Source organism: Eurypyga helias, unplaced genomic scaffold, assembly GCF_000690775.1.
Source record: "Eurypyga helias isolate BGI_N326 unplaced genomic scaffold, ASM69077v1 scaffold4482, whole genome shotgun sequence".
NCBI classification, from domain to species: domain Eukaryota; kingdom Metazoa; phylum Chordata; class Aves; order Eurypygiformes; family Eurypygidae; genus Eurypyga; species Eurypyga helias.
Genome location: NW_010235149.1, coordinates 4,487 through 66,725, shown reverse-complemented (window position 1 = coordinate 66,725; position 62,239 = coordinate 4,487). Strand labels below are relative to the sequence as shown.

The 62,239-nt window shown below is 41.2% G+C and overlaps 1 protein-coding gene across 1 annotated transcript; it reads right to left on the bottom strand.

Annotated features, from left to right (window-relative positions):
- Window positions 1-3,211: 3,211 nt before the first annotated feature.
- USP24 (ubiquitin specific peptidase 24) lies at window positions 3,212-54,173 on the bottom strand. The gene is made up of 66 exons (XM_010146642.1): window positions 54,014-54,173; window positions 52,981-53,048; window positions 51,366-51,509; window positions 50,731-50,853; window positions 49,825-49,860; window positions 49,187-49,252; window positions 47,260-47,325; window positions 46,262-46,336; window positions 45,369-45,527; window positions 43,845-43,959; window positions 43,240-43,343; window positions 41,950-42,057; window positions 41,360-41,455; window positions 41,092-41,253; window positions 39,166-39,273; window positions 38,416-38,565; window positions 37,521-37,652; window positions 36,893-37,004; window positions 36,557-36,633; window positions 35,545-35,685; window positions 35,344-35,397; window positions 35,034-35,149; window positions 34,379-34,445; window positions 34,093-34,203; window positions 33,601-33,699; window positions 33,349-33,519; window positions 32,632-32,717; window positions 32,390-32,483; window positions 31,978-32,133; window positions 30,001-30,098; window positions 29,131-29,226; window positions 28,748-28,976; window positions 27,560-27,719; window positions 27,118-27,273; window positions 26,490-26,560; window positions 25,626-25,786; window positions 24,712-24,773; window positions 24,165-24,356; window positions 23,738-23,855; window positions 22,256-22,400; window positions 21,688-21,807; window positions 21,330-21,455; window positions 21,019-21,117; window positions 20,735-20,817; window positions 20,375-20,516; window positions 19,841-19,960; window positions 19,219-19,439; window positions 18,204-18,328; window positions 17,445-17,586; window positions 16,956-17,106; window positions 16,103-16,198; window positions 15,350-15,453; window positions 14,838-14,951; window positions 13,997-14,093; window positions 12,521-12,637; window positions 11,819-11,911; window positions 11,370-11,472; window positions 9,734-9,855; window positions 9,154-9,267; window positions 8,812-8,877; window positions 8,472-8,538; window positions 6,459-6,537; window positions 5,814-5,889; window positions 4,655-4,741; window positions 4,223-4,333; window positions 3,212-4,058 (listed from the first exon to the last, which is right to left on the bottom strand). The coding sequence occupies exons 2-66, from the start codon at window positions 53,011-53,013 to the stop codon at window positions 3,996-3,998; spliced, it is 7,287 nt and encodes a 2,428-aa protein (XP_010144944.1). The 5' UTR covers window positions 53,014-53,048; window positions 54,014-54,173; the 3' UTR covers window positions 3,212-3,995.
- Between the last annotated feature and the right edge of the window lie 8,066 nt (window positions 54,174-62,239).

The window sequence follows — 62,239 nt, the reverse complement described above, 5'->3', positions numbered from 1 at the left end:
CCTTTAAAAAAAAAAAAGGAAGAGAAAGCTTTCCTAGTACCTTGGTTTTTACATTTGTACCTTAAATATTTATTTGAAATTTTATAAATAAACATTTTATAAGTGTCTTTTCAAAATAAAAGTCATAGACCCGCGATGAGATATCACCTATGGTCTGGCTTCGTGTACATCCCCACCGGGAACCAGTCTGGAAGGGGGAGCTGGCACCCGCCGGGCAGGGACGCTGCTCGCCCTAACGAGCTCGGCTTCATTAGGGAGCGGGCTACAGGGCTCCCTGGACACCCGCCGGCATCCTCGGGGGACACGTGGGCACCCTCCCCTCGCCCCCAGCCCTGGGACGGGAGCGGGGAGCAGGGGCCGAGCCCTGTTGTCCCACGCACACGCAAGAGCAGGAGTTTGTTTTCACAACAGCGGGGTGGGACGAGAGCTTCCCGTTCCGGAAACAAAGCGTCACCCAGCCGTGCCCTCGCGCCTTGGCTGCTGCGAGTAAGGCCGGGCTTCGCTCGATCCGCCTTGGCGCCCCAGGAAGGCGGCGAGCAGAGGTGCTCGGAGACGCGCAGCAGCGGAGAGAGGCCAATGCGTACCCGAAGCCACCACAGCTGGGCTGTGTTCTGGGCCGTGAGCAGCCTCCCGGTACTACAACACGTAACCCGTGTGGTGTTACCCCAGGGTGGCCGAAAGCACAAAGCTCAACCAGGCTAACCTGCCCAGCTTCGGCTGCTGCGGGGTGGGTACTTTCCCCATCAGGAAGCCCCTCACATCCGTTACCCCGGCGTTAGCTGGCAGCAGGAGAGAGCCCCAGCAGGAAGCACCGTTTTGGGAGGTTTGAACTATTTCTAACTTGTGACCCAGAGACGGCAAAAGCCCAACCCTAATCCAAACACACAATTACGGTACGTGTGCGTAATTACAGCCCGCGATTTTATCAGCTCTGATCAGAATTTCGCACAAAGCAGGAGGAAATAAAAACCAGAGGGATGTTGGCCCAGGAGCTCAACAGCTTTGACGCAGCCGGTAACTCTCCAGCAGGATTTCTGGGCTGGCACATTCCGAAACACGCGATGGGCCTTTCCCCTCCGCGATACCCAGCCCGTGCTCCCAGGAGTGGCGCTGCCGGTGCAGAAATCCGAAACATGGAATGTCTGTCGGGCGGCAGGCAGAGCCAGGAGGGCAGGGGGACAGCAGGGCACTGCCGCGCACCCAGCTTTCCGCGCCTGGTGGTGACCGAAAGGGCAGCGTAAATTCCAGTCCGGATCGCCTGCGAATCCTGCTCTCTGACAGGCAAAAGCCGGGCTAATCCGTGGCTGCAGGCGTATCCAGGGCAAAGCGTTCTGCTAAGGTCAGGAGAAGGAACGGGGCGCAGACACCAACCCAACTGCGCCACAGGCCACAGGAGAAGGACGCGCCGGGGGCCGCTCAGCTGCTTCGATTGCCATTCCGGCTCCTGCCCGGAGTAAATCCAGGCAACCTCTCAGCTTGTCACCTGCAGGACCGGCCTGAGAAGGTTCCAGACAGGAGGAACAGCAAGACAGGGGTGTAGCAGCGAGTGCGCGGTCTACAGATTACACTGGGTTTCTGTGAAAGGAATAACTTTATTCCATTGACCAGGAATCCCAAGATTGCCTATTTTTCCAGTGCCAAATGTCTACGTATCGATCAGACAGTAGCTCCCTGCATGCACACAGGCAGGCTGCGGCCGCTCCTCACTGAACATTTTGTAAGCTGTATAAAAACATTTTCATCCAAAAAAGATTGGCAGTAAAAATTACAACATAGAAATGCATCACAATTTACACAAAAACTAGTTTTGTTGAACTCTATTTTTCCAAAAAATAATCTTCAGCAGGTTCAAATGACAGCAGCTGGAAAACAAAAAATAATTGACCGAGTATCATCCTGTTGCAAATTATAACCACTGACTTTGTACAAGCGTGAGCAGAACCGTGAAAAAGTTTGTATTGGTTTCCAGTATACAGCGGTGATGGGCCGTCCTGAGGCAGTTCTCTGATCCATGCTTCTCCGGGCCCGGGGTCATCGAGGGTGTTGTTTCCATAGGAAATAAGAGGAAGCTGAAGTGACGAGTGGTGCCAACCCATAGGAACATTCCCAGCTTCTTCCATCACCATCACCGCTGTGTACCGACTCCTCGTGATGATTTATGACCCAAAGTACCGGGGGAGGGGGAAGGAAGAAGGGGTATCCGTAAGAAACGGTTTTATTCAAAATTAATTTAAAACGTCACATTTAAAATGTCCCAGCACATTATCAGAAACATTTATAAAATGCTAACTCTGCCATGTGTCTATGTAGACGCTGTTTGGAAAAGGAAAGCGAGAGACGCGTTCCGCTGCCACCCTTTCCCGTCTCGGCACGCGCGGTTTCCGACGACGGCTCTCCCAACCCGCAACAAGTTACAGAGCTGTACAGCTGAAATCAGGTCAGATCTTTCCTTCCAACAGTGAAATGACTGGTTAATCTCAAGATTAGTGCACAACAGTGAAAAGCTGTCTGCTGCTTCCTGTTTCGGCAACAGTATGTAAAAAGAAAAAAAAAAAAAAAAGGCACTTTTTGGCTGGTTGTGCCTTTGACTTGGCAAATTCACCTATTCTGGGGGTTATCCAGGCACTCCTTAAGACGTCCCCCATTTCTGTGCATGGTTGTTCATATAATTTTTTTTTTTTCAAAGTAAGGCAGAATCCATAAATAAAGGCAAAAAGCAGTGCAGAAAACGTGACAAACGCAAAACGTACAGAAGGTGAAGCGTTAGTTGGCACAAAAGCAGCTAGTAGCCAGAGCCAGAAATCACTGAACGGCACCTGACGTGGCGAACAACGCCGTGCTCAGCTCCACCCAACCGCTCTCCAGTTGGCTGCGAGCAAACCCAAAAGAGCTGTGATATTTTAAATGTTGCCTGGTCGAGTGCACATACCAACAAAGCCAAATCATTCTTTTCCCCGCGTTAAAACGGCTGTGAAATCTGCACGACAGCGTTCCCAACTCACTCAAGGGATTATTCATCATGTACAACCAATACCAACTTTCTCAGTAATTTCAAAGCGTAAGCGAGTGATTGCAGATCACATGATTGAGACTGCATTTTATTCAATATGTCTCCAAAGGTTAAAAAAATTTAATGAGTAAAACTGCAACAAAATTCCATCTTAAAGTGCTTTTTTTTTTTCTTTTAAACTACTCATTAACTTTTTCTTTCAATCCACCAACACCCTTTAATAACGAACTCTTGCATACCCAGAGAACAAAGCTTTTCCTTTACTGCCCTTCCCAATTGCCTGTGGTTTTTGGAAGGGCACCAGACAAGATGACCCATCCCAGAGCTCCTTGGCCAAACCATTCCGTGAGGAATCACGCTCCTTACAGAGCGATCTTGCTGATCCTCCTCATAAAGAGCTTTACAAATTAGCAGGGAGACATATTAAATAGAGAAGTCCTTATGTAAACCCATTCTTTCAACTAATATTTTACAATGAAATGTAAGTCATCACACATCTTTACAGAAATTTGAATATTCCTATTCAATATCATCAGAAAGATTAAAAATGTGCCCTCCATACATAAGGGCAGTCTGTTTTCTTTTTTTTTTCCTGTATAAAAACCAAAAGAATTTCTTTTGCAGCATCACAGAAAAGCAACAGTTTTACATTCACTCATTTAATGTTCACATAAAAATTCAACCACTAGCGTTTGTGTACTTGATAAAAATCTTCTTGACAAACTGTTTTCGGCGTCTGGACTGTCATAAGCTACCGCAGGTGAAGATGCAGTTTTCTAGAGCATTTATTGATCTGAAGCCTTCGTGGCTAAGAAATGCTTTTAGCTTTTGGCAAAACCACCTCCTCCTCCAGCCTTGCCTCCGGTCCTATAAAGCCACTCCTCTTCCAGACTCCTCTAACAGCATAAGCAATGGGACTCCAGTTTCAGTAGGTACCAGGCATTACACGTGTGAGCTGATCTGGTCTCGTGTTCACGGGCATCCTCTACGGGTCAACATCATCAAGGTCACTTTTAGGCTCACCGATCATCATGGGAGACTCTGAGCCCTTTCAGCACACACAAGGGACGGGGAGAGAGAGACAGGGCACGTTACTCCGGTAAGGCGCACGATTACTGTGTCTACGCCCAGTGACGGCTCCGAGCCGAGCGCCGGGAACAAGCCCTCAGGGGAACGCAACGGCAGACGAACACGCCCTTATCCCATAGTTACCTGCTGCAGGTGTCTCTCGCCGTTCTCGTTGGCGGGGCTACTTTCTGACCCGTTACTGCTTCCAGACTGATCCTTCTCATTCAGCAAGGCTGTGGCGTAGGCCAGCGTGTCCTGAGTTGGAAACAGTCCAAGAGAGTGTCAGGGGCCACGGTAATACCTTCCTTTCTTAGTGTATTTTTTTTTAAAGCAGATTCTGAAACAATACAGCTGCTGTAGCGGGATAGCTGAGTCACCACAGGTGATTGGGAGGTGTCGACTAACATATTCAAGGGTTAGTTTTTTCAGGAACAACCCCAGAGTCTGGGCTTCTAAAGGAAGAATGGTCTTAAGGGCACCGGAGTACATAAAGTTGCCAAAACCAAAGACTCTAACTGAAAAGCAAAAAAGGAAATAACCCAAAGTTTGTCATTGTCTCCCAAGACCGACACATACCTGTGCTGAAATAGTGCGCTGGAAGGTTTTTGCGGTCGATGTTTCATTGGACACGTTACTCTGTGGAGCCCAGTAATGCTCAGACATCTGCATAAAGAGCCAAGAAAGCCATAAAATTGCCACGTGGGTTTTACATGTGTAAAAAGCCTCATCCAATTGCGATGGCAGGTGAACTAACAAGTCTGGAACAAGTTTCCTGAATCCTCTGTCGATGAGCCGGAGCTCTGGGGCACAACGTGTGCACTTGTAACACAGGGACAGCAGTCAGAGAGGCTCTTCCCCCTCAGCTGAAAACCAGCAACCAGCTCCCTTTATTTGGAAAGCGTACGAGCACGCAAGTTACTGGATGCCAGCCGGAGTGGATCCAGGGTTTAAGTGAGCCGGAACAAAGCAAAACCAGATACAGCCTGACCACCCAGACCCGTCAGCTCACTGTATTTCGATAGCGGAGTGTCAGCAGGTTGTGCCAGCTGCGCTGCAAGCGCCCCACTAATTCTGCTGCCGGCGTTCGGTGCAGGACTCGCTTACGCATCCGACATCTGTCTGGCAGCAGCTGTCGGGACGCAAAGGCAGCCTGAAGCTGGGACACTGTCGTGTTGTATGTGCAGTGCTGGGACACCAAGCCTGGCCCTGCTGGCCCGTAGGCAAATCTGGGCCAATTCTGCCGAGCTTGAAGTTTCCAAAGTGTCCTTGGGTAGTTAAAGATGCCAACCTACATGAAGTTTAGAGGGAAAACCAAAAACCACACGTGTGGGAGGCAAAAGCTGTTGCTGTCAACAGCTATGTTTTGTGCAAAGCTGCCAATGTCCCGTAAGGAACCCACTCCGTTACACATTCTCTCGCATCAAAGGAAAACCGCTTTTTTAGAAAAGCGAAACCGTCTAACACACGTACAGTGGCACTGAAAGCTTCCCCCGTGGCAAGGAATAATCATTAGGACCATTCACACGTGGTTTTATTCACTGTACACACACCGATGCCTGAAAGATGTGGGACCCTACTGAAGTTCTTGCAGGCACCAGGTTTAGCTACGTCCAAACTGTCCTTGCGAAAAATGAAGTAGCTTCTACTTTGTCTTTAGAGTCATCCTGAGGACAGAGATTCCATCATTCTCACTGTAAACAAAGCAAGTTTGTCCGCAAAGTTCCAGCCAAATTACCTTTTTCTGTAGCCACTGCACGGCCCAACTCCAGTGGTGGGAATTCTCCTTGAAATAATCTTTTGCAGTAGGGCACCTTGGAAATGGAAATGATATTCATTAGTCACGAACAAGGCATTCTGGCCAACTTAAACGTCTCTCTCTGCACTACTGCCCTCTGCATGCACCGTTGTCACTGCACACTCTGACTCACGCTGTACAGCCCTGTTATTAACGGAATTAGCAAGAGAGTTAATGCCTAGTAAAGCTTACACAAAGTCTACTACACAGATGCATGTATTTCAGAACTATGCTTTACTGGGACACGTGCCAAGTTCTAAACAAAGACAATGTAGGAATAATAATATTTCAGAAAACTGGGATGTTTCCCTTATGTTGATCTTGGTTTTAATGCCACTTTACGGAATGCAGCTGACCTTTGCCTTCCTAAACAGCTATTACTGGTTGTTGTATGAGAAATTCATCTCAGGTGCTACTCAGTAAAGGTTTCATACTGACACATGTACTACCAAGACCTTTGAGCATCACCTACACCACAGTAAGGAAAGACGAAGCTGACGGAAAGTAGAAAGAGTAGCAGCCTCAATAATCACAGAGGGGCCTAAGGCAGGGGTGAGGTTAAACTCCGAGAGCCGTACTACTCACTTCTGAGCCAAAGTAACAAGGAACTTGACACACTGGTAACAGCGGCTGCTGTCCACGTGGTTGCTGTGGTGCATCAAGGCTGTGGGGAGAAACACACAGGTTAAACACCCCCTCACTTCAGATTTCCGCGTCCCGGCGCGCCTGAAAACAGAAGGTGAGGCTAAAATTTTAACTGAGGTGGTTGATGTTACTTCCACAGGTGTTAGCACGAGTATTTGTGCTGAACACTGCTCTGCTGCTAGCAGTTTTGAGTACTTCCACAACTCTATTGGATTAAGAGTAGATCAAAGTGAAAATGCATTAATTCTTCCAAATGCCTGATTTTTAAACAGTCCTCTCCTAATGCACTTATTCTTCCCCTATAATCCATTCGGTGTTAGATATTCGCTACGGTTTTATCTATCTGAAGGAAAAAGCATTGTTTGAACCCCCCATAAATGAACCAGTTTCCACCTGGATCAGAATTTGCAGAAGTAGAAGAATGTTTACAGCTTCTTCACACGGACAAGCACAGCAGAATTCAACAGCCACGAAACTCTTCAATGGGAGACTGGGGCAAAATCCCAGGCCATTCCTACCAGGAAGCTTTCTCTACCATGAATTCCTCCATCTTTTAACAGATTTTGACTCTGCGAAGCTCAAAGATTTCCACGGAGCTGCCACAATCAGATTTGCCACTCAAAAGTTGCCCTGTCCTTAGCAGTCAGCAGACAACATCCTAGTAAAGCTCTGAAGTTGGCAAACAATTGCTAGGGAGCTGTAAATTTCTGGTTTTCTTACTGCCAAAGCACCGCAGATAATGAAAACTACAGCACCAGAGGACTGCAAATCATGCACAAACACCCTGTCGAGGGCCACAGAAAACTTGCTGACTCCTTTCTTGGGGTAAAACTAGCCCACGTGAGGGACAGGTCACAGTCCGCGTGCAGTGAGACTGGCTGCTTTTCAGTTGCAAAGGAACCCCAAGGTAAACCTACAGCTTTCTCTCCCAAAACTCACAGCAGTTCTTGAAGCCTTCAACATAAAAATCCAGTTGAATAATTGCAGCCCTCTGTAGAGGAAAAAAGGCCACGTATTGTCTAAGTTACAGAACAGAATTGGTCCAAGTGGGACTAATTTACCCAGAAATAAAACAACCACTAAGCTATTCTCTTACACCACTGCATATTGTCTTCTATCAGCCACACGTGGAAACTACTGAACAGGAGAGTGTAAGAGAGAAGTAAAGAACAAAGCTAAACATTACTGCTCACTAAAACAGAATCCAAAATAACTGAAGGTGAAAGCCACAATCTGAAGCAGCTCCTCATCCAAACAGCTATGAAAGAGATGCCCAAGCTGCACTATGTGATCAGAGGTGTTCTCTGAGCATCATGTGGCTACCCCACATTTCTCTTGCACACCAAGCCTCTTCCCCAATTCATATGAAGTAAACTCTCGCCACTTCTGGGACTTTTCTGTTGCTTTTGAATGCCTTAGTAACTTCACTCCAGTAAAGTTCCTGTATCAAACAGAGGGACAACGAGCAGCAACACATGGGAGCTACCTGTCAGAGTATGAGGCTATCCTGCAGTCAGCAGTATTAGCACCCTCCCATGCTGAACCAGTTTCTTTCTGCGTTAATTAGGATGCTGACAAAACAAAAATATTCACAGTGTCTTGAGATACAGAGGAGATAAAAGTTAGTTTTTAAGCTTACAGGATTCACAGAGCTACTCTGTTATGTTAATCCACTGCTGTTGTGGGAGATAATTTGTTTTTTCTCCAGTTAAATTTCCTTCCAGTTTGCCATTAATATAATATTCTAACGGTTAATATTCTAATGCTTATTTTGGATTTATCTTAGAGCATTTTGTGGGGTGCTGGTGGCTAATTGAAACAGTGTCGAGTTGTTTTCCCTGAGAAGTAAACCAAAAAACCCTGAGGAGGATTAGAAAGTAGGAGATGATATGAACCATCATCAACCTAAGGGGTCAGTAGGAGACAGGAGTGCTCACACACTGGCTTACTTGCCTATTAATCCATTTTCAGTTTCAAAGGCAAATTTGATGCGCTCTACTTGTAACGGGTCTTCAATAACCTGTTAGGAAGGAAGAAGATCAATATAAGCAAGCTGTGTGTGATACCTGTACCTACGAAACGGTTGTAACCCCCTCAACATGACAAACAAATCATACTTGTGAAGTTCCAACAGCACTGGATTTATCAAGGCAGCAATTTGAAAAGCAATAAACACTCCAAGGTGAAGGATTAGAAGACACCTGGATGTTGCAATTACCAGTGCAGTCCTGATTTTTTTTTCTTATGCATCAATATAAAATCTACCCTGTCCAAGTCTTTACCCTTCACCTACCAGTATCTCATGGAGTAACTGGAATATGTTTTTCAGTTCGTGAGGTGGAGCAGTTTCCAGCTGAGTCTGCATGTAAGAAATATAAAATTACTTAGTAAAATATGATGATGATGCAAAGAATTACAAGTCAACTTTACAGATTTTTGGAAGTTCGTTGTTTTAAACAGTAAAAGCTTAAAAAAAAACCCCCAACCCCAAACCCACCAACCCTCACCCCCCAAATCCAATGAACTGTACTGATTGTTCTGCAGATCCCAGCCTCTTTATAACCCCTAAGACACAGTATGACCACAGCCTAGAATAAACACCTATGCAAAAAGCTTATCTTGATTGTCTCCGTACCTTGATGAAGTGTAGCACAGTAAAGGAAAAGTGCTCGTTACAAAAGCAGCAGTACACCACCATCTCAATGAGAACCGACAGAGATCCGGTTAGCTCCCGCAGCGCATACATCACCTACCAGAAAGGTGCAAAGTTTCAGACACAGCCATACCATTATTTCTAAGAGACAGATCAAGTATATTATAGAATGTTAGTCTTTTCCTTGCAGGATGCTTTTTTTCCCTCCCAGCATGCCCAGTAAGCTGACCCCCGCGACCTCTGCATGAACAGAGCAACTCAAGTTAGCGCCTCCAGCTGACATATGGCAACTGACTGCACGGGCACTTGCAAAACGTGTTCAGCTCTCTCTGCTAACTTCGTAAACTCTCTAACCAGACCCCTAAGTTTAGAGTTATACTGGAAAATAAGAAGGTGGCAAGAAGAAACCAAAGGTGCCGCCTTCTTATGCTCAAAATAACAACTACATACTCCCCAGCTGGCTGCTTTTTAAATATTCAGTGCTTTCCATGTAAGGATACTTCAAAGACATAACATCCGACCAGCTTTTAGGTTCAAGCAGGGCAGAATTTAGAACAGATACCTCCATTAAGTAAGGTTTTCCCTCAGACAGGAATAACAAGGCTTCCACTTCTTCATGGAGCGTCAAAAGCGGCCCTGAAGCGGTGATGCTTAGAGGTGGACGCTGCTTAAAGAGACCAGGAGCTATAACAGCAAATACAAAAACAATCCACTAATAAATCAGATTGTTCTAATTGCCTTGAAGACACTGCTGCTCATCTGGCACCATCCCACCTCTAATGACATTCATCTCAACCAGCCTATAGCTCAAACAGTGCCGCTCCGAGTAACAATCTCCCACACACTAAACTGTCATTTACATTAGTGACAAAACAGGGAAACGAACTGCAAGAAGGCCAGAGTGTGTGTGTTTACTATCAGTACTCTGAGTTTTAGTTTCACTCCCAATCACTGTTGGACATACATCACATTCAGAATCCTTATCATCCTTCTGTTATGTTTTTTTTGACTGCCTCCAACTCCAGAAACATTTAACTCTAGGGCAGAAATCAAGTTATTCTTTTAAAAAGACAACTTGTGATTCCTGAAGGAGGAATTTAAAAAGACTTCAACTCGTTTCTCTATTATCTTTATTTCACAGAATCAAAATACCAGGCTGGAAGGGACCTCAAGGATCATCTGGGCCAACCTTTCTTGGCAAAAGCACTGTCAAAGATGGCCCAGCACTCTGTCCAGACGAATCACAGAATCACAGAATGGTTTGGGTTGGAAGAGACCTTAAAAGACCATCTAGTTCCAACCCCCCTGCCATGGGCAGGGACACCTTCCACTAGACCAGGCCGTTCAAAGCCTCATCCAGCCTGGCCTTGGACACTTCCAGGGATGGTGCATCCACAGCTTCTCTGGGCAACCTGTTCCAGTGCCTCACCACCCTCTCCATGAAGAATTTCTTCCTGATATCCAATCTAAACCGCCCCACTTTCAATTTAAACCCGTTACCCCTTGTCCTGTCACTACAGGCCCTTGCAAAAAGTCCCCCCCAGCTTCCTTGCAGCCCCTTCAGGTACTGGAAGGCTGCAATAAGGTCTCCCCGGAGCCTCTTCTTCAGGCTGAATCTTTAAAGTGTCCGATACTAGGGAATCCACCACTTCCCTGGGGAGATTATTCCAAAGCCTGACTGTTCTGATTGTGAAAAGTTTTCCACTTGTATCCAAATGGAATCTCCCCAGGAGTAACCTGTACCCATTACTCCTCACTGGGTATCTGTCTGTTGAAAGAAATAGCTAGGAGAGTATTTCATAGCTTGTTATTCAGCAGCTCTGCCTAAACACTCCCCTTCAGATTAGCAAAAGGCATAACAAACCTAGCAAACCACAGCCTGTTAGGCTGCAAATCTGTCCCAGCCAACAACGACATAGCTTGATTTACTCACATGAGGAAAGACCTTTTAGGCGTACGGGGGAGGGTGGGAGGCACAATAATGTTCATACCAAGATTCCCGCTCTCCCTGAAGCGCCTGTAATGCTGTTTGCCACAGCCTCTCACTACATTTACAGCAAATTAAGGTTATCAAATGTATACTGATCATTACTGCCCTAAATTCAAAGGGACTGTATTTTTCCACACTGATACTAAGCTCCTCCCAGCCAAAGTAACTGAAATGCAAAGCCACCCAAACGTAAAAACGCAATTCTTACCAACGTTTCTCTGTGAGGAGACGTCAGAGTGCAAAACAAGTAGTGCTACAGTATTGTGAAGATATCCAAACTCACGTGCTTGTGCTGAACTCCACCTGCGATTCTGCTTGAGCCAAAAGAGAGATTTAATGAACATTTGATTTGTCGACGTAGTCAACTTCTGCGAAGTCAAAACAAAGCGATGTCCTTAACAGTCCACCACCACATTCTAACACTTTGAAGCTGGTAAAAATTTTGTCATCAACAAAAGTATGAGGCTGACTTCTGCCAACACAGCTATTTTCAGGTTAACTACATGTAGGTAGACTAAGAGTTGCATCAAGTTTACAAAATAACCCAAGGAATAATCCATTATACCACGTGAAGGGTATTTATCCATAAATTAAATACTATAAAAAGCCAGGGACGGACGAAGTGCGGCACAAACCCACATGCTACGGAAGCTTTACCTGGTTACTCTGCCGGGTGGGGCCAAGGAGAAAGTTGATCATGTGCCTCAAAGCAGAGTGTCTGAGGAGGAGACTGCCAGCCCTTATACCCTGCTGTTAGACAACATAACAAGTCACATTCCTGCGCAGGTAAAGAATTAACACTCTAGGGAACAAAAGTGAAGTGTTGTGGCTAAACGTTGTATTTCTTACTCAAAAAGTCACAAATATCAATAAGCTGCACCTCTAAAACCTGTCTCATTACGTAGAGCACATTATATAAACCAGACCAGAATCAGTATATGCAAAATGAGTGCCATATAAAAAACAAAAAGAACAAGGGGAGTAGAGAGAAACCAGGAGGGGTTGACAGCACAGCCCAGTCAGTTATTGTTTCCGACAGGACGAAAATCCTGAACTGATTTTTATTCTTTTTTTTCCCCCCCTCGTTAAGAACAGCCAAACACACCCCCAAAACCAGCTACCCAACATTCAGACTTCAGAAATGACATCTTCACTAGGTATCTTTTGCTTGTATATTTTTGTGTGATTTTCTCCTAATCCAGTGTTAAAAGCCATGTACCTTAAAAAAACAACCAGGAAAAAAAAAAAGAATAATAGAAGTTCTGGAGAAGTTTCACCTCCTATGAATGCGCAGGACTAGCTGTTTTACTGTTGCCCTTCAAAATTAAAATAACATGAAAAAAAATAACGGTTTCTTACCTTCTGTACAAAGTTGTTGAATAGCAAAAAATACTGAGCACAGTTTTTACAGTTTTCAGGTACATCTTTATCCAGCAGAGCAAGTAGCACCTCCAGTAATTGATGTAGACTTTTTAACTGTGAAAACAATTATTAATTTGAATTAAAACAGTCACCTACTGCTTAAAAACTAAGAGTTTCACATCTCCGAGTTACAGTACGGTTAACAAAATCCTACGTATGGTCAGCTACGCTCGCTGTGATGAATATGAAAAGCTAAGGATTGCAGCCTTCCCATTTTTAACTCTTCTGAATGAACGCTGCATGTATGGAACAGGGAAGGATCGACAGCGCTGGCACGTAGGTTAACTTGCTCAAAGGGGTGGAACTCAGCAGTTACACAAGTCTGCAATATTTTTAAAGCAATTCAAATTACTCCCAGTGTGAACCACTGTTCAAACATTCCAGTCATCACAGTAACACAGAACAAACCGGGTTAGCAGTAAACTGTCGCTCCAGGTCTCAGTTTAGCGTACTGTCACGCTCAACTATGCAAACAGCAACGGTAGCGCTCAGTTTGCATCAAAGCACACTAAGGGCATACACACTGGTGTGTAATTTATTACATCTCAGTTAACAGCTGAGAGGAAGTAACCAAAAACCACCAAACTACACGGTAAGTGTTCATCTCCCTACTACTGGACAACTGTAGTGCCTTCCTTCATGACGCTGGATGAAAAAGGATAGACCCCAGAAACCAGACAGAAAAAACATTTCATTTCACCCAATATTAAAATTTGACATTAAAAAAACCCCAAAATCAAACCCAAAATTATTTCAGACTAAAGACTTGGACATTTAAGTGTCCAAGCCACCACTGACAACTTACAGGAATACACCAGAACACAGATAACACTTCTGAGTTCTGCTAATAGAAATAATTTGGTTCCAGTACACCAAGAAATAAGTGAATCTCAGACATTTTACATATTACTCCTTTCCACAAATTTCCTGCTGGGTTTTCCTACAATATTAAGATCAGTCAAATGTAACAAAGCTGCACTTCCTATAATTACTTGCCAAAATTCTCTAATAGAAAACTGAACATTTGAACAATGATGACAACTACAGTCTCTCTAGAACAAGAAAGCTCAGTCACTGTTGCTATAGGTTTCTGGGTGAGGAAGGAGAATCAGTTAAAAAATTAGGTTTTCTGGAATGTCTCAGTTACAGAAACAGAATAAATCTTAAGAAAACACCGTTTCCAAACTATCAATAGAGTATGTGGTGTCAGTTTATGAGACAAGCTGACAACAGGCAGAATTGTTTATAACTAATACTCTGAACTCCAAATCTGAGAATTACAGCAGCATGTTACCTCCCAGGGTAGGAGCAGACAAGCATGAACCTGTTCCAGAAACGAAGAGCTACAAGCGCCATCGAGACGACAGCCTTTCACCCCACCAACGGGATCATCGGTGCCGAGGCGACACTAACCTTCTCCTGATAAAGCAAGGCACCGTCGAGGGTTTTTTCTAGAACAGTGGCCACAGCGACTCGCACCTCTCTTACGCTGCATTCCAGGAGGAAAGTCCTGGAAGATAAAAGGCGAAGCTGCAAAGAGAACTGGAATCAACGTGTACACGTGGTTACTAGGATTAAGCGTGGTGTTTGTTATTTTAAAAATGGTAAGAGTCCACATACTTTTTGTATTGTACTTCTGCGGATAAGCCTTATTTTCTGCACTCCTGCTTGTCACTAGTAAGGCCTGTAATATTTATATTTGTTCACTCAAATATCAAAAGAGCTGTAACCGAAAGCTATCATAGGATCCTGTCTTCCAACGCAACTTTACACTGACACATCCCTCTGAGTGTGTCAGTTCTCCAAGAATTTGTCTTAAGTGTTCTCAAAACACCTATTAACTGATCCAGAGCTTGGCAAGAAAAATTCTTTCCAGTCCACCTGTGATCTTTGTCAGGTAAATATTTAATTCCTCTTACCCCAAACGCTTTCACCACGTTCTCTTTTCTCACCACTTGCAGGAGTGACTAGACAAACTTAAGCACATTCCAAGGCACTCCATTGAATTAAAAATCTACATCTTCCTCCACATACACTGCACTACTTTTATTAGATTTTCACTATTACTCAGGAAGCTGCACAGTCTGAGGAAACACTAGAAATAAACCCCTAAATGATTATTCAGAGTATCTGTTTAAATAATGTGCACAGTCAACTCTCTGGGAATACATCAGTACGGACCAGATGATGTTATTAGGAAGCTTTATCCATCCATGAGACACAAAACACCTAGGACAGAATTACCAGTACTTACTTCACAAGCTCCCGGCCCTCTGGCCCGACGAAATATTCAACTAACCACTGGCAAGCATCAATGCTTTTGGAGAGCAGTGCATCTATGGTGGCAATCCATTCTTCTGTATCAGCCCTTTAACAAAACAGGGGCAACTGTCAGTAATGAAAGAGAAAAACCACCTCCAAAACCTAAGCCATGTTTCTTGTTCACCTGTTTTTTTACTTTAACTGAACATACATTAGATGGCTTAAGACAAAAACACTTAGTATTTAAGAACAATTTTCCGTCTTTAAATCCTCTCCATGCCCAAACCACTACCACCGAAATAATGGACAGCTGGGAGAGGCAGCAAACTGACAGGTTATACATGACCCTCCATCCTCCCTCAGATTTCTTTCCAATGGGATTCCCATTGGAAGCGGAAATGCGTTGCTATTCCCGCGAACGTCTACGCTGCCCACAGTATTTCAAGGTGCTGTAGGTATGACAAGCATGAAAACCTCAGAGTAGTACCCAGAATAAGGCCATACCTGAGTTTCTTCTTGGTTCGGAGATAGGTTTGGAAAAGGAACTGGACTGCCAGCTGTAAGCTCACCTTGGCCATGCAGGGATAATAAGGATGCTTTACCTTAGTCTGAAAGAAACACCAAATTTAATTCAGGGCAGAAGTATGCCTGCAGCGCATATGCTGTCTCTTAAATACATCTTCTATTCATTCACCTCATTTGCAAAAAGTAAAACAAAGCATTTTTCGGCACTAAATACAGGTCTCCAGTGCTGATTCTGCTAGTTAACAAATATGCCAAAACAGGAACAAACTTGCTGTAAGGCCCACTAGATCTGTGGATTTAATAAATGCTGGTTTGCTTATTTAAGCAACTCCCTGACTCTCTCTGGTTCACTCCCGTACGCTTGGTAATCCTCACCCTAATTAAGGTTTTCTCAATGGAAACTGCATTTCCAATAAAAGTCCAACCACTGTGAGGGGACTAACACCAACTTTTGGATCTTCCATACGAAGAGGAATTTCTGTCCCTCTAGAGCTCAGCTTGCATCATTAAAAAAGGTGTGTGTTACTGGCACAACTGGGGGCTGGAGTCAGCTTTAAGACAGACGTTATCAGCAGGAAAAAGCATTGGAGACAGTGAATTGATTTTTCCTTTTCCACCTGAGTAAGTCAACACTTTCTCTTCCAGTTTTCCTGGTTTTGACCCAAAAAGCTTCTGTGGCCCTTTCCACCCAACATATTCTGAGCACTCCAAGATTAAAATCTAGGTACTTACAGCATTGAGTGAAGCTAATGACAGAACAAAACTGAAGTAATCACTACTGTATACATCTCTATTCTTCATAAATTTCAAGTTTTCATCTCTCACCATCTGTAAAAGAAGGCAAAAAAAACCCTTAAGTACATTTCTCTAACTAAAACTGCACCTTTTCTGTAAAGGTGTGTGGTGTTTAAAGCCAGCGTCAGACCTATTCCACTCACACTCTGAATCACTACTTCAGCAGAGGGGGAAATACATATAGGAGGCTTAGAAGATTTGTACAAACCAGTCATTTTTCTCCCAAGGACATCAAAACACAAGACAACAGATGAGAAAAATCATGAAGGGAAAAGAAAAAGGAGGAAGTTGCAAAGTTGCCTATGACATCCTTGTTTTCCCCTTGAGAACATCTTCAGTATTACATAAGCTAACAGACATGAACAAAACTGAAGCTGGTTTTGGTTTCTCTTCTCCCCCTTTAACATACTCATGAACTCAAGAACTAGAGGATGACCAATTTGTAATTTTCTCCATTCTTCCTCAAAAAGGAAATCTACTTCAAATGAAGTTGCTTCTCTGCCCTCATCTCACCCTGCTTGCATGCTGACTGCTGCCGTTATCTCACATTTGGCTAATTTGCCTGCAGTTCCTTCAAAGCAAAGAACAATGAGTCGCAGGGACAGCAAAACTTATAATAAGGTACTACTGCACAGCTTGTTAATGATTTTTTTGTCAGAATCTAGAATTATTTTCTAGCTTTGCTTTCAAGAAGGGAATGACTTCAAGGCCACCTTCAAAGTTACTGTGTTCCTCTTATTACATACTTGTATTTGAGTAGGATTTAGTTGCTGCTTTCAGCATGCTTTACCTGATATATCCGCACAGGCATTTTCTCTACAAAAAGACCCTTTTTTTCTCCTTTTCGAACCAGCTTAGTCAAGATGGAGAGGCGGTCACTGTTGGGCCTGTGAGGTCGAGGCGATGACTGGGGTGAAATTTCTGGTGAAGATGGAGCAGATCTGAAATACATGCAAGCTCAAGGTAAATAATGAAATCCTAAAACCTGAACTGTAGAATTGTTATAAAATATCAGTACAGCCAGTATCCTCTTAAGGCAAATTTAGATTACAGCCTAAATACTTCTGTCAGTCAGTTTGGACTTCTTACTGCAACAGTAGTATGGAAGATGAAATAAAAACAACAATAAGCAGTTTAAAAAAATCCATATGCACACTAAAAAGCAACGCAAGGGTCAGCATACTCCTTTGACAAAGAGGCATTATTTGTTTCCTAGCTCTGAAGATAGCGACTAGATGTCAACACAAGAGAAACCTTCACAGACACAAGAGGAACTTACAATGAGAGGTCCTCCGCTTCCTGGCGCACAACACTCACTCGACTTTTCTTTGGTAAGACCGGAGAGTTCTGATCGGACACTCTCTGGTAAAACAACATGTAGGCATTCCAGTAGCGCCGACGCACATCAGGGTACGGGTTAGCTGGTGGGAGAAAAGGCATTTGAGGAAGGCCTATGGAGGTTTAGTACCTCTTACATTCCTACAGGGAAGTGAAATTGGGTGTGCGAATAATATACACCCTGGCAGTATAAAGCTGCTGGATCAAAACATCAGTCTATGCTAGAGAGTAATGAAAAACTGAATTCTAAAATGTTTTTGCAAAAGACATATGCATTTAAAATAAAGATAATTATCAGAACTATAAAACAAGTGAATATTGGTGGAAAAGTATTTAGAATGAATTCCTTAAAGCACTGACAAGTTTAACTATATGATGTCACACCAGCACAGTAATTTTTACTAGCCTATTTTAGGCCTGTTTTGTGGTGTTCTTTTGGGCTTTTTAAAAACTATTTTAACAATGTGCCATTGTACTTTGGAATATCCTCTGCTGCTAAGTCTACAAAGCGCCGAAAGACAGCAAATACGGTTCAATTAATATTAGGCTGTATACAAGCTGTTACATCCTTCAGTAAACAGAAAAAAACCCTGCCTCTGAAGGAATATTTGACCAAGTCACTCAAAGTAGATAGAATCGACGGAGCTCTACATCTACTGAAACATAAAGCTACTGTAAATCAATCTGTACTTCTGCTTACACTGATCATAGACTTTAGGTCTGTACTCTCCACCAAAACATTCATACTCCAAGGTTTCATCAGTTAAATCAAATTCTTCGACAACGGTGTCATTAAATTTATACCATTTCCCTTTTCCACATCCCCTGTGATTAAAACAGAAAAAGACAAAAGTTACTTGATTGTCTAGTAAAAAAACCAAACCACTCTGAATACCCTAAAAATGACAACCCTGAACTCACATTTGTTTTGACAGTAAATACAAAGCTTAATTCAATCCATGTCAAAGTTATATTTTAAAAGAATAAGTTTGATTAAAAATATGAGAAGCAAGTCACCTGCAACTAAGGGTCATAGGGCATCCTCAAACTGCAATACAAAGTGCATAAGAACGATATCGACCAGTTGGAGAGTCCAGGAGGCCACGAAGATGCTCCGAGGGCTGAACCCCCTCTCCTATGATGAACGGCTGAGAGTTGGGCTTGTTCAGCCTGGAAAAGGCTCTGGAGAGACCTTATAGCACCTTCCAGTGACTAAAGGGGCTACAAGACAGCTGAGGGGGGACTTTTTACAAGGGCCTGTAGTGGCAGGACAAGGGGTAACTGGTTTAAATTGAAAGAGGGCAGATTTAGATTGGACATGAGAGAGTGGGGAGGCACTGGAACAGGTTGTCCAGAGAAGCTGTGGATGCCCCATCCCTGGAAGTGTCCAAGGCCAGGCTGGATGAGGCTTGGAGCAACCTGGTCTAGTGGAAGGTGTCCCTGCCCATGGCAGGGGGGTTGGAACTGGATGGTCTTTAAGGTCCCTTCCAACCCAAACTAAGGCCTGATTCTGTGATTCCATAAGAATTCCAGAGACTTGTATAATACAGTGTCCCACATTATTGTGTTATTGTCTTAATGCCCACAGTGCTGGGTGTTAAGAAAGGGAAGGGTGCTTCCTACAGAGATCCGAATGGCTCACTATATCTTCCTACAACAAGTAGCCTTTAGACCACTCTCAAACCCCGCCACACAAAACTCTTCTTGACCATTACCTCCTGTCCTTTATAAAGGAGTAGTAGTGCCCCGCATGTGCCTGGCCGCTGTGAACAATCACACCAACGAGCTCATAGTTTTCTGTAGGGGCAACTTTCTTCCTTGGGGAGCCTCCGCCTCCTTGATCCGTGTTTCTACCGTTGTCCCCCACTTCCGAGGATGAGTCCTGGCGAGCCATCCCCGACACAGTGTAAGGTTCCATGTTCAGCATCCAGGGAAACTGTTTGAAGAGGTATTTCTGATTAACTGAGAAATTATACTGTGGTCACACTTAGGGTAGTTTTATGAAAGTTCTATTAATACCTCCCACGTTGGAAACAACAATGGAAAACATGGTACTTCAACAATTTATCCTTATAACACTAAAGTTAAATAAGATAACTTTAAATAGGTTTTTTGTTCTTGCTTTCTGATATGACACTGACAATTTTGAAGACAAGAAAAGCTCTAAAGAAAAACCACTTATTCTCTGTAGCATGATAATTTTTTTGAAGTGTACTGCATACTCAAAACCTCTGTATCAACACGTGGGGGAGAGAAGGAAGATTGAATAATAGGAAGAGTAAGAGTCCACTCCATGAAGTGTGTGGAGGGGCAGGCCATACAGAAAAAAATTCTTACCCTTATTTGTTCATCGTACTTAATAGAACGTCCACTCTCCCAATCAAAGCCAAATCTCATCAGGTGAATCACCAACAGGCTAGGTAAGACCTTAATGCATGTGCGCTTCACTGTAGTTCTCTTAAAAAGAAAAAAGAACATCACCTCTATCTATATACCTCAGGCATTCTGTAGTATTCTTCTACAGCTGCTCAATTCCAGCTTCTTGAACTGCTGTACAATACAGCCGTGGGAGGCAGGAACACCACGGGATGATTGTAATACCTACAGATAAAGTACTACTGCAGCTATTACAGAGTTTGCGCACTGGGCTGGTATGTTACAGAACATTTTACCATCCCGCCATCCCTCTAAACATTCTACAATATGAGTTACAGGGAAAAAAGGATGTAATCTGCATGGATTTATGGATTTAACCTTTTATGTCTTCAGCGTAGAAGAGTCTCACAGAGTGTGGCTTCTACGACCGAGTAATGCTCAAGAAAACACTAAGCTACAGTTGAATCTTCCTGCACATACATTAAGAACCAATACCTTTTCTTTGCACTTCTCGCAGTAGTAGGCGTTGCTTCCTTCCAGAACCTCTCCTCTAACAAACTGATCCAATGATATTTCCAGACTTTGACATGAAGTCACACCAAGGTTGAGAGCCATGAAGGCTTCCTCACGCTCATACCTAAATGCAGGAACAACAGTCAAGGCACCGACGAGAGCAGAACCTGTCCAACGTGCATCAACAAGACATACGCTGAGGAAAGAACACTGCCTTTGCCCCACGGGCTGTGATGCTCACCAAGGCATATTGCTCTACCTTCCCGTGCTATCCTGACCTACATGTTTTAAGAGTTATGGGAGCACATAACTCGGTAACTAACATGCTAAATTTAACATTACCTGTGAGGACAGTCCTTGCAGATCTTCTGATCAGAGAAGATACCTTGAAATGTGTTCTTAAATATTTGGTCTCTTCCTATTTTCTGTTGGAGATGTAAAGTTAAACATCAGTTGGATATACTGCAGAGTGAAAGACCAAGAATTTTAAACTTCTGAATACTCTGTAGATTACAAAATAAGGCAAATGGCTGTCTGCCTTCTGTTCTGAAGAACAAAAGGAGGAAGACAGAAAAGGTACCAAGGAGATGCATGTAAATAAGGAAAGAAATCCCTGAGGTTTTTACCTTGAGGTACTCATCCATTTGATCTATAAGGCTGGTGAAGAACTCATAAGCATCCTGTTGCTCTCTAACGTAAAGTTCCTTATTCCACATCTTGAAAATCTATATAAAATATAAATATATATAAAAAGGTGGTTGTTCCATATACATATCACTAAAGAAAGTGATTTTAAAAAAGAAAGGTTATTTTTGCATGTTTTGACTTTTTGAAGTAGAACTTGAAGCAGAAATTCTGCAATGAGAAAAGGCCAAATACATGACTACTTGTTTGTTAAGTAGGAAAGCTCTGTATTCCAAACAAAAAGAGGCAATACCTTCCAAAAGTTCTCAGGTACATAATACTGTAGCTTGCTTTCCATCAAATGACCAAAGAGAGATTGAACTTGATAGAACACATTGTCATCTGGATTGTCTGTATCATCATCAATGGAAAGCAAGGCCTGGAAGGAAACAAATAACCTTATTAAATTGGTTCTTGGCAAAATTATTGCTGTACGTTGTCACAACCCAGTGCACAACTTCTAAATCATATATTTGTGTGTATGTATTTATGCATATGCATGTACATACATTTTTTTTTAACAATTTATTTACAAATGGTGCCAAGATGAACTTGCAGTTCAGGTGACAGTAATTTCAAAAAGATGATTTACTGCATGTTGAACCTATTACCTCTGGGAGACCAGGCTGCATATACAGCTGCTGGAAGACGGCATTCATGTAACAAGTAGCACCACCATTCTTCAATCCCACAAATCCTGAAATGGAGCGACTATCCACGGGTGGAAGGTACTAGAATGACAAACACATTTTTTTGTCCCAGTAAGTTATAAAAAGCATGAGACTAACAACATACCATGGCTTTTATAATCACCTTATGAGCTGTTAAGAGCAATGTAATGGAAAACCAGGAATTTAAATTCTGAAAGATCACAAGAGTGCAACGTTTGTTCATTTGTGTATTTAACACTTTGCACACAACTGTTACAAACGGGCTAAAATTTATCTTAATAAAATTGGTGATATTTCAGAAACACTTCTTTCTTAGCCAGATAATAACTGACAAAGACTCACTGGAGTATTTGCTTCTGAGCAAGATCAAATGGGTCTGCATTTACTTGTCTGCTTTTTCTCATTTTAAATTAAAGACCATGGAACCTTCATTAATGGAGCGGTTAAGTAGATCATACACAGTACTCCAAACCACGCTAATACAAATCAAAAAAGGCTTCTTGCTTACATCAAACTCCTTGGTAAGTGCAGGGTCACACTGGTGATGCATAGAAAGCAGCTCTTTTGTAATAAGCTGGAGATTGGAAGGTGAGCTATCAGCCAGCATTACTAACACTTCATAAGCAGCTAATCGGCTATCTGCTGTACTGCACCTAAAAGAAAACCACATTTGAGATCTGTTTTGTAGATGACTCAATTATTTCTAATTCCAGAAAGCCGCATTACTCAGAGCAAGTGGCAATTAATGTTCAAAAGGAACACTTTAAATGATAAAACACTCCTGGGAGACTGCAGAGTGCTATTTTTTCTTTCTTGCGAGGGGTAAGGGGAAGAAAAGAATCAGAAGAGCAGCACCAGAAACGCTCCTTTAAATAAGCCTCCCTTACTGACATGGAGACACTGGCTGTTAACAGCCAGCAGCAAGGAAAACTAGGTACCCTAAAAAGGTGACAGAATCTGTTGTATCTGAGGACAGACAAAGAGATTCCCTAGCACTGCAACATGAATGGAGACATGGTGACTTCTTTACTGGGAGACAAGCTTTCAAAGAGCTAGATCAGATAACTTACATGCTACAAGAGGTGACCTTAGACCTAAGTTGTGCTAAACCAGTACAGGACACCTTTACTTAGCCCTTTTCCATGGATTATCCAATACACTAGCCCTTTCTTCTGAAAGCCAAAGAAAAGGCTTGATTTCCTTTGAGCAAATAAAAGAGCACGCTTGAGATGAACTGCAGTGGAGCAAAGCTGAAGCCAACCACTACGGTGTAGCAAGTCCCATTCAGTCCAGGGGTTCCTAAATGCTCCACTGGAACCTTCTGCAGGGTTTGTGGAAAGGCAGATATGCCTGATCCAACCCTAACGCCAACTAGTCAGTGTAATGTGAACAATCCAGCTGCAGCAGCACAAAACTCCACAGGAGCTAATTCACCCACCCCTTCAGATACTGCAGTAACAGAAGGCAGGTGTGAGAGGAAAGAGAAAGCTCTTTTTTCCTCCCATTTGATATAGTCTGGGTTATCTCAGCTGCAGGGAGACTTGCTCAGCATTGACTTTTTACAAGGGACAGTTCTTTTGAAGGGAGAAAGAAAACAGCAGTACGTTTGAGATTCTCATTTGCAAGGGGCTTGGGCAGTTTGTTTCCTGCTCATGCTCCAACTCAGCCAACCTCCCAAGCCATGATGAGCTAAAGGAGTACTCTCTGGAATCCTGAAAACAGCACTTCATTGTGCTTGCAGTTCATCACTGATCTAAAACAAAGCACAGGCTTTAGAATTACAGAAAAGCAAAGATTTTGGGTGACAGGAGAACTCAAAAACATTATTTGGACACTTACGTAGGAAACGTACAACGTATTATTTGGAAACTTTATGTAGGAAAGGCATGCTCTGAAGAAATGCTCCAACCTGATATTAACTCCCAGTATGACATTTGCATTCATGAGAACTAGGACAAAACCTGACATGAACAAAAAAAGCGCTTCTTACTTTGGATGAAAGTCCTGCTGACTGATGGCAGCACTGCCTGCTGGAGAATGGCTATTCAGAATAATCCTGGATGCTCGGAAGAGGAAATCATCCATCAGCGGCTTAATCAAAGATGAACCTGTAACACAGCAATCAACATCTGTTGCTGAATACTTACATTATCACTGCAGATGTCAAAAGGTGTTCTGTAACAGCAAAATCAGTTAATAGCACCGTACCAACAAGAAGCATATCCAAATATTTTATCAAATGCCAAAGGTACAATAAAAGTACTGCCAACCTTACTCACAGCTCTGTATCACTTCTACCAATATATTATAGTGTCTTCACAGGTACTGTCTACCCACCAAAACATTTTCTGTTACCTGTTAGTGCTATGCAGGACCCACACTAGTCTAGTCACTTCTGAGTACAAAGGAATACTTACCAACCATTTCCTTCTCTGCCCCACAGAGTGAAAGGAGAGTCTTGATGAGCCTCAAGTGTCCTGCTAGCAGGATGTTATCAGCTTCACTCGTCTCCCACTCAGCTGTGCGGTTGGGTTCAAAATTGTCCAGCCAGGTGATCTCATCTTCTAACATGGCAGCTGGGCTTATCTTTAGCTGTTCCATTTCTGATGCTGCATGAGAAAAAGAAAAGGCAGAAAAATTAACAGCTCTAAGTGTAGAATATAAAAACAGAGAATTTTAAACAGTGTGGTAACGGTCTAGTTTCCCCAGCGATGTGTACAAAGTATACCTTCCACAAAAAGAACTCATTTCGCTTTCCAAAAGGAGTAAGCTGCCTTGCTATTACAACACGCCAAGAACAGCCCATGGCAGGTGTTAACAACAGGACAGCCAGCAGGCCACCTCGAGTTCACGGTGTAGTAACCCCTCCAGGAAGGCAATTCTACCTCTTGTTTAAGGAAAGAAGTGCTTGGAAGGTGCAGTCAGAACGACATGCGTGCCTGTACAGTATCTGAGTAGACTTACATGTGAGGTCATCCAGTAACTGACATCTCAGGTCAAAATATTCTGTACACTGGGAGAGAAGTCTGAAACAGGTACAAAGAAAAGAAAGGTTTAATTTAATATCAGAAGCATTTTTCTAAGCAGATGCCTTTAAGGCCTGTGTGTTCTCTCCATCTAATCCAAAATAGCATAGCTGTCTAGGTACACTTCTGCATGGACATGTCGCAGCTTTAAAACAAATTCCTTCCCAACAGCTAGTGCTATATGTTATGAATAACACTTGATCCTGTTTTCTTCCTTCCTAACAATTTTAGTTAATTATCAGATGATGATAACACCTCTCAGTTACTCCTTTATTTAGATTCCTCTAGAAATTGCTGTCTAAAGGTACAGTTAAATCGAACCACCTTTGGCCAGTCAGGGACAAGTTAACAGGACTGACACCTACAGCCTTTACAGGTGCCACTGGTAACATAGGCAACAAGAACTCAGGTGAAGGCATAGGTCCAGACTTCACTAAAAAGACTGAAGCCTTTAGGATTGGTTTCTGATCTGACCTGTGCCGTACTATCACATAAATTCCATGATACCCTCATACATCCCATCACCTCTATGTCTCATACAGGGCTCCAGCCAGGTTCTGACTGCCATGACCACAACCTAGGAAGAGAAGGGCTATTTAGCAATTGCCACATCTCAAAAGGGAGGTCAAATAAGGCAGACTGTAAGAGCTCACCGAGTCAGAGCTGTACTTTGAGAATTCAGCTCTATTTCTCTTCAACTGACATACTTCCAAAACTATCTGGGGAGTGACAGGGATGTCTATTTTCAACAGACTTGCAAAGTCCTAATCCCTTGTGCCTGTACCTTCCACAGCAGTACTCAGGTAAAACACTGATGCATTTGCTTCCTCAATAAACACACATCTGACTTACCTCTGGTTGATTCCTCTCATGATGCTGGTTGGTGACCAAAGGGGCAGCTGGGCACCAAGAACAACACTCAGGAGAAACTGGTTTGGCTTCTGTACATCTGGGTGAGCCGATGTGTCTGTCTGACTAAGGGTGTACAACTGGTCACAGGCAACACGACGAATCTGAAACAGTGTCACAGTCAAACACTAGCAGTTGCTCAAAGTTTGCAAAAAAAGACACTTGTTTTGTTAGAAATCAAACTGAAAAGATGCTGAAAAGCTTGTGTAAACTGGACTATGAACTCTGCGCCCCCAGCCAGCGTTTCTCTATTTATAGGGATTGAGCAATCCACTTTCATCCCAGAGCTAGAAAGCTCTGATGAGTTATTAAACACAGATTATAAATTCAGGTAAGGTGGAAAAGGTGCAATGACTTCTAGATGTCAGAATATCCAGAATAATCTTCAATCAGAAAGAATGAATTTTAGAAGGGTTCTGACATTTGGAAGCATTTCTCAAAAGTTCAGAGAGTTCATTAGATTTTTTCCAAATCTTTTGAGACAGAAGTTATTGGAACTGTCTCTAAAGTACTAGTTCTATTCTCATTTTGGAGAGACAATTCTGCATTTTCTTTAGACTAGCCACTGTACAATCCTGTGCCTCATGGATTAAACAAGCCTAAAGAATGTAATAATTCAGCATTTTCTACCAACACATCACTAGATGCTGGAATTACTAACAATTACACAAAGGTTATTCATTCAGATACAAAACACTGTTGGAGTATTTGTAATGAACAAGTTGTTCTTCAAGACCGTACAAAATGATCAAAGTAGACACATTTCAGAAGCGTAACACTGAGGAAGTTTTCAGAGAAGACCCTCACCTCAGCACTTGGTGATCCAAGCAGAATGTCAATGATGAAATCGGCAACACAAGGCAAATTGTAAAAAGATCCTAGAACAGAAGAATGCCAGGCTATCTTTTTAAAAATGATCCTTTAAAGTAAATTACAGTGTTTAAACTACCACAGAACCTGGAGAACATCCCCTGTCAACACTGAAAAGCAGTAAGGGCTATTTGCTCCTTTCCCCATCCCCAAACAGCACCAGGTTGCATGAGTATTTTCCTTGTCCTTCCACCACCCCCAAGGTTCACACCTCCTGTCCAGAGAGGTTCAAGTGCTGAACACGAGCTATGTAAACAGCAGCACTTACAAAATCACATACTTCAAAGCCAGTGCAAGTATTTATAGACTGGCAGTAAGTCAGCTTTCCCAAAACACTTCACTAAGGCACAGCACTACATGCCTTGTTTCAGGCCACCCGTTCTTCAGTTTTGGAAAGAACACCCCTGTGTTTTTTAAATGAAATATTGTTTTAAATTCGAGCTGACTCAGTTTACAAAGCTACAAGTTTCTCATGATTTTTTTTTTTGTACTTATCCATCTCCAAAATCCTTCACCCCACCTTACTTACACTGCAAATAGCGAGTAATCCAATTGTACTTCATACCTAGTTGCTGACTGCGTAGCTGAAGGCAGGTGACTAGGAGAGACAGGGCTTCTCCAGCAATCAGAGCATCCTTGGTGGATACGGACTGCTGCCTCACGCAGATACCTGCGTGCAGCGCGGTTGGCTCTCCTTCGCTTCCCGAACTGCAGTTGCTTCCTGCGTTAAGGAACAAACAAGTGCTGTAATCCAGTACATTTTTCAGATGTTTTCAGCTTCTGGTCAGTTCTCTGCAATTTAAAAAAAACTTCTCCAAATGCCACATGAACGTACAGCATTTTGCTCAGATTTGTGTAATTCCATCACACAATATCCTGAGTTGGAAGGGACCCAAGAGGATCACTGAATCCAACTCCAAGGAATTCAGCTAAAAGCTTCAAAAGTGTTCAATTAAGAATAAACCAAACGCTTTCCTTAGATTGGTTTAGAGGCACAATTAACCTACCTGAGCTGCTAAGTCTGTTTCGAATGCCAGCAGGAAATAAAGTGTTGCTCTCTTTTATTGGCTGACTACTTCCCACGAGGTCCAGTCGTCCTGCAGCTGCAGCCCAGGAGAGTCGCATGAAGCAAGCCACTGTGGAAGTGAAATCATTCACCTCCATAGTCTGAAGGAACAAGAAACAACAGTTACTTTGTTAATCACAGGGATAAGAGGAATGTACCTTCTGGATCTTGACATCTGGATTTGTCTTCCTCTCCGCTCTGAGCAGGTTCAAGAGCCTTTTTGTTCCCAAGGAGAGATAACTATTGCTCCCTTAGTATGAAGTAGTTAGTTTTAAAATTCTCCATTAGGGTATTTAAATTCTCCCTTTTCACCTACCTGGAGATAGGCATGATGATTGCAATCCTATCAATCCATTTGGGAAGCACTGTCCAAGAACCTAACTTAGCTTACTCATCACATTAACTATGAAATTCCTTTCAACTGCACTGAACTTTCAAATGGGTTGAGTTTCTGTCAGATTAGACTGTTTTAGTAAATAGCCAGTCTCAGATTAATTACACTGACATGCCCACAAAGGGGGAAAAGAGCATTTTCTTTAAGTATTGAAAATAAAAAAGTTTCCTTTTTCCCCAGCGTACTGTTAAGAAAATTTAGTTTAATGACCTGTTTTGAAACAAAACACTTGCCCAGAATTTCTGATTCAAAGAAATATGGACTACAAGCCAGAAGTTCAAGCAGGAACCTTTTCTCTTCTATTCACAGAAAATTAACAAGAGTAAGATATTAGGGTTTTTTTCAGGTTTTTCAGCATGACTCAAAATAAATCACAAGTAAGATTTTTGTGCAGAACCACTTCTGGTAAGCACTTTTGGGGTACTGCTTCCCCTTGTACCGCCAAAACAAATTTTGAGACCATATTAAAATGCAGATCAAGACTGGGAAGAGACACTGAAGGTCAAGATTTTCAGAGGCTTTTAAATGGAGCCTGGGCAAGAACCTGTACAAAAGGTAGATTTTTGGTTAAAAATCCAGGAGCTATACAGATGGCACTGGAGAAGACACCACTACGTCACCATGAATCATGAACCACTTGCTTACTTGTATGGCAACTCTGAGGAGCTATACAGATGGCACTGGAGACGACACCACCATGAATGAACCACCATGAATCATGAACCACTTCCTTACTTGTATGGCAACTCTTGCTGCTGGTATGATTTCTTCCACCCTAATGGAGGATCTGTCAGACACAGAGAGCTGTCGGTAGGATGACTTCTCAGGTGTTCCACAAATGGACATCTGCCTGCTTGCCTGTCGGCTGACATTACGGAAGGGGCGCGAGGACAATGCTTCTACCCCGTCTTTAATGAAATCCTCATCCAGTAAGGTAGGCATCGTTTGGCCAACAAGCAAGAACCTACATTCACAGAGTAAAAAGGTCAGGCTTATTTTTGAATGTTCACAGCAAGTGAATGAAACAGTATTCAAAGTACCAATTAATCTTAATATTACAAGTCACGCTACAAAAGCCAAGAAAGCAGCACTTTCTGCAATGAAAGGCAATTCCATACCTTGCAAGTTGCAGGCAGATGGAATAGACTCCCTGTCTTGTTTCATAGTCTACTTCTGATGGAATGGAATCTCTCTGCATCACATTCACCACCAAACTGAAAAACAAATCAATAAGACTCTGTTTGAAAATATTTTACATTAGGAGAGAGCTGCAATTAATTTATCTCTGTCCTTCCCTCCTCCTAGTCAGTCAGCTGCATGCCAGTTAAAACTGCCAAACTGCTGTCTTTGGAGAATAACAGCCCCATTTTCCCCTCCTACATCTACAGACGGAAGCTTTCTGTTAGTGCTGGAAAATGCTTCAGGATCTAGGGGGCAGGGTGTGTGTGTGTGTGGACAGAATGACTAAGAGAAACATCAACTTGATGAATCTGACATCAACACAAGCAGTATTGTCAGGTCTTCCAAACCACTCACACTGTGTCTTAATTCTTATCTGAAGGGTCTGAATTCTGGAGACTGTACAATTAGATTTGGTCCCCACTGCACGACCTGTGCTCTGACTGCTTAAAATATCCACTGGTACCTGTGCAGGGCAGGGCATAGTGTAACTACGCACTTGCATGTTTAAATTGAAACATTTAAATGCTAACTCCCCACATATCAATGATCTTCGTAAAAGCTACGCTTGACAAGCTTATTTGTGCCTAACTTTATTTTGGGATTTAACCACATGTACTCTATGACATTGCTATGGTAGCTACAGTAGCTTTTCAGACACTGGATAATTAAAAAACAGCTTTAGGTGGATTATTTTTCTCTGAAAAAGAAGCTGACAGGTGTACTAGTGCACTACAGTGTGGAAATCAGAAACCACGGAGAACTGCTAACTAAATGAAGTGTTAGAAACTGAAATTTTGAAATCTAACCTCAAACCTCCTGCTCTGAGGAAGTTTTCACAGAAAGACTTGGCACAATTTCTTGCCATTTCATCATCTGCTGTTGGCATCAGCTTAGAGCTCAGTACCTAAAATAAATTAACAAATAAGCACACATACACCCACCCCCCTTAGTATTCTTTATCTGCTGATGGTTAAAAGTGAACAAAAAAAAAAATCCACTACAAATGAAGCAATTAACCAACACACTTATGAGAAGCTGTAGTCAGTAAAGAGAAATCACATTACAAATATTCAGGGCAACGATGGCCATTAGATATTTATTCTGTATCAAAAGGTGTTTTTTTTTTTTCCCCTCATTGCAGTTTACTAGGAAAAGGGAAAACAGAGTACATACTCTACCACGTGAAATGTCTTCAGGCTCAGCTGGTGCTCCTTAAGAGCCCAAATCCTTCTCCTTTCTAGATTTTCAGTTGACAGGATCCCATAAAACACCCTGCTTATTGAAAGGCTTACTGATTCATGCCTTCTGAAACATAACTGTATTGCTGCTACTGGTTTTTGGTGTGGTTTTGTCCTTTTGTTTTGGGGTTTGGGTTCTAGGTTTTTTTTTTTGGGGTTTTTTTTTTTTTGAGGTAAAAGATAGGCCAGGTAATTCCAGGGGCCTTATGAACATCACCACCGTATCATCCCTCCTGTTTTATATCAGCACTAAACTTCAGAGAATGCAATTACACTCAAACATGGCCATGAGGAGGTCTGTGGTCTCTGTGGGTCAGATCTCATGAACATTTATAATCAATCTCACTTCATTTTACATAAAACCCCCCCAAACCAACAAACTGACAAACAAACCCAGCCTAGGCCACTCCCAAAACCCCAGAAAACCCCCAGAAGTACAGCCAACAATGTTGCATGTGGGAAAACAAAAAGGTATCTCTTCCAGGTTCACAGGTCAGAAGAATGGTTTACGGAGTTCCAGGCATGGAATCTTATCACAACTCCGCATGACATAAGCCTGAACACCTGCAACATTTAATTTTGATCTCTTTAAGTGCTGAAAATTTCCTGTACACACTTTTTGAGAAAGCAGTTCAGACTGGTTTCCATATTTTCAGCAGATCACCAGTTAAGGGGATAAAGCAGCACATCATCCTTTTCCTGACAGAAATGATCTTCCAATTGGCTTGACTGGACTTGAGGAACAAGTCCACTCATATAATCTACACATCTACTACTTCTCATCCCTTGCCAGAAAAGCAAGCAATTTATTACTTGCTTTTATTATTTTCTCTGGCAGAGAAGCAGCAGATAACCATCGCATCATACTGTAATATAACCTGCCAGTTCAACAAGATACCCTTGCTGTGATATGCTAAACCATTCCCCTTCAGTTGTAGACCTTATCAACATATTTCAAAGACATCATCAAATATCTTTCATTCCAGATGTGGAGAAAAGGGGGAATCCTAACACTTCAGTGTGATGAGAGTACAGGAAGATGAAGAGCTAACATCAGACAGTAGAAGCCCAAAGGAAAGCAATCACAAGAAAATCCCTACAGTAATCTTGGCAAACAATGGGACTGAAAGAGAATAACTGTCCACTGTTTTTGAAGGTACCAAAAATCACATACTCAGAGTTTCTGGAGATTCAGGCAGGAATTTGGAACTAGATGATCTTTAAGGTCCCTTCCAACCCAAACCATTCTAGGATTCTATGACTTTGATGTTTCCTTACTCCTCTCAAGTTACTTCAGAATACTCCTTCCACCTTGCAAGTCACGAAAAGAGGAGCCTGGCTTCACAGTGCAGCCTCTAAAGGGGAACTTTTTTACCCTTTTTGTTCTGTGTAGAATTTACCACATACATTAAAGCAGACTATGACATGGCATTTGCATTTTTCATAATGACCCTATCATGGTAGACTCCTGCCCAAGAGGCTTAGAACTACTTAAACACTAGTGCTCAGAAACACAAATAGGGAGAAGTAAATATGTTTTCTTACCTCTAGATTGTAGAGCACTCTGAAAGTGGACATGCCTGGAGCAAAAGACCTGAAAAGACTTTCTAATATTGAACTAGCACTGGGCTGATGTTGGTGTTTCGAAGACAAGGAAGGTGATTTTGAAGACTGAGAACTCGATTCTGATAGCAGTGTTTTCTAGGAGGAATAAGACACAGAAGAAATATTTTGATATTTTGATACTACGGCATTTTGTTGTAATTAGCAATTTCCTATAATCCCAGTAATAATCCTCTTGCCTCCACCTGATGCATAAAAGTCACTAATCCTTAACAAGCATTATTTTGCAGTAGCATTTCAAACCCCTCACAGATTATAATCTGACAGGGAATTTAAAGAAACCTGGAGTAAAATACTTTAAGATCACTAAGAGTATTTATTGTTTAATACATACCTTTCTTCCCAGGGAATCGAGCTGATCAAGAGCTTCCTGAATAGCTGGGTCAGTGGGAATCAAAAGCAGGAGCTTCCTCACTCGCAGCGTTATCCTGAAAAGTTATGAGAAGTTACTTGTGCAGAAGAGGGCTCAGCCACACCATGGGCTGGTGGACGCCTACGCGCTGCGAAGCAAGTACCTATTCTAGATTTGCAGCGTGAGCATTTCTTCAGTATCTAATAGCCATTAAGTTTGCTTACCTTGGCTCCTCTAGATTGGCAAGCTGGTAAAGCATATCAAACACATTGCACACAAGAGCCATGACTACTCCAGGGAGGGATTTCTCCTGAGAAGTAAGCAGAAATACAAAGGTCTTTCTCCCCTTTCTGTTGCAACTAATTTAAGAGCTCTTCACTGAAGCAACCGACCCAGATGCTGACCTGGCCCACAGAAATCCCAGCTACTTTCTAGACCAAGACATTTCAATTTATACGTTATCCCATTTCCATTTTAACAATCAATTTCTCAAGTCAACTGTTAGTTAAGGTTGAGATACAAAGCAGACCAGGAGTGGTCTGAACGCACTAGTTGATGCTTCTTAGTTTATTTTCACACTGCAGCTTTATTAATAGCTGAAATCCCTGCCCCTGACAAATACACAATCTCAGATTAAATCATATGCGTCTTCTTGGTTGAAAAGACCCTGTTGAGATTAATAAACACCAAGCAGGCTACAGTAAGTGACAGAATACAGACTGTAAAGTCCAATCTGCATGCATAAGGTGATTGTGTATTTAAACGTTTTATTTCAAATGCAGTTTGAAAGCAAACCCAGACTACTCAAGACTGGATACTCAAGCTGATGTGAACAGCTCCTGTCTCATTTTACTGTACCTCTTCCACCCCAGCTGTGTCTCCCCCCAACCATTCCCCCCTCCAGGAAAATTGAGGGAAGGTGTCAGGCTACCACGCTGTACCTGTTCCATTGCATAGGATGAACTAAATACACTGCTGCTGTTGCTGGAACTGGTTGAGGAATCCGCAGAGCTCCCTGATGGAGTCCCACTTCCTGATGTTTTTACAGTAAGGACTTGCTCATCAGAGAAGCCCAGTTGGTGGAGTAGTTTCTGATCTTTGTTTACGGTTAGCTGCAAGAAAATATTTACCATTTACTTCTGGAAGAGAGACTCAATTTCATAAGGAATGAGAACTCTTTGTAGTTAACATACCAGGCTGTCATTGGCAAATATCTGTATATTATCCACCGGTGAATTCAACATCTTTGCTATCTTCCACCTGACACTCCCTACAGTTTCATTGCTATGAGCCTGTAAAATTAAACAACACGGGCTCAGTAAGTCTGCTCAAGCAGTATGTTCCAGGAGAAAAATAGAAAAATCTTCCATTTAAGTCTTCCTGCTTCTCTGCATAGGGTGATAAATGTATCACCCACAAGGGACTGAGAGGGTAGGACAGCAGTAGGAATGCTCCATCACTGACAGTAAGCAAACAACTTTTTCCCACCCTGAATGATGATCAAAATACATTTAGACTACAGACACTTCCATTACAGTAGCCCTATAGACATAACATTTTCAAATAGGGTTTTCAAGGTGACTGGAGTCCTTAAAACCAGCTTATACTGTTCAGGGCAGGCATCAGAAAACCCAAGAGTAGCTACATGATCAACACTGCACAACACACAACCTGTGCTTGCATACCTCTATGGTGAAGGTATCTTTGGTAGACTCGTACGTAACGTTAAGTGTTAAAAGATGTCCGTGGAAAGAGGCACCGTGAGGTAGAATAGTTCGGGGAACAGAGTAAAGGTCCTACAGGAAGAGAAGGATGACAGTAAATACTGCCCTTGAAAGAAAAGGCATTTCTGTGATGATATGTATGTAACAAAGTTACCAGAGTTGCAGAGGCTTCAGTAACTTTTACTACTTTTAACAACATTGGAAGTTGTGTTCTTAGCCTGGCCTAGTAAGAAATTACATCTCTTACCTCTATGGTTATCACGTAACGCTCTGCCAACAGCAGCAGTCTCTCAATTATTACAAGTTTAGTCGACCTAAAGATAAACATTGAAAACAAGAGTAACTTGTCTATGGTTAATTTAACCCCCACAGGTAACTACCATGAATTAGCTGTTTTCAAATATAAGTCCTTAAACTTGGACTACGGTTGAAAGTAACTAGGAAAACAGGCCAAGAAGCTTGTGTTATCCTGCTTGAGGTGTAGCCAGCTTCAGAAAAAGCTTCCTGTTTCCAAAGGTCCCACCCTGCACTCATATATTTTAAGCTACACATATTTGGATATGTGCAAGTTAAGCCAGAGGATGAAAACCCATCCTTTTCCCTCCCAATTAAAAAAACCCAAACCCTGCTGCCCCAGAAATATTACATGACTAATAGACTGGTAATAGCCTGTGGGGTTTTTTTGTTGGTTGGTTTTGGGGAGGGCTGAAGGGGGGTGTGAGTTTCTAGTCTTTCTTTTTTAAAGGTCTCTTTGGAACTCAAATTGCATAGTAATTGGAATAATTCAACTGAGAAGCCTCCAGAATATAAAATGGAGAATTTTAACTAGCACTGCGAATCATGTGGGAAGCAGCTGGGAGGAAGTGTCTACTGTCCTATTCATTCTCTTAAGGCAGGCTTACCTGTAAGGAGACTGAACTGATGTTGCTACCGTAGGCATAGCGGTTGCTGTAAGCATTTTTGTAGCTCTTGTAACAGCATGTGTTAACGTTGGCCCACCGAGTGCAGAGCTGGCTGCCTGGAATACAAAGCAGAGTGTAAGTGCTGGTTTACATGAACAATTAGTGTGTCTTGGAGAGCTAAGAGGACAACACGTATTTGTGGAAAGAAGATTTCTTGTTAAATAGAATTATCACCGTCAATGATTCTAATTCTAAGACATAAAACTGAAAAAGGATGTAGGTACAGGAACAATCAAGATTTGTCCTTTACCTCTAATCGTGTGTAGCAATCGGCAATGAATTTCTTGTGCAGTGATACTGAATCCTAAAGACAAAGTGTACAAATGAATTAGAATTCAAACCAAAAAAATGGGAATTACTCAGAAACTGACAGAATCCAACAAATTATACATTTTGACATGGAGAGTATCAAGGCTCTATGAATGTCAAAAGCACTTTCATATATGCCTACCTTTTTCAATCTAGGAGTCAGATTAATATAGCTGTAATTTATTATCAACTGAATAGCTTCATTAGCAATTTCTTCATCAGGTGACTCCATTGCAATCTTCCAAATGAAATCCATTCCTATTAATTCCAGCTTTTCTACACTCTACAAGAAAGAAAAGTCGAATGTGACTGGATTTCTTACAGAATAGTGAGCTGAACCACAGGAACAAGAGAGTCTTAGTCTGCTGGAAAAGCATCTTGTGACTGAATCTTAAAAATTTTCTTTTCCAGCATGCTGCCAAGCTTAAGCACAGTGCAAAGTGAAATCAACAGCTGTGGATTTGTGTTTTTATACTAGAAAAAAAAAAAATTGTTTATAAGTGCATAAACAAGTTCCAAAGAACTCTCAGTCAAGCTAACTGAAAAAAACAAAGACTGAAGAGCATAAAGAAATTTAATTGGGAATGGAATTTGTTTTTCAAAGCTCAAAATGGTAACTAACCACATAATAAACCATCACAAAACCTACTACGATACTTGGCAAAACAAATACGCATTTGAAGTAAGCTAACTCTTTGTGATAAAGATCTAAAATGCCTATGGAAAACTACTTAACATATAACCATTAATTTCACAAAAATATTGAAGGATCACAGAGTTAAAAATTATCGTAGGTTAGAATTTGAATACGATAAGCCTGGATCTTCTGTAAAGAAGAAAAATATTTTTAAAAAAGAGGAATATTTCCCTGCTAGGGAGAAGCAAAAAATGTGCACTAGAATTCATGATTATTAATGAAATAGTAGCACGCTCATCTCTCCTGAAAGTATGAACCTACACACCAGCTTCCACCTATTAAATGCTGCATTTTAACTGTTGTAATTCTAGAGTTTTAGCTTGAGAATTTAACAACATTAATGCTAGAAAGATGATCTGCATATTCACATAAATACGACAGTGTCTGCTGCTGAAGAACCCTTGTCTCCTCTCCTCCCATCCCCATGATGCCACAGGTAGTATACCAGAACACTCACCAACTGGGTTCCTTGCCTCTTTAGTCGATGGTCACACAGGTTCACATTTTCAAAGAAAGTCTTAAATAAACTAAAACCTGAAAGTGAAAAAAGGTGTAAGCTTTTTATTCAGGTCAGGCCAAGTTTCTATACTTTTTTCAAAAAACAAAAGACATCAAATACAGCAGATTACTTTTTTCCCCCTCTACAACTATTAAAACTCTAAGTGATAGAAGATGACCCCTTTTTAATACAGATTTATGCAACTGTTTGGATATTTAATTTGAAGGCTTAGGAAGGAAGTTTCTCATATACATATTTCAAACCCAAGTCTGTTAACTAAAGCCATTTTCTTACCATTCATAGTAATTTCATAGGACTCCAGTTTAAGAATTTTCTCTTTGAAGAGCTGTTGCTGTACGTCACTCTCTAGATCATGCTGGCCTTTTGTAAACCACTCAAAGCACATCTATGAATGAAAGGAAGATGTATTTTTACTCCAAGGTCATGGCAAATATTTTAGTTTTATACAGCATTGGAAAACTATGTTAGATACTATGGCAACTCATCTTACTGAAGTTTTATCTCCAGCAAGAGGTTCTAAATCTTATTTCCTAGTAACCTCACGTATTATACAGGCTGTATGGCAGCATTAGGGTACCTTCATCTTTCACCTAAATAATGCTGAATATCTTTTATGACTCTGCAGACTTGCATGCTCCCCTTTTCAAACCAGCATCCATAAACCTGCAACTAATCTCCTGGCCAATATTCCCCCTTCTGTCAAATTTAATGTTAAAAAGGCATCCTAGTATGAAGTGAATATGTAGCAGGTGCTACATTAGCTTACACAAAGCATATAGATGCATTGTTAGTTTGTGTTTGCCACCCATGTTTCACATGTCTCAACAAATACACGTGCTATTCACGACCCATTAAGATTCACTCTGCAACCACAGACACCAACATTTCCAGTTTTTCTTACCTCTCGATCTAACTCACAAACATCCTGGCCAGTTACAAGGCATTCCCAGATCTCCCTGGCACGATTCCAGCCCAAATAAAGGGTGGCTTCTTGCAGAAAAAACGCCAAAAATTTCAGATGTGCCTCCAGATACTGAGAAAGATGAAACAAAAACTCATGCTTAAGACTTTTCTTTATGAAACGAACTCTGAGCATTCTTTCAATATTTTTACAAACTTAGTTATCAAGTAACAGTACACTTTCCAAATCCTGGAAACCAGAAACTGTTTCTACAGCGAGATTTATGTCTGTTTTACATAATTTTTAACATTGCTTCTTTTTTATTACTTTTTTAAAATGGAACACTGAAGTCCCCTTGGATTTGCCATTATGTTCTTGATATTGGTACTGCCTGACACTAGTTACTCTCTCACAACTAGCACGGGAAAAATAATCATCAAAACCCTGGCAACAACCTGTTACAAGTTATCTGTGCCTTCCATGTCTTAAGTAGCAAATCTGCCTCAGGGTTTAAGAGCTTCACACCAATTCAAAGGCACAGTCTCTACAAGGGTAGTTGAACTGAAGCTGGTGGGGAAGCTGGAAGCTGCACAAGCTTGGAGGCAGGAGGTCCTGGGATGGGAAGATCTAGCTCTCAATCAGTTTAAGACGTGGCTAAGAAACTTGTAGACTGTGATGTTTGCCCACCTTTGCTCTATAATAGAACAATAAGGCTGCAGCAAGCCTTAAGATGTGTCAGGACTATAAATAAAATCTAGTATAATTATTCAGAGTGAACGTACATACCAGTGAATTCCAAAAATGAAACATCACCTATTCTTACACAACTTGGTTGGTGATACACTACATCACGGTTTCAAAAACCGAAGGTAGTAAGAAATTCAGGGTTCAGTACCTCCCGGTAAGTGTATCGGCCATCCACTAACGTTGCTCCAACCAGCCCTCCTGGACCTGCTACAGATGTAGCCAAACGGTGGCACGATATTAAGCTTCCTGTCACCAACTTCACTATTTCAAAGTTTTTCTTTAAATCTTGAATGATGCTCTTGGCAAAACAAAACATTGAGAAAAGAGATTTTTAAGAAAGTACATAAACAGGCATGTGCACACAGCAGTCACGTGTCTCATATCGGAAGGAGTGCTGTTCCCCCCTCAGAGTCAGCTGTATCCCTCCCAAGCATCCAAAGCCCCCGACATCAATGTTTTCAGCCTGTGCTGAAATACACGTGCTGCAGATTGCAAACAACATCCCACACCTCCGCTCAGCCGCTGCGTAACACATGACTCGCTGGGATTTTAGACTGTTTTCCAAGAGTCAGTGTCAATTCAGTTACAAAGCAGCTGGTCTAAACATTAGCTATTGTTCATTTAACCGAGCCATGCCTGGAAATTATTCTACAAAAAGCTGAGAATAAACTCAATAGTCCTGACACAGCAAACAGATTTATATATATACATAAATGGACAGCACACAACACAGCAACTCAGTTTGTTTATACTACATCACTAAACTGTACTCAAGGTGTTTTTCAGCTTGGTTCCCTCCGTGCTTCGAAAGTCAAGCTTCCATGTTCTACAGAAGCAGAGCCACACAACATAACAAAGGCTTCCAAAAAAAAAAAATCATCACAGCACGTATTCTTACCTTGTCTTGTTTTTGGTAAGTTTGCTTAATAAACGAACGTGTGATTTCATGGAGCTGACGCAATGCTGGCACCACCCACACAAACTGAGGATTATTGTGCTGGGACGACTGGTAGTAGGAAAGGTAAAAACAATTACACACATGTACACGCTCAACAACAGATTAACTTTCCTCTTAGACTCCTAGAAGCCTAATGATTTCTGTTAAGGCCACTGTTTCAAACCAACAGCTACTAGCTCTCAAGGCTTCCGTTACTTGTTCCTGGTGCCTTTCCAAACACACTCAAGGTGCCCTTCTTCCCTTTCTACGAGTCCTTTAACACACACATATGCCAGTCTGCTATCCTTATGAAGCCCAAAGAACCACCTTGCTAGAAAACATGCAAATTAAGTAGACAAAAGAAATCAGTTGCACCAAGGAGAGATAATAACCACCACCTTCCTCAAAGAGATAAAGTGGCCTGTTAGGGCATAAAAGGGCAAATCCAGGCAAAGGATGTTACGTATTGCTAAAGCAAGAATAATAGAAGGAGGAACCGAAATACTACTGAGGATTAAGAGAGGAGAAGAAATTTCTGATTGGTGCTGCAAGGAGCCCTCTGATAGGAAGCAAAGGATATTTAAGCTTCATTTTGAGAGATCCTACAAAGGGTAACCCTCCTACCTCATTGTTAGAACTGCTCATCACTTTTCTGGGAGGCTTCATGTTCTGTAAAGTTTGACCACACAAACCAGCACTGAGGTTGCTTGTTCAGAGAATTTAAAATACTGCCAACCACCAATAACACCTACACACTTAGAGAAACCAAAGTAACCTGCCCAAAATAGAGAGCTCTTTATTGAAGACTCCCTCATGTATTTGCGAATCCTGCCTTAACATTACGCTCCCTCCCAGTTTGCATCTTCATTTCCCCTAACGAAGGGAAATAAGAAAAAGATGTATTTTTAAACTTCTGCTGTATGGCTACCCCAATCCCTTCCAGCCTACAACCACTTTCCTTTAGTGTTCCCCACTGCAGCACCTCTGTCAAGGCCCTTGCCAGAATGTAATTAAAAAGAATGCAAGGACAGGAAAAGGCAAGAGGAGATCCAAAAGAAAAGACTGCAAATTTTACATAGACAGGGAACTCAAAAGCCTGAAAACCATATTCATAAACACACACATAAACAAAGGTGTGATCAATATCAAGAAGCAACATTCTTCTCCTAAACAACTAAAATCCTCCACAGATGCTGCAACAGACAAAATTTAATTTACCATGAAATAAATGAATGAAAAAAGTACAAGCCTTTTTCTTTATTTATGCATATGCGTCAGAGTGAAAAACAAAGACGACAGGAGCATTGCTGCAGACCTCAAGAAAAACTGCCCGCTATGTGAACAGCACAGGATAGAGTATATGCAGTCTTTCAAGCCATGCACATCTCTGCTGCTGCCAGGAAACATCTTAGCCCTGGCAGTTGCAGGAACGGCTTCTTTATGTTAGATGAAAAGAGTTTAAGTATTTTATTAAAATACAAAACCACAGTGATTTAAATATCCACTTGCATTTTGAGACTGAATGGCCATGCCAGGACACATGCTTAACTCAAAAAAAACTAATCTAGGCTTTCACATGAAAGGGACAGTTAAAATACTGACATACCTTTAGAGTGGTTCCATTTGCAAATTCTAACCTTGGGCCCATCCTGGTAGTTTCCCATAAACTGATCACTCCTTGTGCTGAAAATTTGCTTAAAACAAAGGCAAGAGACTTACTATGAGTCTCATGGTCAACAAACTGGCTCACACAAAGCCTACCCCTCTCATGGACTCCCCAAGGTAAGAACTTACAGATGGGACACGCAATTTGTGCATCTTGAAAGAAAGGGCAACATCAAGGCTAGGTAACATTTCATTTTGGAAAAGATCAAATAATAAACCAACCCTCTTAATATCCTCTATGCATTTGATGATGTAGCTTCTTTTGATTGCCTCTTTCACTGCATAGGCATCACTGAGGATTGTCAGATGTTCCTCCAAGGCCTGCTGAATAAGACTACATGGTAATGTTGGGAGATGAGCCAGCTCCCAAAGTACCTCCAGAACCTAGAGGAAGAAGTGCAAGATTAGTCAGAACCTAAGAAGAACAGAGACTAGCAGCCTTACGTGTAATAAAGAAAAAAAGAAGGTATTTTATTTCACGTTCACATGCCTTTCCGGTGGTTGTCTCCACCCGTGCTTCTCGACCAATGCGCCCTATCAGGCTCAACAGCTTCTGTCGCACTCTATCACTCTCTGTCTCCCAGCTCTGTGTGGCAAAGAAATCAAGTTCACTGTTACAGCAGCAAGCACCATCAGTCTGGTAAGTCTCAAGTGTACGTAAAAATACAATTTACAATAGTTCTACTGCAGGAAAACCGAAATAAGAATGAGTACATTTCCACCATGCCCGTTTCCTTATTTCTGTTAGTGGGAGTTGCAGCACTGATTTGCTCAACTTTTTTTCAAATGTGTTTTAGAAGAGATTAACAAGTGAGATTTTATTATTATATTTAAGTATCTTAGCACTGCTTATATAAGGTACTTAAAATCTAAGTCAATTAGTAATACCAGTAGCACATGAGGCTTTTGGGTTAACAACAAAAGAAAATCAGTATTAAGAGCGTTACTTTATAGCCAATTTTATATTTTTATCTAGAAAATACAAATTTATTCAAGGCATTTGGCTTCGGGTAGGCTGGATGCACAAGTATGTCTCCTTAATTCTATTCCTAAGGTATGTAAATTCATGTGAAAGCTTACCTTTTGGATTAGGACAAATAAATGATTGAGCTGATCAGAGCTAAACTTCACAGCAGCTGCAGCAATAATGGTATGTATGTTTTCAATCACAGTGGATGATTGTCCCGACTGAAAAGAGGAAGAAAACACATGAAGGTAGGTCTTTATCCCACAGGAGACAGAGAAAGATCTTCATGTAAGCGTTATCCTACTGTTTATACTAATGAGGACAGATAAGAGCTTTTGACACGTTAGAAACGCAAGGTAAGAATAACCCTCTGCTCTCATTCACAGGCAGAGAGGTCTTTGGAAATAGTTCTAGAGCAGGAAAGAACAAGTTAGTCTGCCATTATTACAGCAGCTTCTGACACTGCAATGGCACGTACCACTGTAAGGTGTGGTGCCAGCAATACAAACGGCACCATATCTATTCCTTGGTTAAGTTAATGAGTGGGGTGCTCCATCCCTGGCACTCTTGCAGGCTTTACTCACAAGTGAGCAATACAAAATTCCTCCCACACTGAGGGAGCACCATGGTAACAACAGTCAGAAGGGGGGGAGGAAGTATTGCATTTTATTAAAGGGTAAAAGTGAGCAAACTAGAATCATAGTTCAGCTCTACTAAACACAAAAGACTTGCTACCATGCCTGCACCTATTGCAGACCTGACAGTGTCCAAAGAGTTTAGACTAAAACTTCAATGCTTGGCCAGAGAAGGAATACCATTTCCTGCAGCAGAAGACCATGTTTCTGGTCAAAACTTCCATATAATTTATATTAAGCAGTCAAACCACCTTTCCCACACAGCGATAAGTAGAACATACACAAAGAGGATGGAAAAAGATGACTTGCCAGTCAATTATATCTAAGTATAAGAAGTTAAATGGGAAGTCATACAGTTTTGCCCTATTTAAAGTCACTGTGAGCTATATTCAAATTTGTACCTCCAGCCACAAAAATTAATACCCTTAGGCATAGTCTTTGGTCTAGACAAACACCCTATCACCTATTTCAGGCTGACAACCTCTTGTTCCAAGTCAAGTATTTTTGTAGCCCCTTAACACTTACTGCAAAGAACTGAACTTCACCATAAGACTGAACAGCTGTGTTACAAGAAATTGCCAAAACACTTGATTTTAAATGGTAAAAGGAAGAAGTAGAAGAAAGCCTCTGCATTAATTACACTGTTAAAATCTCAACACCTCCACTTCTCAATAGAGATGCCTATATTATAAACCAAAAAACCCCACCACTAGAACATCAGCTTTTGTAAGACAGTCTAAAAGTACCTGCCCAGTCTCAGTTGCTTACCTGAATTCTCCAAATTTTAGTGAGCTCATCTAAAGATAATTTACTGCCCAGCAGTTCGATAATTCCCTTTATACGATCACAGTACTGCGCTTGGTCTATGTTACCTATGAAACAAAGGCAGGCAACTCAATCAATGTATGTGAAACAGTATTAGATACATTAGTGTCACAAGAATAAACAAGTTCTTTCAAAAGGGAGAAGGACAAAGCTATCTCAATTTGAAAAGTCTTTCTTTACTCTTACAAACAAATCTATCAGTTAAAAAAAGGCTCCTTTGGTTTTTATTTTGTTTTACTTCATACACCCGACAGTAATTCGCACCTCTAAGGCCTTACTACTTGGAAAAAACCCAAACCTCTTTTCTCTCTTTTCTAGGAGCTAACAATATAGAAAAACAGAGTAAAAACCCCAGGGAGAGCAGAAGACATCTGCACAGATGTCAGAGGACTAGACGATAGTAACAGAACTCACAGGGTTTTCCTTGCTCTATTTTGAAGATGTCAAAAACTCCTTTTTTAATAGTGTTCCAATAAAAAGGGACAGCTGAAATCTGTAAGTTTAAGACATTCAAAGCACATGCCAAAAGTCTTTGTGAAAGCACTTACCTTCTAGAGCAATTGACAGGACAGAATTTTCTACTAGCCAGTTTAGCAGTCTGTCTGTATCTATTGCATTCTTCACTGACTTGGTCACAGTACTGTCTTCTATTAATTTCGTTACCTAGAAATTGCAAAATGAGATTCTAACAATGATTCCCACATGCACACAACAAAGTCTATTCAAAAGGCTTACTGTGAAGCTTAAGTGTGAATCCTGAAATATTTTCAGTACAGGTGTGGTTTGGGTTTCTTTTTATTTGCTTGTTGTTTGGTTTTGAGGGTATTATTGTTGTTGTTTTGGTTGTTTGGGGTTTTGTTTGTTTGTTTTGTGATTGTTTGGGTTTGTTTGTTTTTCTTTTTTAATAAACTGTTTAAAGGAAAATTCCTGACCAGAAACACTTCCTTGTCATCAGTCTCTGATGCAGTACATTCTTATTCCCAGTGTGACACACAAAAAATGGCCTGTCCTGCCAGGTATATTTCTACAGATACACCAGAAGTAGGTTCTCACAGGTTTCTGCTCATTACACTCAAGTCAGTGTCCTATTTTTATCCAATACAGAATCAATACAGGCTCGTCACTCAAGGGAGAAAGAGTACATTTCTGATAAAGCCTTCAAAAGCCCCACTGGTATAACTTCACCAAGGTTCATGGCATTTATGATTACGAACCAAAGAGCAGTGAGGTTCAACATCTCAATTTTCCCATAAATAAAGATGCAAAAAGCACAAAACAGGGACTCTCAAACACCTTACAATCTCTGCATACTACAAAAAAAAAAAAAAAGGCCTTTTTAGGACACAAATTGTACAAGTTGTGGAAGGAAGAGATGAATGAACAACTCAATGCTTAAACACAACTCCCATGAAAAATAAACTGTTTTCTTCTACTTCTTGCACAATGAGCCCTCGTCCATAAACTCCAGCTCCTAGGTGCTGCTACAGTGTACAACCATAATAACCACACACACACCCCCCGCTCCCAGTTACCTAGTGTAATAATCTGATATAACCATGTACAACCATAATAACCACACACACCCCGCTCCCAGTTATCTAGTGTAATAATCTGATATAACCGGACTGAGACACCAATATAGGATTAAGTTTATTTTGTTGGGTTTTTTTTCCCTCTTTTCTCTCAATGAGAGGAGGAGAGAAAAAGGATATTCCATAGGATGCTCTGAATTAATGAGGGTTACCTCACAGTCAATGTTCAATGAATAGCATAGAGCATTGCTTATAAATCAATCAGAAATTGCAGTTCTTAGAGAAAGGTTCAAACTATGTCAAGTCATTTTCTAATTGGGAGGTCACAGTCCTTGAAGCAGTTCCTAATATTAGAAACAACTCTTGCCATATTAACTTGGTTTTGTATTTATTACCAACTGAACTTTTGCTAAGGCAAAACAATTTGTCAGGAAATATTGCGCCATCTCTTCTTTAAGGCTGTGGTGTCAATGATTTACTAACAACCCACCCCACCTATGCACAGGCACATGTACACACACGCACAGAAAGCAAACCTACTTCTTTGAGGGAATTCATTTTTGCACTGAAGTGAGGAGATTTTAACATGCGCAGCAGTATGTCCAGCCGTAAGTCATCTACCGCCGTTACCAGATCAGGTTGGAAGCGCATACACAGCAGTTTGATACCAGACAAGAGCTCAGGAATACTGACTAGTCTCTGTTTAAAACAAAACCAGAAGACAAATAGAAGCATTGCGTTATTTGCTGTTCTGTTTCAAACTTCAGCAATTCACAAAGAGCAGGAGTAGTGACCCAGAGTGTTTAATCTATGAAATGTAGTACCACGTACATCTGAAAGTGTAACTGGCACACTAGAAGTTCTAGAACAAGGGGACTCTCCTGCTACAGATCTGGTACACTACATTCCTCCTCTGTAGTTACACAACCTACACACCCTTTCCTGTTTACAATTAACCATTTAAGTCTAAGTAAAAAGACAACACTCAAAAATTTAATAGAACCGAACGCCAAATTCAGAGTAATACAGGAAGTAGTCACAAGTTACAGGGACATTTTATCAACAGTTACCAAATACTCAGAAGCAAACAGCTAATGCAACAGTCGTTATAAGAATTTAACGGACTGTATGATAGTAAGCATCTTTAAGTCAGTTGGAAGCGAGCATTGCACACACTTCAAAGGGGACCAACAAAACCATATTTGATAGCAACAGCAGCAAAGTATTTTAAAAAGGGTCGTGACATCATACATCTAAGGAAAAGGGCATTGAAAGGAATTGGGTAAATGTATTTTGTTCTGTCATTCACTCAGAGTTCAGAACAGGCTGTGTTTCTGCCAGTGAAAACAAAGCTATTGTTCTAGTCTACGTTGCCAGCATTTCCAAGACACACAGTACGTTCTTCCTAAATATTTAATATATAAAAACATTACCTTGTCTTTCAAGTCCTTCTCTTCTACATTCTGTACATATTTAATCATTTTATGAATGATTGGATCCAGCATGGGCTAAATAACGTGAGAAAAGGCATGACAATCATTTCATGTTTCTGAAATCATTTACATTACTCAGAAGATCTAGCTGCAGCAAAGTGATATACGTAGCTGAAAGCTCACAGTCATCTTAGACAGAAAGCAACACCTAAAGCATACAGGAAACTATCCTGCTAGGAACATCCAGAAAAAGAAGCCATTAGAGTAAGAAGCCTTTTCAGACCACTATACTACTGGTTTTAAAGGAAACAAGTAGATAATTGAAAATGCATCAGTTACTAGATGCATACACCTCTCTGACTTCCAGTGGCTCTTAACTACCCCCTCTTCAAATAAAGGCTTTCAATCACTTATTAATTCAATAGTTTTTGTTGGTGAGTGTAGGTGTGAAGCCTGGGGCATATCTGCATGTACAAATATAATAAATTTTTCCTGTACCACAATTTTTTCCAGTGTAAACCCTCATATCCATGTGCTTGATCTCAGTCAGAAAGTTAAATTTAAACCAAAATCCATCCATCAAGCGAGATTCTTTTCCCACGTGCTTTACACTGATGAAGCTCACTAACGGCAGTGGCAAAGCTCCTCACTGTTGCAGATGTAGGTAAGTGACTACAGATCACTGGGCTTAGAAAATGAATCTGAACATTGGGCCCTCATATCCATCACCCTCAGGATGCTCAAAATGATTCTTGTACTTTATGCAAAGTGAGTCTTGAAGGCTTTTCGAATTAATCACCAGTTTCACACCAACACAGTTGTAAACTAATTTTCAGTCCTCTGGTTTTTCAAATGCCTACGATAAAAAGAACAGGTTCTCATGTAGTTGTCTTTCTGAGACCACGCTGCCCAAGATCTACTATAACAGAGAACTCCATCTACATCTGAGCTAACTACTACAACACGGTTCAAGGCTTTACTGTTTGCTGAAATTTTACCTGTACAACGGAAGAGTTAAGATAGTCTGCACAAACTCCAAATGGTTGGACTAATGCAGAGATTGCCTGAAAAAAATACAGCAAGTGTTTAGGTGCACATAAGAGACATTTTCAGAGCTACTGAGCTATACCTTAGAAGGCAAATAAAGGAGAGTAAGTATTACTTATCTCCTACGATAATTTCCAGTCATTTGCTACAAAGCAAATTTTGGTGTGCAGCTCCTTTACAATACATGGCTCAAGAAAGATTTACTCTATGGCATACCATATATGCTATATATTTTTGCCTGAAATAAAAAAGCCTTCCAAATTTTCACTAATTTTGGTTCTCTCATCATTCTGTTCAGTCTTCTTGATCTAATTCTTCTTCAAGAAAGGTGTGTGTGGGGACTTTTTACAAGGGCCTGTGGTGACAGGACAGGGGGTAACGGGTTTAAATTGAAAGTGGGGAGGTTTAGATTGGACATGAGGATGAAATTCTTCCCAGAGAGGGTGGGGAGCACTGGGACAGGTTGCCCAGAGAAGCTGTGGATGCCCCATCCCTGGAAGTGTCCAAGGCCAGGCGGGATGAGGCTTGGAGCAACCTGGTCTAGTGAAAGGTGTCCCTGCCCATGGCAGGGGGGTTGGAACTGGATGGTCTTGAAGGTCCCTTCCAACCCAAACTGTTCTGTGATTAATCCTCTTTCAGTCACAGAAGTAAACAGACAGAAAGGGACACATTACATTTTGGATGCTTTTTACAGAAATGAGAACTATGAATACAAGACTTAAGGTTACAGCCACCTGGCAAATTTCTTCCCCACAGTATTAAAAGCAGCAGAAAGCTTTTGTAAACATGTCATACAGATGTGCACACCTCTTCAATGCATTATTTTATTCTTATTTACTTTATAACTAAACTATATACCTATACTACCCAGCTATATTTGGGATTATATACCCAAGATTCTGTGATTTTCAAGTGATAGCTATCATCAAGAAATAAAGCATAAAGGAATTTGTTTGCTAATAAATAATATCAAAATTGGTTTCTTCTCACACTGGATCAAGAATTGTGAAATTGAGGATGCACCACTGCAATCAAAGGCCTAGACTAAGCGATGCTGAACCAGACTTCCTTCCTAAGCAAGAAGTTATTAGTCATTAAACAAAGTCAAAATTTCTATTGCAGTATCAGTATTTAAATTGTGTTTCCTTATTCTTCTGTCATGTTCATATACAAACCTATCTCTTTACAGAGTAGCAAATACCAACACCCCAAGAAAAGTAGCTGACCTCTCTCCAACTGGCATTTCACTGCAAGCTGACTGATTTTATACCAAGGGCCAAGAGTTTAAGTGACATGGTTTTTCCTTAACCTCCTTGTTCTTCAAATCCTGGGAGACCTCATAATCTTTCAAATACAGATTTGGAAGCTAACTAATTGAGTTAGGCTTTGTCACCAAAGTTAGTTTAGTACTGATGAACCAGTCAGTTTTTGGACACAGCTCAAAGTTTCTTGGGCTTAGACAGTGTTTGTCTTCCTAGGGATTTTTTTTTTTCCTTAAACAAGGATTTATTTCTATAATAAATGACAGAAGTCAATTCACTTGCAGCTAAATGCAGCTAAGTAAACAGAAAACCAGGGACATACTTGTGAAATGACAGTGAAACTAGACTGATGGATGTCTAACTGGAAGGATGAATTTTAGCCAGAAGGGTACACTAACCCTTCCTCTTTTCTGTGATGTCTCAAAAGCTCTTCAGTCAGGTTTCTTACACACACCCTTATGTGACCTCCAGTCTGACATCACTTCTCCAGGGCTATGTGGGAACGTTGCTCTGGTACCAAAGCAAAGGTAAGATCACTGCCAAAATGGACATTACTGGTTCTGTGCTGAAGTGTGTCACAGACAGAGAGAAGTCTTGCGACAGAAGCTGAACTCACCCCAAGTTCAATATCTTCTGAATTGAGTTTGGACTGAATTGCTGAAAATCCACCCAACTCTGCAAACTGAAATAAAGTAATTATGTTAGTGAACTATAGCATTTTGTATTTTAAATAACCTATTACATAAAATACTCCACTGAGAGTTCCTGGGATGCCAACGAGTATCCTTTACCATGGAACATCACATTCAACATAAGCTTTGTTTTCATGGGAATTCAGGGCCAGACTGAGGAACGCAATTTATACCCGGTGTCAGTTTAAACATCAAGATAGAAACTCAGTTTTGGGTAAAAAGGGACATAGGGAAGAAAGCTAGACCACATACAGCAACAGCTGACTGGCCTAGCACATTTGACTGGAAAACGGCACCACAGCCTAAGCTGAGCTCCCAACTTCCTCTAGTCACAGTTGTCACAGGTGTCCAAGGGAGAAAGCACCAACTCCACAAGATTTATTTAGCAAGGCCTTTCCTTGTGTGCAGACAGGATTAAAGTCTTAAATTATTTAATTTGTGATTGTCACAAAAGGGAAGAGTAGAAGAACAAGGCAGGGGAGAGGGGGAAAACAACATTCTCTCTGAAGCCCAGTGAATTCAAGTGACAAATAACAGTTCTGCTTGGTTTCCATTTACCTACCCTGTTTACCAGATCCACCAGCCATCCATGAGGTTCCTTGAACAATTAAAAATATCAACAAATTAGTAGCTGCAACAATCAATGCTAAACATTTGTCTTCTGAAACAGAGATATGGACAGACACATTCAGTCCATTAACCCACACCACTATTACTCCAAAGAAAACAGCAAGGGGTTTGTAACAGCTCCTTTACTACACATGTAGCTGTAGCTCTGGGAGGTTCTCATCAGCATCATCCTTTTTTGGACTCCGCTTGACATCACTGACCATGTGCTGTGGCAACACTACGCGCTGTGGCTGCTGACTCACAAGCAACTATTTATAGCACATTAGCAGCACGGAACATTATGAAAGAACCGTTCCCAAAGCAGCAGATGTAGATTTTTCTTTCTACGGCCACAAACTGGTTTCCTGCAGGAGATATCAATACCACCAAGGCTCCTTTTTTTAGATCCACCCATCTGGAAGAACTGTGACAAGATAGTGCAAACCTCAAAAACTGCCTCCTTGCCAGCGTGTCTGACTTAAAGATATCCTATCCTTGGCTGTCAGCAAAGTACGAGTTCTCTGCTAGAACTGTACACTTTGAGTTATCCTGGTCATCTCACACTCAACAGCCAAACAGATGTCAGTCCTTAGATACAACACATGTACCCATCTGATTGTTGTGATACTCAAACATAAAGTACACCAATTTCTAAATCCAGCCTCTAATAGAGAACTGGGACAATTTGAGAGGGCAAATTCATTTCTACAGACCAACATATACTGAAGATCTATTTGCTTTAATTCTTGGTGACACATTTACGCTTCCCTGTGTTATAAATACCTTCTAATAAAACAATCTTTTTCTGAAACAAGCATATCTACCCTAAAAATACGTTTTAGGGCATGTCCATGCTCACCTTCTGAAAAGTGGAGATGGGTGAGACAGCATGCATGTTCCCCTCCCCGAAGACTTCTGCCCAGTTTCTCTGGCATACCTTCATCCGATTCTTGAAATGATACTCGTTGTCGGGGTTAAATGCCTTGAAAGAAAAGCCCATGGCAGTGAACAGCATGGCTTAGGCCAGGCTCAAAACTTATCTTGGCAATGTCTGACTTTTTCAGTGGAGCATTCTCCTGGCTGACAGTTAAAGATCAGCAAAAAGTTTAACCGAAGACTCCTGCTCCAGCCTCTCAGTTCTCACTGTATAAAGCATTCACAGCTTCCATTCTGTACAGACAGTACCTAATACCCGTGTGAGTCAGGTATCTGTATAAAGGGGGAAATTAACTCAAAGTATCAGAAAAAATAAACAGTGAATTGGCTGCAGATGCGATTTCCCCCACCCTCCAGAGTGCTCATTTTCAAAAGTTCCGAAGAGCACTCACCCTGTTATGAATTGCATACTGGACGTTAAAAATCTGCAGCAAGCAATAGATGCAGATTGTAAGACAATATACCACAACTTAAATATAGTTTAAAAAAGCAGCAGCAGTGCAAATATGAAATACCAAACACCCAAATGTTAGAAACGACATCAAAGAGGTCAGATACCATTGTGAGTACACTGAGCAGGCCCACAGGAATGGGATCTTGTTTTACTCTTTCTGCAACCAGGTCCACCAGCAGCATAAGCATGTTGTATATTCCTTCATGGATTTCAGTTCCCCATTTGTGAACAGCACTGGATGTCAACAGCTAAAATAATAAAAATTTAAAAAGTCATTTTTTGAAGTTTGAGCACAATCACAGAACAGAATAAATTTTTGAAATCCTGAGACTGTTTTCAGAGCAAATGTTTCCTTAGAGTAGTAAACAGTCTGGTGTGGTTTTCAGATACTCTTGCTGCACTAATGGCTTAAGAGTTAATTAAATTTGTAATTTTGTTGAAGAACACCTTAAATCACAGTTTATGACAGAAAATAAAATGTAGCAAACTGTTTTCCATTTCCACGCACGACTGAAGACCATAACCTTTGCAAAGAATAACTAATATGCAAGTAATTCGTTTGCAGATTGAAGACAACTATTAAATCTTCAAGTAGACATGCCACGAGGCTGCACTGATTCAGCTCTAATAACCATTTACCAATTCACACTTTGTGAGCAGTTTCTATTGCAAAACAAAGAACACGGACCATGAAGAGAGAGGTATTTAATGCTGCTTCCCCACCTACTGAAACATGTTCTTTAAATCTGGTCTAATGTGGCTGTTTATAAAGGACACAAAGCTTCCATCTGCAAATTTGATAGCTGTGCCTAAACATGAGCAGTTAAAGCTTAACACTTTAAATACAATAACTTTTGGTACCGTCTTAAGAAACAAGACTTTCTTGAAAATATTTTAGCAAATTGTAATTCAGCACATTCTGAATTTAGATTCCTACAGATTGCTCCTCCAGAAGGATAATCTACACTGTTTATTTAACATGCAAAAAATACCAAGTGCTTTAAAAGCATTATATGTAAAGCTACTACTTTAATAGCCAAATGGAAAAATATTTTTTTCCCTTAAATTTCTACCTTCCTTAGATATGGTTATATTCTCAGTATCCTAAGATTAGTACTGAGGAACTTTTAAAAAGATGTATATGTATTTTTATACACACGGTCTAAAAACTGAGCAAGAAATTTAAGCAATATCCGAAATGGATAGAATAGTGTGAAGTAAATTGGTCTGGGGAGCTCGGTAAAGAAAATTCACAATAACCCACAGAACAGCCAGAGAAGCACATTAGGCATTTAGCACTGAAGGAAAAGACAAATTCTAAACAGGTCACTCAAAGAGGTAAGAAAGAATTTAGCAACCCTCCAAAGAAGGAGCAGAGAGTTAAAGGAAATCTGATTCTGATTCTTGCCACTAATAGCTGCATCCAAGGGTCTTTAAACCTTCAAACAGGTCTTCAGGCTCCACTAATTGCTAGAGAGCTCTTCATTTAAGGGGGGGGGGGGGAAGCTATGTGCCAGAATTGGCCAGAGTTGCAGAACTGGGACTTTGTATGATTTTAATCTAAGTCTATGTATGTTTTAGTCCAGGAAAATAATCTGTGATTTCAATCTAAGAACATACTCACTAATTACCATAGTTTCTGCAGTCTGGATTACAAGACATTATTTCCACCATAAACAATGCAAAGAAACCTTGAATTGGTCTACTGTACCCACTTACCTTTTTAAATGCTTCAGGCATGCATCTGTCCATAAATCTCTTGCAATTCTCATCAGAATCAGAAAGACCTTTACAGAAAGGAGAGTGCTTTTTTAAAGTATTTAAAAAAAACCAACTTAAGGATTACCTCAGAGAGCTCGCTGCAAGTTTTCGGAAACACCAACCAAACCCAGCAGTAATAAATGTGCTCCTGTTCATTCCTAACTAACATGCTTTTTCAGCCGCAAAACAGCATGGCTCAAGAGAACTTGCCTTTTAGAAATAAGCAGTTTCCCAAAGTTCCTTTTTTTTTTTTTTTTACAACTTCTTCAAGCATTATTAGCACCGTAAGTACTTCTCCCTTCAAAGTTTGTTACTAACTTCAGATCATTTCTGATGCTTCACAGCCTCCACCCAAACCCAAATCTAGTACAGCCTTTTAACACAGTTTAGAAACAACGAGGCAAACCAGAACCACCTAACAACTTCCAACAGATTATAACCTCCTTTGAGTCTGCCATCAGGCACGATGGAAAAACTATCTTGCACTCTCAAATAGCAGCTGTTGGGCAGATGCACCCCCTAACACTTAACCCAGCCAAAGTAGTGAAGGCAGAAAAGTCAAATTCAGGTCTAATGCAGTATAAGCATTTCACTAGGGAAAAACAATCAGCTATACAAGCGTGGTACAGCATGGATTTAGATGACAGCTTGTTTTTAGGAACAGAAAATAACCCACACAATGAAAAAAAAAGTCAGTAATTCAGCTCTGAAAAACACCAATTGCTACAGTCATTAGAACATAAAGAAACATGTGCTCCACTTTTTAAAAAAGCTTAAGTAAACAAATTAGAGGGGAAAAAAAAAAAAGAGACCGACATTCTTTTTAGAGCACTGGGTAGAACAGTCAGTGTTAACCACTTTCACAGAGATGGGATCATCCTGCAGGGTGCTCAGTCAACAACTGCAAGGTTAAGGCGAAGAGACTGCCCACTGTACTGGCTGTGAGATCCTTCGAACAGCGAGCCTTTGTATGTGTAGAGAGAGAACTTACCTAATCTTGCCAGGTAGGTGGATGCAATCAGGCACTTGCCTAGAGACTCTTCCCGCTTGTAGGGTATGGACCAGTGATCTGTTAGAACTCTGCTCTCCAGTTCATACAGGTTAGTTGTTGGAAACTCAATACCTTCACCGGAACAATTCCCATTTTCATCATTTTTCTGTGAATAAAAAGGAAGTTCACGTGAAACAATTTTTCTCTCTCTCCCCTAGACACTTTCAAGGATTTAGTAGCTTCAGAGAAAGCATCTGTGCTTGTAACACGCATGTCAACCCCGAGGCTGCTTCAAAGTAGAACTTAATAGTTCAATTGAACTGGAGGGATTACATACCTTTATGTATTTCGTGTAGGTGATAACTACTACGTTTACATAACTAATAGCTAACTAATTGCCTATTTAAGCGGCTGATCTTGTTCCTTAGCATATCAGATCCTAGAGCCAAGTGATAAGTACTTCCAGTCCCTGTGAGACTGCAGAGTACAAACCTCATCTTCACAGTTCTGCATATTAATCCTCTGCTCAACAACCGCTGTAGAATATGGAATAGTTTATTCTAAGGGAGGCCAACTTCATCACCTTCGCACCCCATCACATTAAGAAACACAAGAGACTAATCCAGTACATCAAGATTTTTTTATTTTAACTAGCTAATTATCTACAGAAAACTTCACATCTCAAAATAGAGCTGTCCAACAAGGAAAGTACAATTGTCCTCCTGAAGTCAAAATGAGTTACTGGAAAATGTTCTGGAAGGCAAACAGGGAAAAAGCAAGCAGATGCCTGCAGCTATGCTTTACAGGTTTCCTTGCTAGTGTCACTGAACAACAGCTATTTCTGCGTGCAGGCAGAACACAGAACGAGCCCCGCGTCCCTCGTTCAGTGCCATATGAGGTAACGGCCTCCGTAGCGCCAAATGAAAGAGCAGACAAGTTATCCATTTATTTTCTTTTATTTTTTAACCTCACACATACACTAGTTGCCTGCAGCTATGCTTTACAGGTTTCCTTGCTAGTGTCACTGAACAACAGCTATTTCTGCGTGCAGGCAGAACACAGAACGAGCCCCGCGTCCCTCGTTCAGTGCCATATGAGGTAACGGCCTCCGTAGCGCCAAATGAAAGAGCAGACAAGTTATCCATTTATTTTCTTTTATTTTTTAACCTCACACACACGCTAGTTACTCAGTGTGTCAAAGAGTTCACGTGGACTAACTTTCCCTGCCGTCAAAAGCAGACAACTCAAGCAGGAGAGGACAGAATGTCTGGCTCAGGCCCAGCAGCAACCAGGAGCAACTGTCAGAAACCGAGGAAAACACAAGCGTAACGACGGTAACAAGATCCTCGAGAGAGAAGCCAGGGACATGCAGGGAGGAAGGACAAGAGGGAAACACGTTCAAGAGTTTAAAAAACAGTGTCAGGAAAGCGAAGGGAACAAATTGAAAGGAATAAACCAAAAGGAAGAACTGAAGTCAGAAGGATGTGGTATACAAAGAATGAAATCAATGTATGGACAAGTGTGCTTCCAGCTTTCTTCCTGCACTTGCTATTTGCAGGATTAGACCCGTTTACTAAAAAGTCAGTGTGTCATATTCACTTTCACAACTCAAAAATATTAAACCAAGGAAAGAGCAATTGCATAGCGCTCACTCCTCAAAGGTCACTGGTGCGGGTGACGATAGCACACAGTGGCTGGACTTGCTAAGGTTCTGGAGAGCAGCAAGTAAAGTTTATAGGAATGGAACACAAAATAATGCTCAGGAAAAAAAAAAACCCACATCTCTGATTTTGGGAAGTAAGGTGACACTTTCCCCGAAGGCTCTACTAAACACTTAGACCCAGTTTTGTCATTATGGGAAGTTGTACTTTAACAGACTGAAATACCAACTTCTGAAACTACAGTCATCTGACACAGTACTGTGCTTGGAAGTCTAATGTAATTCACATCTAGCAAACCATGCCCTGTTTAAATACTTCAGGTTTTGGAGAGGAGATGTATGAAGCTTTAAATGAAAAAACACAGAAAGCATTTAAAAACAAAAGTTTTCTAGGAAAAAACCTGTTGTACTGATCAAAGAAACAAACAGTTTAAACAATTAAACAAACAGTGATTAAAGTGATTAAACAAACATTTAAGTTTAAACAAACAGTTAAGTTTACAGCTTGTGTAAAGGACACCCATCCAGAACACAAATCCATTCCCTGTAGAAAATAAACGTGCAGTTATGAAGAATGCCCTTACAGTAATGGTCTGGGGCACAATCATGGAATGGTTTAGGTCGGAAGGGACCTTAGAGACCACCCAGTCCCACCCCCCTGCCATGGGCAGGGACACCTTCCACTAGACCAGGTTGCTCCAAGCCTCATCCAGCCTGGCCTTGAACACTCCCAGGGACGGGGGCATCCCCAGCTTCTCTGGGCAAGAATAAATTGCACTAAGGATATGTCTGGCCTATTGCTGAATTGGTTCTACCAACAGCGTAGTGAAAAGATGGGGTTTTACACATGCAATAACAATGGGTGCTGGGAACATCACCCTAATAACAATGGGATCTCTTTGCATCGAAGCAGCACATCTTTGGCACATTCCACTAATTAGAAACAAATAGTCTTATACTTGGCAGTTTTCTGCTACTAAAATCCTGCCCACAAAGTATCAAGTTTAATTATTTATAAATTTTAGAAACTATCGCATACAAGCAGCTTCACAGCTACTGCAAAACATGCAACAGTCTCAAATAAATGCCCAGGTAGTTTAAAACTCAATTTCTCCTTCAAACCATTAATAAATAGCCTGCATTTTTTGCAGATTGCAGTAATATAAACTGAACATAGCAGTAGACTGAGTTATGTTTCTCACAACGTATCTAGTGTGAGTACCAGTCTCTTTAAAGACGTTTGCTTCTCTTTCATAATGAGTGTCTTTCTATACAAAATAAAAACAACCCCAAACTGTTCACCATCCGACTTCTAAATGGCTTTGTGTATGGCTCTTTAAAGCGAGGGATTTATTGACAGCAGCTAGCAGCTGCTGCGGCAAGGTGCAATGTCAGCTCAGCTCTTGCGCAACGCTGTTGGTCACTAACCAACTCAGGCTGAAGATCTCGCTCTGTTGACAATCCGAATGCAACACATGGCAGCTCTGAACCGGTAGCCACAATTTACACTTTTGTAGCTAGGGACCCAGAGATTGCCACTACAGACTCCGCTGGCACAGATCCACCGGTGAAATAAAAGCGCTGAAGGAAAGAGTATGCTATAGATGGAAATAAATAGTACACAAGGCCCTGTCAGCCTCCCAAAAAGTGGTTTTCTGGGAACACGTACTTTTTAAAAATATATAGAAACTCATTCCATCCCCCTCGAAGAGATGACTTAAGAACGGTGTCTGCCAGCTGATGATGATCTAAATCAGGACTATGCAATTCTGGCTGAACAGACTTTATATTGGACTGGCACCTGACATGTTAAGGACTTGCAGGGATATGCTCCAACAACAGAATAGTAAAAAGCAAAGAAACTACTCTTGGAAGCCAAAGGGTCATCCAAAGAGAAACTGTTTCAAAGTCTGTAAGAATCACATGTTTTCTGAGATAGGAAATCGTGGTGCGCATCACACAGCCTGTGACTTCTCCCCTCTGCAGCCGTACGTGGGTTGTGGCTGGGGCAGGGTTAATCTCGTCAGCCAGTATGGGGCTGTGGTTTGGGTTAGTGCTGGCAACAGTGCTGCTAACACAGGGATGTCGTCATTACTGCTGAGCAGTGCTGACACCGAGTCAAGGCCTTCTCTGCTCCTCACACCCCCCACCAGCGAGCGGGCTGGGGGGCAGAAGGAGCTGGGAGGGGACACAGCCGGGACAGCTGACCCAAGGGATATTCCAGACCATATGGCATCATGCCCAGCATACAGAGCTAGGGGAAGGAGGAGGAAGGGGGAGACATTCAGAGTGATGGCATTTGTCTTCACAAGTCACCCTTATGGATGATGGAGCCGTGTTTTCCTGGGGTGGCTGAACCCCTGCCTGCCCATGGGAAGTGGAGAATGAATTCCTTGTTTTGTCTTGCTTGTGTGCGGCTTTTACTTCACCTATTAAACTGTCTTTATCTACTCACTTTTACCCTTCCAGTTCTCTCCCCTATCCCACCCAGGAGGAGTAAGCGAGTAGCTGTGTGGTGCTCAGTTGCCGGCGGGGTCTTAACCACGACAAGCCAAAATCTTCAGACCAAAAACATTTGCTGGCAAACCTTTAACATAATTTTCAACGCCTTCTGATACCTCTTACAAGAGCCCTGAAGATCCCCTCACTCTAACAGCACTACTTGACTCTATTGGCTTATGTTAAAGGTGTGAAAATGCAGTTAAGTTCACACATACACACAGGAGGAGAAACATCCTCTCACAAACAGACTCAAGCACTGACTTAAGATTCTCACTCTGGACACCTGGCACCTCCCCAAGTTGTTTGCAAGGCTGAATAAACAAAAACTGTTAAATATCTGATCAATAAAGCATTGTTTAAGTCTGTAGTATAAAACCTTCCATGGAAAACTAATCCAGAGCAAAGATTAGCCCTCACACAAGAAGTGAAACAGAAATTAATTTTATTTGCTGAAAGGTCACAGTTCAAAGCTTCAAAACGTATTCCTACTGTATTCTGCTAATTAACTCAGCAAACACCACTGAACTAAAGCCACTGATATTTACCATACCGGGCACTTTACATAAAATAACAAGGAGTGTAACAAAGTGTTTTCATGCTAATTGGCAGTCTGAGTAACAAAAGTACAGTCAGATTATAATTTAAATTTGTTAATTTGATTTTGATAGAAGGCTACCAGCAGAATTTATTACCACCCGAACCTTGTCACATTACGTGCTCTTGAATCTGAACAGAACCTGAAAGTCACATTTCTTTCCACAAGCAACACGATCAGACTTTCTAAGATACTAGTAGACAAAGCAGTTCACCCTCATGCCTCTTTAGTAAGTGATTTTCATAAAATGACCATTTTATAGCCAAGAAAACAGATTTTTGATGCTTTACTGTATTGTTAAAAAAGAAGAGAAGCCTACAAACAGGACCAAATGTAATTGTTCTGAAAAGCAGTAATGAAAAAATGCTTAAAGCCAGAGTTAGAACCCAACAATTCTAGGTCCCCCTTTCAGTTTTTATCACAGACATACTAAACAATCAAATTCTGAGCGCTTCAGCTTCCCCAGCTGAAAAGTGTCAACCGTGATACTCTCCCCTGCCACAGCATGCTGATGCACCACTCGCTAGTGTTTGCAAAGTACTGCAAAATGCTCAGGCAGAGGCGATGTGAGAGAAATACATCGAGTACCCATGAAAACAGAGCATTTCGCTGCTCCCTGATCTATGTACATCAATTCGTGGGAGAAGCTATGAAACCTGAAGTCTTGACTTTACAGTCTCTCTATCTGCCAGACTCCTGATTAAAGCAGCTTTTACTTTCACACCTGGATGTCAATTTTTTTTCCCCTTTTAATTAATGCCTAAAAGGAGGATATTCTGTTACCTCAAACTGAATCACAGGGGTAAGAATTAAAAGGCTTTCAAATAAATCAAAGCTACCACCTTGCACTTACACTTGAACACACTAAGCATAAGCTATCGAATGTTTAAAAAAAAAAAGTTACATTTTCATACCTGTAACCTACTTGCTTTAACGGGCGCCCCAGGAGCTTAAAGAACTTCTTTAAACTCATGTTAAGTGGCAGATGTGGGCACCAAACTGAAAAGTTATTTCCCAGTTGCCTGTTCTTACCATTAGATCAAACTCATTCAACCCACAACGCTAAGAGCAAGCTTGGTACACTTTTATGAATATGACAGTATTAGTAAGTCTCAGAAAATGGTGTTATATATGGAATTTCCACATTATGTTTCTTATTTGGCAATAAGAAAACCCACTGGGATTTCCTACACATTTTACTGACAGACATTTACTTGCAAATTACAGTAACAGTTTTTAACGGTTTTAAGTCCTAAACAGACATAGCATCTTGCCCTTGCATTTTCACCCACAGAAAAGTAACTGTATGTAAAATTTCTGGGTACAGCGATAGATAAGAACACTTTTTGTTACTTATGTTCTGCTAAGAGAAAGTAAGCTTCTTGGGTAGATATATGGATGCTCTATCCTTTCTGCATAGAAATTAAGCTCTTTTGTTCAATTTTTTACTATGCATTACTTTACACAAGCAAATGCTGTCTTGTCATAAGAAAAAATAGTAGTATTTCATCATGTTAATATAAAGGAATGATACCAGTCTATCACTAAAGGAAAATAAATCCTGTGTTACAGACTCCACCTAACTGAAGGTGATTTGGACTCTCCCCTCATCATAAAGTCGTCCTAAGAAAATACTGATTCAGTGTTTGTTCTCACAGGAAGTTTTGGACACTGACCTTAGAGTGGTACAGATGCACTGTCAAGAATGCACAGTTAGACAGAACCCTTCTTAGTAGCTGTAAGGGATTATAACAAATCAACCACAAACCCCCATGGCTCCCCCCTGCACCCTCTTCACTCACAACCAAGAGCTGTATAAGACCAGAAATAAGAATACAACATGAAATTGAAAAATAAAAACACAGCAAAGCTAGAAATCAATGTTTTCTAAAAACACTGCTTGTCCTGGCCTCCCCGATTCCCAGGGTGATGATGCAATGTTACTAAGCAATATTCCCCAATGTACTTGCCTAGTTGTGGAGGTAAACACAGTATTAAGCACTACAGCAAAACAAAATAATTGAGGCTCTGTAAAATCACGTTGGAATTAAAAGATCCGTTTACCTTTTAAAAATATCTTCGCTCTTGTATGTTACTGTATATTATATATATACTATATTAACAAAGTATTCAGTGGAATCTGATCCCTTACAACCACTTTTGGCAACCTATTTTAAAGTTTGATAAATAGTTGCAGCTGAGGGAGAGGTCATGGAAAGCACTATTAAGAATGTCATTCATAAGGAACCAACACACACTTACCTTGCATGTGTTTGCAGTATTGTCTGTGGATATATTTTAAAAACTTACTCCAATAGCATAACGACAAACAGCCAGACTCCAAGTTGATACCTTTAGTCCTCCTAACCCTTAAGCTTTCATAAGCACAAAGCCCCATGAGTATTTCCAAATAACTCAAAATGACTTGCTGTGGTATCAGATAAACACTGTGCTTTAATACAATGAAGCAATGAATCAGAAATGCTTAGCATTTCAGTACTTAATTTCAAGTCAATACTTCAGTCTCCCTTTGCCAAAACACCAGGCATTAATAGAGCAGTGCTACAGACATGCTAGATAAAGTATTTATCCTAACATTTTAGTGAGCAAAGGTCAGGCTCTGGAAGGAAGAATTAATTCAGTAACGCTGCTAAACACTCAGATGCCTCTGCTCTATGGACATACGCCGATGTACAGCGAGACAGAAACTAACTGACAAAGCAGCTGACTGTTCAAATTCAACTTCTGCAACGTATCATTACAAAACGGTGAGTAACTAATATGAAAAATCTTTAAATGCCTCTCGAGAGGCATCAGAACAAGAGGAGTCAGAACCGTGAAGTAGCGAGCAGGAAGATCAAGCGACAATAAACAGAGCACACTGGCCTTTTTAAAATTTGTTTTCATTTGGCCCGCGAAGCGTAACTGAAACATACACACCAAAGACTTCCTATAGCAGCACAAATAGGCGTTTTTTTCAAAACAAGAGCGTACAAAAGCAACAGGCACTTCCTTTCCATCTCTGCCCTCTTCATACAAAGAGCTACTGTTCCTTAATCCAAAAGCAATCCAAATGATTTGTTGGAATTAACTTCTAACACTGGCTAATTTGTTTTTATTCTCATTCTTCCTCAGTATTTCACTTCCTTATTAAACAGCTGCCGCAGAATACCACTGTAAACTGGGAAGATGACCAGAAAATGCCTCCAGAGAACATTATATCACAGACACTTCCTGCCCAGCTGAGAAGTTGGTTATACAGACGTCTCCTACCTCCACTGAGCCCACGGGCATCACCTTCCCTGATGAATGAGTAATTATAAAGTGCTAGTCTCAATCCAAAGATTACCCTGACAATCACATTACATGATAATGAGCTTATAAATTACTCAAAACAAAGCTTACGTTTAAAATCATCCAACAGCACTTCTCAGCATTACCCCAATTTTCCCCAACTTCACACAGCATC

Bases quoted from the DNA above. Each gene is read 5' to 3' on its own strand.
- USP24 (XM_010146642.1), bottom strand. From the start codon at position 53,013: ATGGACAGATGCATGCCTGAAGCATTTAAAAAG. The intron at 30,099-31,977 runs GTAAGAAAACAT...AATTTATTTTAG, and splicing joins GAGTGCTCTACAATCTAGAG to GTACTGAGCTCTAAGCTGAT. The intron at 8,878-9,153 runs GTACGGAGACAA...TCTTACATGCAG, and splicing joins CTGTGCTACACTTCATCAAG to ACTCAGCTGGAAACTGCTCC.